We start from the raw sequence: 71477 nt of genomic DNA, 5'->3' as shown, positions 1-71477 counted from the left end.
CCCAGGCCCTGGAAGACATGGAGGTGAGTTAGATGACATCTGTCCAAGTCATGGCAATAGAAAACCCCTGCACTGGGAGAGTTGGGGCCAATGAACTCTAAAGTCCTTCCCAACACAGACATTCCCTGGCTTCAGTGTTAACCATTTCAACTTGTTCTTTTCTTGATTTTCATCTGTTTTCTATACCTCCTTAGAGTCCCTACCAGGTTGAGTGCCTTGAATCATATAGGTAGTGAGAAGCTGAAAGTGATTAGAGATAGAAGGAATTAGGGCAGGTTTTAGTCATAACTGGAGTGCCCAGGGCAGCTGTTCAGTCATACATTGCACAATTCTAGGGGCACCATTCAAATTGTAGTTAATGATGATAGGCACATTTATTACTACAAGTATGCATCATTTGAGTCAGAGGCTGCATCTTTACTCTCAATAACCTTTTATTGATGTCAGCATCTTTCCAGGCATAGTACAGCCCAATAAAGCGAAGATTTGGTGCCTAGAAGTATTCCTGACCAGAGATGCTTGCCATAATGACCCAAGAATCAAAGATACAAGAGAGAAGAAACCTGCCAAACAAACCGCCCTCAACCAGTCTTCTTGACTGCTTTCTCCACCTTCATTTAGGGGTGAAAGAGAAGAAGATGGACTGGGATTTTTCAATCTAAAATTCTCTATTTGTTTGGGTCCTGAAATTTCATCACATGATAGGAAAAATAGTTGTGACTTTGAAGGACTGAGTGGTTGCTGACTGCAGTGGGCAGATTTGTCCCAATCCCAGAGGAAGGCTTTTTGGAAGAAAATTCCACCAGCCCCCTTCCTTCCCAGATCATACCCTTTCTTCAACATTCCACTCAATCTTTGGCTTTTCCCTGGACACTGTTCTGATCATTCAAAGCATTAAGTGATGTCCTCTGCCCACATCTGGCTCTCATTCCAGAGTACACCTGTATCCGTATAATTTATTTGGCTTTTAATCATGTATGTACTTCTGATAACTCTCCATTAGCTGCCCTGGATTGTTATTTATCTTTTTGTGCAAGTTTACTTTCTCAGGGATACTATGAGCAAATTAATGCATTTACGTTATTCATTTACATGCCCAGCAAATAGTTCCTGAGGGCCAACTTGTGCCAGGCATTGTTCTAGGTCCCGGAAAATTCTCTCTCCCTCTCTCTCTCCCATCTATCATCTATCTATCATCTATCTCAGGTGGTAGATGCAATAAAGACAAAGTAGGCTAAGGGGAGTTAAATAATAAAATAAAGGAAATCATTGATCAAGAAAATAAATGACAGTTCCATTCAATTTTCTAATTTATTTACCAAAGAACACCATATGCTAGATGCTAAAAAAATTACACCTGTAGTGACTAGAACAAACTATTATAAAAAGGAAACAATCCAAGTGGAAGAAAAATGTTATTAGGCTGGAAAACATAGTTGTTGCATTAAACTCTAAAATGGAAGCCATGACATGCAAATGGACACTGCAGGGAACAAAATTAGTAACAGAGAAGATGAAGATAAATTTCCTAGAACACAAAAGCAAAAGACAAAGAAATGAAAATGAAAGAAGAGAATAATTGTGAAAGACAGATATCAAAGAGCTAACTCACAAATAACAAGAGTTCCTAAAATAATTAACAAAATCATTTGTAGAAGAAGCCATAGATAGAGAACATTTATTGGCTTTAAGTAAAACACTATTTTTTTAAAAATTTTTTTCTGGCTACAAATTTATTCAACACAAAACATCTCCAACTTTACTGAGGTGGCTGACCACGTCCACGACCAAATCCACCTCTAAACTGGAACTCAGTTACTGACCCAGCCCCAGCCTCAGCTTTCTTGTCGACGCCAGGGGGCACAGCGCTTCGTCTGTAGGTGTCTCTGTCAGCTTCCCCTCATGTGAGTCTTGCAGGTCGCTCTCCCTCCAGACCTTTGGGCCCTGGTCAGCCAGTCTCAGGGCGGCTGCAGCGCAGAGTGGCAGGCACAATCTCGGGGGGCAGGTGGAGGTAATCACGGAGATACTGGATGCCCTCGTTGGTAAGGTACCAGTAGAAATGTCTCCAGGCAAACTGTTCCTTTTATGTAGCCTCGTGATTTGAGAGACTGCATGGCCTTCATGACGTGAAGGTTGGGTACATTCTTGTCTGCCAGCTCAGGGTGTTTGGGCATGTGGACATCCTTCTTGGCCACCATCACTCCCTCCTTGAAAAGGAGTTCATAAATGGCAATTTGGTTCTCCTTGGGCATCAACATCTCGGCGGCTGCTACGTCCGGGGCCGGGGTTGAAAGCTAAAACACTATTTTTTAAAAGATTTTATTTATTTATTTGACAGAGAAAGAGAGAGAGAGAGAGCCCAAGCAAGGGGGAGTGGCAGAGGGAGAGGGAGAAGCAGGCTCCCCGCTGAGCAAGGAGCCTGATGCAAGAATTGATCCCAAGACCGTGGGATCACGACCTGAACCGAAGGCAGACGCTTAACCAACTGAGCCATCCAGGCACCCAAGTAAAATTTTATTTTTAAAATTAAATATGCTTATTGTATTAATCAGGAATCTTTGGGTTGTGTCAGGGTCCCAGCTCAAACTGGCTTAAGCAAAAGAGGGATTTTATTGGCTCACCTAATGAAGTTCAAAGGTTTACTAGGAATCCATCTCTCCAGCTCTGGCTTTCTTCTGGGTTGGCTTCATTCTTGGGTAGGTTGTTCCCAGTCGCTCTAGGCTGATATTCTTCCAGTTTTCCAAGCCCAAGGGGAGGAAAGAGTTCTTCCTTTCTAATACTTGTGTGGCATTAACCTTGGTTTAATCCTCAGACTCTGATTGGCTGAGCTTGGGTCAGGAGCTCATCATTGACTCAGTTTAGGCAGCTGAGAAGGGTGGTGGCATTGGTTTTGTTGTCAGGACACTCCCACTCCTGGAATGAGCAGCTGTCTGCTCTATCCAGTGTCCACATGGACTGCAAGTAAGGGAGAGATGGTTTCCCAGAGGATGACGGGGCTGCTGGCCCCAGAAGAAAGGGGAGTGGATGTGGCTAGGCTAAATAACATCCTGTTGGACAGATTAATAAAAGAACTACTTCCAGACCTATTAGTGCAGAATTTTTAACTCTAAAAGGTTACCAAAACCCTATAAATAAATATGCAGCAAGAAAAAAAAAAAATCACATGTACCTCAGATTTCTCCTCCAAAATTCTACATGCTTGGAAGACAAGGGTACAAAGTCTTTTGCATCATGAAGGAAAGAGGTTGTGTGACCTAAGAATTCATTACCTGGGCAAATGGTCATTCATAATATGTGCACTCAGAAAATAAAATTCCCGGGACTATCCTTGAACAAACTAGTAAAAAATGTGTTCTAGAACAATAAGGATAAATTAAAAGTAGGTATAAAACATCACTACTTCCCATTATTCTACCTCTGAAATTCGTTCCTTTCCACCATCTCTCTTCCTGTCACCATCATCGTTCATGTGGACCACGGCCACAGCCTCTTAACTTGCCTTTCCCTTCCACTCTCCACTCTTCTAAGCCATTCTCCTCATATCATCCACTGGTCTCCTAATAAACCAAATCATGTCCCTTCCTTGCTTAAAAAATTTATGGCTTTGTAGGGCACGTAGAATAAATTCAAGCTCCTTACCATAGCCTTTGAGACCTTGCCTGCTTCAGCCTCTGCACATTATTCCCAACTACATTGTCTTTTGCTTACTGCACTGTAGTCATGTAGTCAGTTCTTTCTGTGAGTGTGCCAAGCCCCTTCCTCTGTCGGGCCTTCAAGCATGCTGTTCCCTCTACTTGGAACTGTCTTCTCTTGATCCTTTCTTTGGTTCCTTCTCTTTCATTACATCTGCTTATTTACACCTCTTCCTCAGATGGTCTCTTATCTCACAATCTAAAAATAGACTTCCTTCTATTTTTCTTGGCACCCTTATCTCAAACCATCATCAAGCCTGTAATTGTATGTTTACTCGTGTTCACCTGTGTTATGTCTGTCTTGACCTGGAGTGTGAATCCCATGAAGGCAGGAACCATATCTATTTTGTTCACCACTGAATTCCCAGGTCTAAGCACTGGCTTACAATGTTAAAGCAATGGAGTAGGGGGCAGATTTGAAAGTTCTAAATTAGGGGTGCCTGGGTGGCTCAGTCAGTTAAGCATCTGCCTTCAGCTCAGGTCATGGTCCCAGGGTCCTGGGATTGAGCCCTGCATCGGGCTCCCTGCTCAGCGGGAAGCCTGCTTCTCCTTCCACTTCCCCTGCTTGTGTTCCTGCTCTCGCTGTCTCTCTCTCTGTCAAATAAATGAATAAAATCTTTAAAAAATATTAAAGTTCTAGATTAAATGCACAGATCCAGAATATAGTTTTTTCAGTTTCTGATTTAGTGCCATAAAGGTTGATATAAACTGATGTGATGTAGAATCTCTGAAAGCAAAGTTAACAATGCATTCTGAGTGATTGTGACCTTGAAAGAAAGATGCAATTCAGTGGATCAGGGAGAGGTAGGAGGACATTTCATGTGTGTATTTGTGCATGTGCATGCATGCACGTGTGTGTGTGTGTGTGTGTGTGTGTGTGTTGGTGTTGGTATAGGGAAAGGCAGGAAAAGACTAATAAACAGAGGTCTAGAATTGAGATGGATTAAGAGTAGTGAACTAAAGATGTGAGGAACACAGCAAGGCTGCTATGTACCACAGGACTCACAGGGGCTTAAAATTCAGAGGAAATCCAGAAATTGCTGCCATGAGGACAAAGCTTTCTCCCTAGAGGGGCTTGGTGTTCTGTACCTGCATCAGCCCTAGGACTTTTAGTCTGTGGACAACAAGGACACCTTGTGGCACAACAAGGAAGGGGTGAGAAATATGTAACAAAGAGGCTACAGGTGCTAGAGGTGCTGCCCAAGAAAGGAAGGCCAGGGGCATGGGTATCATGAGTGAAGGGGTGCATGAAGATTTTGGATGACAGAAAAGGAAGGCAAAAGACTCTGGAAACAAACTTGCGTGACTCCCCCATGAACCCAGGCGTAGGTCTTGTTTAGGGGGGCAAGCAAAACAGCTCTCTATTCCTGGAAAACAAACTTTATGTGTGATTTTTTAAAGTAAACTCTACCCCCAGTGTGGGGCTTGAACTCATGATCCCAAGATCAAGAGCTGCACCATCTTTATGTATGTTTATAGAGATGTCCCTCAAGATGGCACCATGGGTGTTGCTGTCTGCAGACAGGGGCACCTTAAGAACAATGAAGAGAGGCAGATATGGCATTCTCAGGTAGAAGATCTGGGCTGGCTTACCTGTCTCCGCCATTTTGTATCTGTTTAACCTCAAGCTAGCTCAGTATCTTAAGACTGCTCTCACTGAAAGGAACGGATGATGAATGATCCCCACAACCTTATGTGTGATCCCCACAGGCTCTGTGATCTGTAATGTCAGTTATACTTAGTCCTGGAGAATGTGGGCATAGAGGGAAGGGTGTGACCCTCTGGAAATGCTGTCTGTGGGCCTGACCTCCATTGGCTTGCTCTGCCACATCTTCACTATTTGCTCAGCCTCAAAGAAAGACTATTGGCCGGCTGAGGAGTACACTCCTCTGCCCAGTTCTCAGCTTTGGCAGGGACTTTAAAAGATGATTTTATTCTTTACCCTGTCTCTGAGAAAGTCTAGAACATACTCATCGCAACCTCTGGGCATCTATCTAGTTTTAGAAGACTCACTAGAAAAGTTGAATCTGTGCTTTATCACCTGTTAAAAGTAGCATGTGAGAAAATAAGGTTCAATGAACAATTGCCACTAGATGGCACCATAGTAGTCTCGGTGCATCACATGAGAGCTGCTTCAGACAAGAAATACAGTAGCTACATGGAAGCAACCCAAGTGTCCATCCACAGGTGAACGGATAAAGAAGTTGCAGTAGATATACACAATGGAATATTACTCAGCCATAAAAAGGATGAGATCTCATGGATGGAACTTGAGGGTATTATGCTAAGTAAAATAAGTCAGAAAGAGAAAGACAAATACCATATGATTTCATTTATATATGGAATCTAAAAAAAAAATGAATAAATAAACAAAGAGAAAAGCAGAAACAGACCCATAAATACAGAGAACAAACTGATGGTTGCCAGAGGGGAGAGAGGTAGGGGATGGGTAAAATGGGTGAAGGGGGGTGGGAGGTGTAGGTTTCCAGTTATGAAATAAATAAGTCACAGTGATAAAACGTACAGCATAGGGAGTATAGTCAATGGTACTGTCATAGCATTGTATGGTGACAGATGTGCTTACACTTGTGGTGAGCAGAGCATAATGCATAGACTTGTCGAATCACTACACTGCACACCTGGAACTAATGTAACATTATATGCCAACTATACCTCAGTAAAAAAAATATATGGTAACTATAGGAGTGAGTTGGTGAAAGGATATATTTCCACTGAATGACTTGCAAGATACTTTCCTTCATTTCTAAGGATATTAAAAAATTTCCTCAGATCAATCAGTGGATGGTGGGTTCCAGCTCAGCAATTGCCAGGTATGGAATCAACCACCCCATCTATGTTTTTGAAAACCTTATAGCAACTTCACCTGGGGGATGCACAGTCTTCTCAAGACCCGTCACAACCACTCTTTGTTGCCACTAGACTTACAAGTAGAGTCAAATATCAGCTTTCTTTAGGGGGGACTAGTACAAAATCTGACTCAGAGGAAATCATTTAAATGCTAAAAGAATTGCAAGATTGTATAACACAGTGGCAAAAACTTGGGAAATATATGCAGAAGCATGTTCTATGGGTGCTAGACAAAGGATGATGGAATATAGCACTGGATCAGATCAAATTTATTGGGTGCCTTTATTAGATATTCTGGTTTTAATGTGTTAGTTTTTGCAACTGTAAGCGTCTCTAAAACTTTCTTGGTTGGCTGACAGAAACTTGGGCTCAGTAGTGGTATGTGTTTAATAAGGTTGGAACGCTAGAACTTCTCTGACAGGATATAGAGGAAGGCATTCAAGATAGGGAGAAAAGAATGATCACGCGACTTTATCACACAAAATCTGCACACCTACCCCCCAAATACGTCAACCAGAGGGCCCAGAAGACAAAACATTGAGAAATACATTATTGATGTGAGCACTTGCATCTCCGAAAAACTCTGAAAAATGCTGTTTTCTGTAAGCCAGATATAGTGGTGGAGACACCTCCGTTGAGTTGGGCTCACTGATGCCGATGGGAATGAAGGGATTCCCATATAGTAGAGGTCAAATGACAGAACTTAACCACCAAAGACAAGGGGACATTTACCATAAAAAGCAGCATGAACATAGTGGTAATCAAACTGTTTTGAGACTAGGGATCTTTATTTGGACAGTTGATCATGGTGCACCTAGGAATGAAAAAAAATGATAGACTACTAGAATGTTTGACTGTAATAAAAAGTCTGGTGGCCAAAAAATTGACTTGAGTGACTTCTCATCTAATTTCTAGACCAAGTCACTTATAGACTAGGAGTCTCTTGATTGGAGGGGGATGAAATGACCAATCTTGTGGACTTCAATTAACATCTTTCCCCAGCTATTCCAGTACTTGCTTAATGGACCTATATATGAAGTAGCCATAATGGTAAGGATGGGGTTATATGTGGACTCAACAACAGAGACTTGCCTTAATCAAGGTTTTTCTGACGAGCAATGCTGCTGAATGCCTAACTTGCCAACTACACAAAGCCCCTGATATGGCACCATTCCCTAATGGGCCCAGCCAGCCCTCAGGGGCAGGTTGATTCAATTGTTCCCTTCTATCGTGGAGAAGAGCAAAATTTTTTTCCTCCTTGGAGAAGACAGGTTTTATGAGTACATACCTGCTTTTCTGCCCAAGAATCTTCTGCCAGCATCATCTGTGATTACAAAATACGGCATACTGTAAACAACATTGCTTCTGATCAAGACAGTCATTTCAAAAAAAGTGCAGCAATGGATTCATGCCCATGCAATTAACTGGTATAGCCATATACCCCACCACCCAGAAGCAGCTGGCCTAGTAGAAAGATTTAATGGATTACTGAAGGTATGGTACCAGTTGAGAGATTATATCTTGAAAGGACAGTTTTTCCTCAAAAGATGTAGATTATACTTGGGATCATATATATATATATATATATATATATATATATATATATATATATAATATATATATACATATATATTTCCCATAGCCTGTCTACATGGGCCTGGGAATCAGAGGTAGAAGTGGACTAGCTCTTCTCATTACTAAAACTCATAGCCTGCCCACAGATATTTTGCTTCTGATCCCTGTGACTTTGAGCTCTGCTCATTTGGAGCCTTGATTCCCAAAAAATGAATGCTTCTTCCAGAGCATACACCAATATTGCATTGATTTGGAAGATGAGACTGCCACCTGATCATTTTGTGTTCCTCAGGCTACCAAACCAACAGGCAAAGAAGAGAGTTATTCTATTGGCTGGGGTGATTGATATTGATTAGCAACTCACTGGAGGTGGGGGACTATATTTGGAAACTGGGTGTTCTCTGGAGTGAATTTTCATGCTGATAGTAGAAGTAAATAGAAGATGACAATTTTTCCACCCACCCCTGCCAAAGCATATTCAGTGATGATTCAGACCCTTTAGGCAAGATGGATTATCCCACCATACAAAAAAAAAAACAACCCAACCATCTGAGGTGCTGTAGGAAGACAAAGGAAATATGAAATGGGTAGTGAAAGAAGTTGTAAACATCAATTATGGCCTCATGACCAGTTACTTGCTTATTATGCATATGTGTGTAGATATATAATTGTATATATTAATCTCTTATTATTCTCTCTCCTTCTTATCCTTATTATTTTTATAAGTTTTATTGGAAGTTAACTTTATAATTGTTTTTTTTGAAACACATGTTCAGATGAAATTGAATTTGAGAAATAACCAATGCCACTCAGGGATGGGTACAATGATAGTTGAGACTCTGCAGATCTGAGTTTGGGAAGAAGACAACACTGTCTTGGTTTCTATGCAGAAAAGTTGCATTTGGGGGAGAAAACAAAGGTTTTTGTGATAATAGCAAAGTTCATAATTTGTAGAGTAGTGTTATGGATGCCGAATAGCCAAAGGAATGGACTGTATCACTTACCTTAATGCCTCTCAGTTTCAAACTCACCATTTTTTTTTTTGAATGGGAAAATAACTTTATTTTGTCTGGAGGAGTGGGCAGGCATCTAGTTCCAGAACTTCTGGGATTACTTCTTGGTGCTGGCAGCCTAGGTGACCTTGAGCACCAAGGATCCTAGAACCGGGATTCTGAAAGCCACAATTTTGCTTTTCCAAATGGCTCTGCCATTTAGGTCACTAGATGGAGACTGTGAGGCTGGAGGAGGAACAAGGGGTTTGCTCCTTGCTGTATATTTTCCTGAGGGTTTTTTGTCTGCTTGCCATTCCTGTGAGTATTACCCCAGCAAAACTTCATCATAGCATAAGCGTTTTTGTGTTGTAGCAGCAGCTGAATCCAGTTTGCAGTTTTTCTAACACCTGCAGAATCAGCTTCATTATGTCTCCTTGGGGAGACAACAGCTAGCCAGTGCCTTCCGCAAAGATCTGGGTCTTTGGGCAGTCTCCTGAGTCCCCTCTTCTGAACTCAGACAACTAACACTGACTCAGCAATACCTCCTACTCAGAGATTTAAGTTTCAGTTCCTCATGGTCTGTCTACTAAGTTTCTAAGTTTTAATAACTTCAATCTTCGTTTTGCTTCCTCAGATCTCAGTAGTTGCAACTTCCATGATATTTTATAATTCTCTTTTAACCCTTTTGTTACTGTGATGATTAGTTTTATGTGTCAACTGGGCTAGTCTATAGTACCCAGTTATTTAATGTACACTAACCCAGTTGTTGTTAGGATATGTTGTAGATGTGGTAAACATCCATAATCAGTTCATTTTAGATAAAGGAGATTACCTTCAGTAATGTGGGTGGTCCTCATCCACTCAGGTGAAAGACTATAGGAACAAAAACTGAGGTTTCCTGGGGGAAGAAGACATCCTGCTTCAAGACTGCAACATTAGCTCTTGCTGGAGAATTTCCAGCCTGCTGACCTGCTCTACAGAATTCAAATCTGCTGGCCCCCACAACTGTGTAAGTCAGTTCCTTGAAATAAATTTATTTATGCATATTAAGAGGTTTGGGTTCTGTTTCTCTGGAGAGACCTGACTCATACAGGTATCTAGTTAGGATCTTTGTATGTATTAACATATATTAAACTCTCTGTATTCAAACAACTAGTATGGTTTTGATTTTGTGAGTGGACTCTAACTGATTCAGTGGTAGATTTTAGTAAAGGCTCCTATACTAAATTTTAATTTTTAAAAGCTAACATGGGTAGAGATTGCAGCCAGGAAACAGAACACTGCTTAGGAAGAGAAAATAGATGCCAAAGCAGAGTGTGTAGGTTAGAAGACTAGCAAGAGACAATGATTAACACACAGAGCCCGTGGAGTGTAACGGAGGGAATCAGAGCTTCATAAGAAACCAGTTAGTAAAGCTGTAATTAGAATACACTTTGAACACATACAAGCTTGAAGAACAAGTGCTTTCTACAAATAGCAGTGTAAGTCCTCTAGAAGGACAGGATTATCCTGGTACAGAAGGAAAAGAGAGCAGAACTCCTTGGGTCAGATAAAAGATTAGAAGTTGGAAAAGAGGAAACTACAGTATATCAGAGCAGAAGCTACTTGTCTGAGACATGGGTTTAGGAATCCAGTTCTTTAGGGAGGACATTCTGTTTATCTATCCCTATGTAGCAAGTCATGTAAGAACACAGAAGCTTAAAACAAAAAGCATTCATTTTGCTCACAAATCTGCAGTTTGGGCAGGGCTCACTGCAGACAGATCATTTCTGTTACACACCATACTAGCTATAACAGCTAGACTGAGGCTGGCAGATCAACTTTTGAAATGTGTTACTCAAATGGCTGGTGCTGACTCTCTGGGAGCTCAGCCAAGGTGATGGGTTGTGAGCCTTCTCTCCATGTGGGCCCCTCTCCAGGCAATTTGGGGTTACTTATGGCAGAGTGGCTGGGATGAAAGACCAAGCATCTTCAGAAAGAAAAAGAAACTGACAGGGTCTTCAACTCTGAGCCCAGAAATTTGTAGTGTTGTTTCTGCTGTAATCCACTAGTCAAGCGGTCACAGAACCCAGGTTCAAGGACAGGAGATATAGATCTCACTTCTCAGTGGGAAGAATGTCAAAGAATCTCGGGCAGAGGTATGTTTTAAAACTGCCACAGAGAAAATAGTAGAAGAAGCAATCAAAATTTGACTATTGAGAATGCTCACCTGGCCAAGTTAACTGGTAAAGTGCATATAGTTCTCTTTCTACTGGGTAGTTCAGTCACACAAGTCCTTTTGAAATCCTGAGTTGAAGTATATCCCCTTTTTAATTGTTATATATATGGCTTTCTTGGTTAGGTCAGTCCTACCTGATTATCAACATGATTTGGGAGATTAGACCACAAAATTGGAATAGCATAATCCTATGGAACACATAGTCTTAGCAAGAAAATGACACCAAGACAAATCATAATCAAATATTATCTTAGAAGCAGCCAGGTGACAAAAAACACGTTATGTACAGAGGAAGAAGGATAAAGATGATAACAGATTGGAAAGAATGCAAGTGAGAAGACAGTGGAGCATTATCTCTAAAGTACCAAAAGAAAAAAAATGCGTCAATCTAGAATTCTATACTCACTGAAAATATCTATCAAAAATGAAGGTTTTCAGACATACAAAAGTTGAAAGAATTCATTGGCAGAAGAACTGCATTACAAGAACTGTTAAAGTCCTTCAGGCAGGAGAAAAATGATACCAGGTGAAAATCTGAATGTATACAAAGAAACAAAGAGCACTGGAAATGGTACTACATAAATAAATGTATCAGATTATTTCTTTTAAGAATCTCTTTAAACACTAACTATTTAAAAATAGCAAAAATGTGGGGTGCCTGGGTGGCTCAGTTAGTTAAGTGTCTGCCTTCAGCTCAGGTCATGATCCTGGGGTCCTAGGATCAAGCCCCATGTTGGGCTCCCTGCTCAGCAGGGAGTCTGCTTCTGCCTCTGCCTCTGTCCCTCCCTCTGCTCATGTTCTCTCTCTCTCTCAAATAAATAAATGAATAAAACCTATTGCTATAAAAAATAGCAATAATGTATTTTGGAGTTCATAACATAAGTGCAAGAAAAATATGGCAATAATAGCATAAAGACTTGGAGGGGAGAAATGGAAATATGCTATTATACAGTTCTATACTTTACATGAAGTGGTATCTGATACTAGATACCAGATTTGAAGGAAGTGGTATCTGATACCAGACACCAGATTTGAAGGAAGACTGTAATGACTCAAAGATGTATACTAAGCTCTAGGGCAACCACTAATGCAACAAAACAGAACAAAGAGTTATATGTAAGGCAACAAAGAGGATACAATGGAATAAAAGTAATAAACTCAATGAAATAAGAAGAAGGCAGAAAAAGAGGGGGAAAAAGCATTAACAAACAGATGGTACAAATAAAAAATAAATAGCTGGAAGATAGACTTAGCCTAACCCATCAATAATCACATGTCATGTCAATAATCACATGAAATGTAAACCACCCCAGTTGAAAAGCAGAACTCATCAGCTTGGATTAAAAAAATAAAAAACAACAAAACACGAGATCCAAGTGTATGCTGTCCACAGGGAACATACTTAAAATACACAAATAGGTTAAATGTAAAAAAAAAATGCAGAAAATGCCTACAGATATACCATGCTAACACTAGTCAAAAGTAAGTTGAAGATTACACACAAACATACACACACACATACACAAATGTGTTTTCTGCGCAATGGAATTAAATTAGAACTCAGTAGGAAAAAGATATCTGAAGTATCCCTAAATATTTGGATACTAAATAATGTACTTCTTTAAAGAAAAACCCTTGGATTAAAGAATAAATCAAAAGAGAAATTATAAAGTATTTTGAACTGAATGAATATAGAAACACCACATGTCAGACTTTGCAGAATGCTACTAAAGCAACACTTAGGGTGAAATTTATAGCACCAAATGCCTACATTAGAAAAGAATTTCCTCAATTTGCTAAGGGCATCTATGAAAAACCTATAGCGAACATCATACTTAATGAAAAAAGACTGAATACTTTCTCCCTAGTATCAAAAACAATAGAAGGATATTCATTATTACCACCTGTATTTATCATTGTATTTGAGATTCTAGCCACTGCAATAAGGCAAAAACATAAATAAATAAAATAAAAGGCATCCAGATTGGAAAGAGAGAAGTAAAACTATCTTTATTCATAGTCTACATAGGCAATTCTATAGAATCTACAAAAAGGCTCCTGGAACTAGTAAGTGAGTCAAGCAAGACTACAGAATACAAGATTAATATACAAACAATTGTATTTCTAAATTTATAAAAATCATTTGTGTTTCTGTATATCAGCAATGAACAATCAGAAATTGAAGCTGAAAATTACAATTTACAATAGCATAAAAAATGTGAAATATGTAAGTTTAACTTTTTAAAATTTTATTTATTTATTTATTTTTAAAGATTTTATGTATTTATTTGAGAGAGAGAGAGAGAGAGAGCATGAGAGGGGGGAGGGTCAGAGGGAGAAGCAGACTCCCCGCCGAGCAGGGAGCCTAATGTGGGACTCGATCCTGGGACTCCAGGATCATGACCTGAGCCAAAGGCAGTCGCTTAACCAATTGAGCCACCCAGGTGCCCTGTAAGTTTAACTTTGATAAAGGATATGAAAAACTGTGCAGTGAAAATTAGGAAACATTGCTGAGAGAGATTAAAGAAGACCCAAGTAAATGGAGAGATGCACCGTGTTTGTGCATCAGAAGACTCGGCGTTGTCAATATAGCAATTCTCCCCAAATTGAGCTATAGATTCAATAAATATTAATAAAAATTCCAATAGATACTTTTTGTAAAAATTGACAAGCTTATTCTAAAACTTATGTAGAAACTCAAAGAACTGAGAATAACCAAAACAGCTTTGAAAAAGAAGAATAAATTTGGAGGGCTAATGTGTCCTGATTTCAAGACATATCACAAAGCTATAGTAATCAAGACAGTGTGTAAAGGTAAATAAGTCAGGGAAAAAGATTAGGGAGTCTAGAAATAGGCCTGCACACATATGGATAACTGATTTTTGACAAAGACGTAAAGGCATTTAGTGAAGAAGGGATAGTCTTTTCAGTAAATGGTGCTGTAACAATTGGATGTCCGTATTTTTAAAAAATAAATTTTGATCCTTACTGCACATCACACACAAAAATGGATCATAGATTTGAGTATACAACTTAAAGTTATAGAACTTCTAGAAGAAAACGTGGGAGAAAGTCTTGGTGATTTTGGCTTAAGCAGATTCCGTAGCTACAATGACAAGAGCACATCCATAAAAGAACAAGTTGATAAATAGGACTTTTGCCAAAATTAAAAACTTCTGCTTCTTAGAAGCCACTGTTAATAAGAGAATGTAAAGACCAGCCACAGAATGGAAGAAGATATTTGCAAAGCATATATCTAATAAAAGACTTGCATCCAGCAAATGTAAACTCTGTATTAAACTTGATATTAAGAAACAATTTGCACTCACTTCAGCAGAATCTACACTAAAATTGGAACAATGCAGAGAAGATTAGCGTGGCCCTTGTGCAAGGATGACACGCAAATTCGTAAGGCATCCCATGTTGTTTTATGCCATGACCTTACAGGACAATAAAGGATTCACATTAAAAAAAAACAACAACAACAGAAACAAACAATTCAATTTAAAAACAGCATAAGATTTGAACAGATACTTCACCAAAAATTCTTTAAAAACTAAACTGATGTCTACAACATGATCCCACCATTTCACCATACATCATTTACCCAAGAGAAAAGAAAGTCTATGTCCATACAAAAACTTTACACAAATGTTCATAGCAGCTTTATTTGCAATAGTTTGAAATTGGAAACAGCCCAAATGTCCATTAGAAGGTGAGTGAATAAAGAAATTGTGGTATAACCACAATGGATACTGCTCAACCATAACAAGAAATGAACTTTTCATACATGTAACACCATGAATGAATCTCGTGGATGACTTATATTGAGTTAAAGAAGCCAGACAAAGAAAAAGACTATATACACTGGGAAACCCGAACTAATTCATACTGTCAGAAAGCAGGTTAGTGATTGCCTGGGCAGTGGGGGGAGTGGGGTCATGAGTGAGAGGGGCAGGAGAGAAGGATTACAATGGAGCAGGAGAAAACTGTTGGGGGTGCTGGATATGTTCACAATCTTGACTGAGGTGATGCTTTCATGAGTGTATACGTATGGCAAATTGTACACTTTAGTTACAATTTAAAAAGTCAATCAATTCAGAAGTTGACAAAGAAATCAAGTGAAAATTGTCCCTTCCTTCCAGATCCTAGTTAGGTTTAGAGGTTAGCATTTCTTAACATTATCTAGACCAGAGCTGTCCAATATGGTAACCGCTGGCCACATGTGGCCAAATTTAAATTAATTATAATTACAAGTAAAAATTCCATTTCTCATTGCAATAGACAAATTAAGGTGCTTAGTAGCCATACATGGCTAGTGGCCATCATATTGGACAGCACGGAGTATAGAATATTTCTTTCATCAGAGAAAGTTATCTTGGACAGGTCTTTCCTAGATTCTTTTTTTTAAAGATATTTATTTATTTATTTATTTATTTATTTATTTATTTATTTGGCAGAGAGAGAGAGCACAAGCAGGGGGAGCAGGAGAGGGAGAAGGAGGCTCCCAGCTGAGCAGGGAGCCCAATATGGGGCTCGATCTCAGGACCCTGGGATCATGACCTGAGCTGAAGGCAGACACTTAACCGACTGAGCCACCCAGGCGCCCCTCTTTCCTAGATTCTGTAGAGAATTGGGGATTGTCCCAGTCTCATCAGCACCTTTACAAATAACTGAGATCTTTTGCTAGCCATTTATTGAGAAGTTACTTTGTGCCAGAAACTATCCTTTAGATGAATTACCTCTAATTCTTACAAGGAAAGACTAATGCTCAGAGAGGTAAAAATAATTTCCCAAAGCTCATAGTTACTAAGCAGTGTGGCTGAAATGTAAGTGTACATCTATCTAAACCTAAAGTCTGAACTCTTAGGTTATTCTCATATATCCTGTGGCTAGACCACACCTTTTTCATTTCATACTTGTGAAGATTTTCGTTTTAGATCCAACCACCAAGTCTTACATTTATCCCTCCTAAATTTTATCTTGTTGGATTAAACTTACTGCTCCAGATTGTCAAAATATTTTAGAATCCTCATTCTGTCATTCCATATGCCCACTAACTTCCCAAGGTCCATGTCCTTAGCAACTTTGATAAGCATGGCTTTCTAAACTTTATCCAATTGATTGATAAAATTCAATAGGTCAAGGGACCAGGCAGAAGACTGTGGCCAGCTCTTAGAAATCCCCCTTTAGGCTGACCTCAGTTTACCAGTCTATAGTCTTTGAAGTACCAACATCCTGCCCTATCCCTGTTCTTATATCAAGATTCTGAGGATATCCCTGTAGTTCAAGCCTAACGCCCCTTTAGCATCATCTAGAATCATATACTAATATTAATTAGCTGATATGATTAGCTTGCAGATGTCATTCAAACAATATATGCTTCTAACCAAACATGGTACCTGGGAGGATCAAGATATGGGCCCTAAAACTTCATGGGTTAGGGCCCATGGGTTATATGGGCCATATGGGTCACTCAGTGGGTTAAACGTCCCTCTCTTGATTTCGGCTCAGGTCATGTCTTGAGGTCATGAGATCGAGCCCTGTATTGGGCTCCCTGCTCAGTTGGGAGTCTGCTTGAGATCCTCCCCCTCTCTCTCCCTCTGCTCCTCACCCTGCTCACATGTGCACTCTCTCTCTAAACTAAATAAATAAAATCTTTTTTTAAAATATTTTATTTATTTACTTGACAGAGAGAGACACAGCGAGAGAGGGAACACAAGCAGGGGGAGTGGGAGAGGGAGAAGCAGGCTTCCTGCTGAGCAGGGAGCCCGATGTGGGGCTCGATCCCAGGACCCTGGGATCATGACCTGAGCCGAAGGCAGACGCTTAACCAACTGAGCCACCTAGGTGCCCCAAATAAATAAATCTTAAAAAAAAAAGATATAAGCCCCTAGTATTGATGTTTGCCATTTCCCACATAGGTCTCTTCTTCCTCCTCTGATGCCCCAACTCTGAAGTGATTGTTTTAAGTATCCGTTGTCCAAAAAACCAGACTATCTCAAAACAGTGGCTTCAAACAACAATAATCATTTACTTCCTTGTGAATTTGCAATTTTGGGCATGGCTTGGCAAGAGCATTTTGCAGTTACTCCACGTGGCATTAGCTGGGGTGGCTTGAAGGACAGCTGGGGATGGGCACAGCGAGGCTCCCCTGACACAGCTCATGAAGTGTAAACTCTGAGGATCTCATGGTCTTGCCTCATGCCTTCCTGCCACCCCTCTCCCCATCACTTCCAAACTCTGCCCATGTCCGCCAACATGTGTTTCCCAGACTTGCCATTCTCAGGCATCTCCAGGCCTCCGTCTAGCATGGCTTTTCTTCCTTTTCCTTGAAGACTCAGTCAAGGTGTCCCCGCCACCTGGAAGCCTCCTCTGAGAACCCCCACCCCCACACACTTCAGTTCACATTAAGTAACTCTCCATGATATTCCCACAGCATGTGTTTCCCTCCTTTAAAGCACTTATCCCTCTATAATGGATTGTGCTTTTTATTTCCCTGTCTTTCCCACTAGCCTCTTCATGCTTTCAGAGAAGAAACTTGTGTTCTCAGTGGGATATTGTAGATGCTCCGTATGCTGAATCAATGAATGATGCGATGATAAAACAGATTTTGTAAATTAAAATGCTATCCAAATACCAGATTAGCAGCAGGACCCAGCACCTGTAAAAGGCCTCAGTGGAGCACATTCTCCTGGACCCAAGATTAAATAGTTCAAGTCTATCAAGCATTCCTCTGAGCAGCGCCTCACACACAGTAAGCACTGTGTAAGCGTTTGCTGCCACGACTCTGATGACTTCTGCAGCTTTCAGAGGAAGAGCTGACCTTGTCAAAAGTTCTTTCTGCTCCCCCATTAGGCTTTTCCTTAGGAGACCTTGAGTGACTTCAGTACCTTCCCACATGCTCCTCCTCCTCAGGCTCTGGGCGTTCCCTGAGGTTAGAATTCCCAAAAGAGGAATCCTCTGGAAAAGTGTTCAAGGTTAACAGTCTGGGTGTGTCTTTCTCTTGGCAAAAGCTCAGTCCCTGCTCCAGTGGCATCAGCTTCTCTCTCTCCTACTGGCTTCCATTGCAGCAGGTGGATGCAAGCTTGCCACCTGCCAGGTGTTTCTGAGCTTTCCCAGGCCTGGCAGAGCTAAGGAGAGGCAGACGTGAGCAGTGACAGACTTCTCTGGTATCTGCCATCCTGGGATCAGTATCCACCTTCCCTTTGCCCTTTGAACCGGGGGGCATTTGGGCTGGAGGGAACGCAGATCCTCTGGAATGAAAGCCAATTACACTTGGGAAGAAGGCTTGGTCTGCATCTTAATTTGGAGGAGGTGCCAGGTTCTTCAAGTTTCCTCAGGCCTGGTTCCTGCCCTGCCTTTCTGGGGTGGCCAGGAGCTAAAAAGTCCCAGATTCTTCCTCATCACGTCCCTGCCCCACCCTCCCAGGAATTTGGGGAAACCTGAGCATGGCAGTTTTGGCCTGAACTGTGATTAATATTTGGTGCTGGGAAAACCAGAGTTCTGGGCTAAGCTTGAAAATTTTGGGGGTGAGGGGAGAAGGGGAATTTCCAAGATGCCCCTGAGAGAATGAGACAGGGCAGGGTCCTGGGTAAGAAGCTGGAGTGCTGAGGGAGTCTGAGAAGGGTTGATGGGGAACTGCCCCAGGATAGAAGGGACATGGAAATGGCAGATGTTAGTGTCTTGAAGAACCATGCTAGGGGCAAAGATAGGGTGAGACTCCTGAGGGGGGATGCTGGAGTCTGGTGGATGATCTGGAAGAAAGAATGGAATTCGGTACTTCTGTCTTGTGTTTCCAGGTAAACCTCACTTCCTCAGGAGCTCTTCTCTGACCACACAGGATCTCCCAGGGCAGCACTGTCCTAATCCTCACCCCACTCCAGAGTCAGACTCTGTGGGTCCAGACCCCAGCGTCTCCCTCACTAATGCTATGGCCCTTGTCCAAATATTTAAGCTCTTCTTACCTAAGTTCCCTCAATCTGTGTGATGTGGTTGAGAATAGTACCTCCTCACAGGGTTATAAAGAGCAAATATAATGATAATTAGAAGTGTTTAGCACAAGGATGCGTGGGTGGCTCAGTTGGTTAAGTGTTGGACCCTTGGGTTTTGGCTTAGGTCATGATCTCAGAGTTGTGGGATTGAGCTCTGAGTGGGGCTCCTTGCTCAGCAGGGAGTCTGCTTGAGTGTCTCTCCCTCTGCCCCTCCCCCAATGTGTGCTCTCTCACTCTCTCTCTCTCTCAAATAAATAAATAAATAAATCTTAAAAAAAAAAGTGCTTAGCACAGAGGTCAGCTCTTGGGTGATAAGGGTGATGTGGTGGCCGTGACTGGCTAATGACCTTTCTCTTCTACCACTGAGAGGTCTGTGGGGGGCCAGGGCTGTTTGTGTTGTCTGCCACTGTATTCTCAGAACCTAACTCAGTGCCTGGCACATCACAGGGCCCCAATGGGTATTTGTTGAGTGAATGTATAAGTGACTAAAGTGGGCTCAGGTTAGGGCCCTTGTGGGGGTTGGGCCATAGGGATATGGGTCACAGTGTGCACCCTCTAAACATTTTTCTCTTCATGATCCAAGTTGGAAAGAAAAAAAAAAAAAAGACAGCAGGGTTATTCCTGGAGAGAATGCCTGTGAGTAACCACTTTTCTTTCCTTCCTTTTTCTGTAGTCTTCACAAATTTTCCCTAGCAAAACAAAGATTAATTTTTTTTCTTTTTCTTTAATTTTTTTTTTTTTTTGAGAGAGAGAGAACGATAGTGGGGGGGGGAGTTGGGTGGCAGAGGAGGAGGAGAGAGAGAATCTCCAGCAGACTTCCCGCTGAACCTGACTGGGGATTGGATCTCAGGACTCAGTTCCTGACCTGAGCTGAAACCAAGAGTCCAATGTTCAACCAACTGAGGTGCCCAAAAGGATTTCTTTCCTAATGGTTTAAAAAGAGAACATGCTAGTACAGCTTTGTTATTAGTAGAGAAGAATTCCTTTCCCCTCCTCTCCCCTCCCCTCTTCCCAACCCTCACCACCACACTGGTAGGGACGTTTGTTTTTAAAAACTCATGTTAACAGAATCCTAGAAGCTGGAAAAAAAAAAAAAAAAAGGAGAGAGATTGAAGAGAGAGCCAATGCTGTTAAACAAACCTAACTCTATGCAAGGTCTGGAAGGGAGGAGCCGTGATGGAAGAATAAGTATGAGTAGGTAATGCAGGGAATGGTTTCTGTTCCTGCTGTCCTGCCCATAACCTTCTCACCCTTCAGCGCCCCTTGGAGGCCTTTCTGGCTGCTTCCTGCCAAGGGAATTCTTGAAGCACAAAGCCATGGGGATGAGGTCCCTGCTTTTCTTAAGAAGGATCTGACCGAAGCACATTTGAGCTTGGTCAAAGAATCTCCACGTGTTCAGAGGGAAAGAACATTTTGAGCCCTAAATCTTGTGGTGCCCAGCAATGATCATGAGTTTATGTGGTGGGGGGTGAAATGTCTCCTCATGCCCATTCTGGCACTGCCACTCTTGGTAACAGTGGAGTGTTAGTCTCCAGAGGCCTGGCCCCCAGCTGGGGGAAAGCACTAGAGCTGCCCATGGGAGAGGGAAGGAGAATGGTCTGGAGGGAAGGCACCTGAATCAGATGTTGAGGTGCTCAGGTTGGAGGGCTAGCTCTGCCTTGGTGCGTGATGCTCCAATCACTAAACCTCAGTTTTCTGCCTGGAAAAAGACGATAGGAACATTTTCCCTATGTACGAGGAATTTAGAATATAAAGCAAGACCGTCTGTGAAAATGCTTTGGAGAGTATGAAATGATGACAGATCCTACCTGTGATTGGGAAGAGTGTTGGTGGAGAAGTGGAAGGCACAGACTCCCCTCAGTGAGTTACATTCCTGTTGCTTGCATTTTCAAATTAGAAACCATTTACTGGGGCGCCTGGGTGGCTCAGTAGGTTGGACATCCAACTCTTGATGTCAGCTCAGGTCTTGATCTCAGGGTCATGAGTTCAAGTCCTGTGTTGGGCTCCATGCTGGGTGTGGAATCTACTTAAAAAAAAAAAAAAAAGAAGCATTTCTTGAGTTCCCCCTTTAGCTAGGAGTGGACCTATATGTTATATTGTTTTGTCCTCATTTACCCCATGTTCTAGATGAGAACACTGAGGCTAATAGAGGTTAGCCTTATGGGACTTGCCCAAGGTTGCACAGCTACTAAGTGGCACCATCTCAAATCCGGCCCTTCTTTCTCAATCAAACTTGTAGTGACCAGCTTATCTTGGTTTGCCTGGGACTTTCCCATCTTCAGGACTGAAAGTTCTGTGTCCCAGCAAACCCTTCAGTCCCGGGCAACCTGGGATGGTTGGTCACCCTAAGTCCGGGTTTATTCCATAGCTCAGCATCATTTGGCTTTGCCAATGTCAGTGGGGTCACAGACCTATGGGGGCCTGAAATTATTCTCCGGCTCTCTCCTAAGGGAGAGATGGTGCAAGCCTCCTGCCCTGGAAAGACCCTTCTATAGGCAGGACTAACATGAAGAAACTCAGTTGAAAGGCCCAGTGGCAGGTCCCTTTGAGCATCAGATTTGTCTCTTTCTGTGACTTTCATCACTGAGCATATATATTGTGAACTACTCTTAGATAAACAGGTAGAGAGAAAAGGCAATTCTTTCTTTCCAGATGAATGCCTTCACTATGCTCCTTATCACCCCTTACACATGGATGCAGCACATGATTTGCAACAGAGGGGGGCAGGGCAGGAATTATCAACCCCACTTCTCCTGACGAGGAAACTGAGGCACAGAGGTTCACTTGTCCAAAAGTATATAGCCAGCGTCAAAATTAGACTCAAATCCAAGTCTTTTAAGGTTTTAAATTTAGAGAGTATGGAATCCTGAATGTTCATGGATGGACATCAGAGAGAAAGTTTGTATGTTCTGCACATTTTGGGGTGTCATCCTATATATTTCACAAACTTCTCAAAGGAACAAAGCAGACATCTTGGATCTGTAGTCTGGGCATCATTAACTTTTTCTGTGCTTAAACCATGATCGTGCTACAAGGAAAGCTTTAGGGATGGCGAGTTAATCTGGCACTTAAAATGTACTTAGGTGTTATTGTGCTTCAAGTGTATTAGACAAAATGATGAATTTTACTTTGATATAACTGGCTAAATTGAATTTTTTTCTTTTCCTGTTTGATAATTCTTTAATATCTAGAAAATGTCACGTTCAAAATTTTTCCTTCTGGTACCACATTTTGTTTAAATCTCTAGCATAGGTGCATATACTGAAAGAAAAAGACCTATACAATTCCACTCCAACAGCCAGGGTTGCTTTCCTCCACTTCTTCCTGGGGGCTGATTGTTGTGGACGCTGGGAGAGAAGCATGCAAACCCTTTGCACCTGACCTCTCTGATTTTTCTATGGTAGGGCTTCACCTAAGGGGCACAGAAGAAAAGTATTTCTATAGTACAAATATGGGGACCCTTTCCTACTGGGCAACCAGCTTAGTGGGCAAACCCTTCATGTTGAACTCACCAGAACTTACAGGAGGCTGTGGGGAAACATCAAAAAACTCTGTAATTTTCTATGCTTTTGGAAGTTTCCATCATCTGCCATTTATTCCTACATTCACTCAACAGACATTTATGGAATATCTACTATGTGCTACATTTTGGAGACAAAATAATAAAAAAGAGAGAAAAGATCCCTGCCATCATGGAGTTTATATCCAAGCAAGAACTTGACCTTATGTTCTCCAACTAAAAGGTTGATTTAGGATAGGAGCCATCTAGTTGCTAGCTGGAACGCACTCTCTGATGGAGGAGACACAGTCTCAGTCCTCCTTAAGTTTCAAGTCTGATGGGAAGGAGGTTTCAGAGTGGCTCAAATAACTCAAAGTGAAAATGAACAGAGCACAGAGTAAGTTCACAAGTGCTGAGAGGAGACCAAGTGGAAAAGAATAGAGAGGAGCAAGAGGATTTCTGGAGGAATTGCAACATGTTTTAAGTTTGAGCCTTAAGCTGAAAATCCTAGCTCACATTTTTTTTTTTTTAAGATTTATTTGTTTATTTGGGGGAGAGAGAGAGAGAGAACATGAGCAGGGGGAGGGGCAGAGGGCGAGAAACTCAAGCCGACTCCATGCTGAGCATGGAGCCCAATGCGGAGCTCAATCTTACACCCGTGAGATCATGACCTGAGCTGAAATCAAGAGTCTTACGCTCAGCGGAATGAGCCACCCAGGTGCCCCTCCTAGCTCACTTCTAAGACATGCCAACAGCTGGCTTTCACTAAGCATGCCAGATGGAATGAATCTGTACTTGGAATATGGTGGAGGTTTAACCCAACCAGTGGAGACCATCTCCTAGGATTGGAAGTCTAAGCAAAACCTCTGGCTTTCTGGATAGACAGGATCCTAAGGGTTGGGATAATTCAGTGATGGGGTACTGCTGGTTAGGGAGACGTCCAGGAGACGATGTGGACACAGGATGTAGTCTTCCTGCCTGCCTGCTCTCCCACCTCAAGTATTTCAGATCCAGGAGCCCTTGATCTGCTGCCCGCTAACTATAACTATGCAGTAAGTCAACAGCCTCCAGTTCAACCTTCTCCCCCTAGGTCTCTTGAGATGAAGTGTTCCCCAGGAACTCCCTGGTTCCCAGTGCCCGTGGGAACAGCTCTTTTTAACTGACACGGTTCATTTCACCAATAAAGGAAAAACCACATCCTATTTCTACAGAATCAGTTTCTGCTGACATGCCTGGATTTGTTGGTTGGGAAGGGTGCTCTCAAGCCATATTCTCTATACCATTTGCTGCTTTGCTTTTTCTTTGCTTGGAGGGAAGAGATGTCTTTTTTTTTTTTAATTGTACGAAGGTTTCTATATTTGTAGGAAGAAGCCAAAAGAAGTGACAAAGGTCAAGTGAATGAAAAGAGCACTGGTTTGAGAGTTCAGGGATATGGGTCCCCTGTCCACCACTATTCAGCTGTGTGGCTTTGGACAAGACAAGAAAGTTTGTATGTTCTGCACATTTTTTGGGGGGTCATCCCATGTATTTCACAAACTTCTCAAAAGAACAAAGCAGACATCTTGGATCTGTAGTCTGGGCATCATTAACTTTTTCTGTACTTAAACCATGATTGTGCTACAAGAAAAGCTTTAGGGATGGCGAGGTAATCTGGCACTCTTAGATAAATAGGTAGAGAGAAAAGGCAATTCTTTCTTTCCAGATGGATGCCCTCACTACGCTCCTTATCACCCCTTACACATGGATGCGGCACATGATTTGCAACAGAGGAGGGCAGGGCAGGAATTATCAACCCCACTTCTCCTGACGAGGAAACTGAGGCACAGAGGTTCCTTGTCCAAAATTATACAGCCAGCTGTTTCCTCATCTGTAAATGAGAAGCCTGGACCAGATGCTTCTTCATGTCTGGTAGAATGAAGTGGTTTAAGAGTCGGGGTGCTGGAGCCAGGCTGCCTAGGTTGCATTCAGCTCTGCCACTTGCTCCCTGGTGCCCTGGGCTGAAGCATTTGACAGGTGTCAGCTTCCACAGCTAAAACAATAGACACAAACATAGCATCTACCTCATAGAGCAGGTAGGAAGATCAAAAGAGATAATGTATATAGATGCTTCATACTGTGCCTGGGCTGATAAACATGCTTAATAGTTGTTAGCTATTCCTGTTAATCTAGCTCCTTCCGTCTGTGAATTCTGAGTTCGTGACCATGAGAAGTGTAAGCTAATGGAATGAAAAGCACATTTGGATTTGGTACTATTCTTCTGGTTCTCCTTGGAGCTAGTCGAGACACAAGGGCCCGAGAGCAGGACTTCTCCTTCTCCCAATGGCTCATTCCTCCTTAAGCGGACTTTTGTGACATGATGCCTTAAAAGAAGTGTAACTGTGATATGTTTATACTTGCAGGACAGGGGAGGGAAGTGAGCATATTGGCATGGGGTGTTATTCAAGAACTAAATTTTTATCTTCCATTGTAGTAAGCTGATAGATCACTTCTAAAACAAAGATTTTGAGATAGCAATAAATGCATGTTCTTTAGAATTATGGAGCTAGGTAGCAGAAGAGGAACTTGAATGTTGTCAGCTATTGCCTACAGGGCATAGGAACAGGAAGTAGGGAGGGCTGGGGCAACTGACTGCAGTTTGCATCACATATACGCCTTCTAAAATCATGTATGTGGTCATCTTTGATTAAAAATAAAAATTAAATTACAAAATATAAATAAATGCAATGTACTATCCTAGAGTCTGTGGTCGGTGGGGATTTACTATTTAGCTAAGGAAGTTTAAGCTTCGGGTTCCTCACTTGCATGGGCTCCTTTCAAGTCTGTGGAGGGGTCTTGGCAATGTTCACATGTCATATATTCTTGTAAAATTCAAGAGACGAAGGTATTTTAGCCTTAATCAGTTAAGATCAGTGGCCTTTTTCACTCTGACTTCTCCTCATGGCAGCTAATATTAAAGAAGCCACAATACCTGGGGGATCTGGAGTAGTTGACTTGGGGATGCATTTGACCTTTATTGAGATATATTTCCTGGCTTATAATCACATCTGTATGTGGTTAAGATATTGCTAGCCATTCTGGTGTGAGAATAGCACTGGGAACATTCCTTCCACCCACAGTGCTAATTCTTGTTACTGGAAGTGTGTGAGCAGAAGAGAAGCAAGGTTTGAGATGTATGGAGAGAGAAAGACGTGTGTTGAAAATTCTTCCAGGCATATACAACTGTAAGCCAAAGATTTGGTTTTCATTAAAATCTAGTCAACATAGAAATATTTATTCAATAATGCAATATATATGATTATACTTTTTCTCTTCTGATGGGAACTTCGTGAGGCAGAAATTATCAGGATTTCCATGTGTGTAGGGTGCAAACCTATCACATATGTCATGCATTCCAACTATCAACAACAAAAACCCAATTTTGGACAACCATACCAGAGGAAAGACAGACTTATCTTTTTATTCTCTTCATAGAAAATAACATTTCAAAATCATTGTCAAAGAAGAAACAAACAAAGAGATGTTATATAGTTAATTGATAAAAGTGTTCAGTTATCTTCCTGGATTTTGTGGTGTGCGATATTTGTCAGCTTTTAAAATTTGTAATTTGTTATGATTTCCTTTATCATTCTAAATAAAGATTCACTTTGGTCTCTAATTTTGTACTTTTATTTTAAAATTTCTTTTCTTGAAAAGTACCCTCCCTCCCTGATTATATGAGCTACAGGCCTCATACAAGCGGGGTCTGCCCCCTGCTGGGGTTGAATTTTATAGACGGTTCAGTGTAAGGTTGCGAGATTCGACTAATGAAAATACAGGAGCCCAGTTAACTGTGAATTTTAGATGGATGAGCACTGAAATGTGCTTATGTGAAATTCACAGTTAACTGGGCATCTGGTATCCATCCAGTGGGAATATGAAAGAAAGAGGAGTCAACTCAACCAGGGTGGAGGTAGGGAGGAGGAAGGAGAGGGCAGAGGGAAAGGAAGGGGGAGAGACTTCACATAGGAAGTCACACCAGAGCTAAGTCTTGAAAGCTGGATAGCATTTGCAAAGCAGAAAAAGCAAGGGGAGGGCTTTCTAGGTGAGAAGGGGCAGTGAGGTGTTTGGGGCTCATGAAGAGAGATGAAGTTGAAGATGTGGACAAAGTCTGATTGTGATGGTTCTGAAGTTCTATGGGGACAGGCTAGCCCTTTATCCTAGTAGCCCATGGGAACCATGTTGGGAGTTTTAGGCTGGGGAGCACCAAGACTGGGTTTGCACTTTAGAAAGTATCGCTTCCTAGGAGAAGATGTGTTGTTGGGAATGAGACCAGGTCAGTGATTCAGGAAAGGAATGGGGAGGCAATGCTTGGACTCTTTCCATTACTCATTCCTGGCTCCCCCTTCCCAGTCTCCATAGGGATTATTTCATGCCATTTGACCTGTAGAATCCATTGGCATAAGGTTTCAAGCAGTATCGGAGACCCTAGATCAGCAAGACTTGACTGGGAGTCCTGTGTTGAGAATGGAGAAGGCATGGCCAAGTGTTTGTAGCATAGATGCCCAATTTGTCCTTCCCTCTCCCACTAGGCAGGATTGGCCAGTTCAGATTTCCTTAGGTCATGGACTTCCTGGGTGAAGGCAAGTCAGAACAGCTTGGCTTGGGAGAGTTACATCACCTCCCCTGCTAAACAGGCTTGAGGTTCCCCATAGCTTTGTGTTCCGTTCTACTCCATGTGATCCTAAGATAAGAAAGCATCATGGGGTTAGGAAAGGCACTGAGCTAGAAGTCAAGAGATGGAGATTTGAGAACAGGGTGCCACTTCCTCACTGTGTGGCCAGAGGGCTGGTTCATGCCTCCATTTGTTTGTTGCTGTAATGGGAATGCTTAACTGGGTGTTCTCTGCTATCCTTTCTGGCCCTCATTTCTAAATCCCAAACAAAGGAGAAACTTTTTAAGTTTAAAGTCCCCAAGGACTGGGAAATATATCCTTTTTTGCTTTATTTTCACTGCTATATACAAATTCTAAACATATCATTACAATGCAAATGTATTTATCAAAACATTTAAACATTTATATTCTTTTTACGTTCCTATTTACTTCCCAGGTGGAATATCCATTCATCAGTACCAACATTTCTTTCTTTTACAAACCCTTTCTCTATCATTCTTTCTAGTGCGGTACAGTCCTCGCAATGATACGCACAAAATCATTCATACAGACCTTATCCATTTTGTTCAGATCGCTCAGTAGGACCACACCACTCAACTCCATGGAGCCTCATTCCCATAAAAGGCAATGGCATGGTGCCCTCTGGAGTTGTGCAATGCCTGCCTCACTTTTTGTCTGAGGTCCAGGATTTAGCACTTAGAGGAGTGGGCCAGCTGCACTCTTTTATGGAGAGGAAATTACCTTGGCACCACGATGAACAGTTCATGAAGTTGGAGTGGATAGTGGGTGGGGACGGGGGATTGGAAAGAGTGAGAGAGCTGTGTCCAGCACACGTCAAGCTCAGAGCATTCTTCATTCTGGCTCAAAGGTCTTTCTTCACATTCTTTCTGCTTCCCCATGTACCAGATGGAAAATTGAGCTCTGGTATTCCAATGGTGGGTCAACTGGTTCTAGAAGATCCAATACTAAGGTTAGACAGGGCCCTACATTTGTGGATCAAATCCATGGTTTGACTGCAGTCCTTGAAGGAATGCCATTCCATCGCAATCTATATTCTTACTTTAAGTATTATATGGTTAGGCAGCAAGGCTTAGGATGGAGGGAAATCATTTCTTATTATCTCTCCTTCCTCCCAATTTAGGGCCTCAAAGGGGGACTGTAAAATTATTAACAAAGGTTACCATTTTTTAAATTAAAAAAATTTTTTTAAGTAAGCTCCACAACCAGCACGAAGCCCAACATGCTTGAACTCACAACCCTGAGATCATAACCCTGACATTATGACCTGGGCTGAGATCAAGAGTCAGATACTTAACTGACTGAGCCACCCAGCCGCCCCAAAAGTTACTATTTTTGAACCTCCTATTATGTGCCAGGTCATTTGAATCTACACACCCTGCCCACATAGCGAGTATTCAGTAGGCACAATTAGCACCATTTTACAGATGAAGAAATAGAGGCTCAAAGATGAACTGGCTTGCCTTCAGTCTGACAGCCACAAGGATCAGAGGGAGGCAGCCTAAGCCAGGCTGCTTCCAGAGCTATAGGCCCAGCTGCTATGATATACTGTGTGCTAGAAAGGAGCTATAAACACATCACATATTTTTCCTTCCTCTGCAAGTTCCCTGAGATATGGCATCTGTGCCTTGAAATGAAAGCTGGGTCAGAACATACAGTCTGAGTACAAGGGGTTGAATACAGGGTGAGAGCCAGAAGGGACAGTTTTGCAATCATGTAGCATGTGGGGCTGGGTCACCATCTGTGAGCTACAAGCCAGAAGGCTCAGGCCGTGCTGGGAACACAGCAACCACCTTCCTGTCCAGCCCCTCTGTGGGGAAGCAGGAGTGGGTGGGTGGGAGATCTCTGGACTCAAGAGAGCTCCTTTCTCCCTGCTAGAAGGAACAGAGAGACACCTACTAACTCCTAACAAAGGTGTCTTCTCCTTTTCCAGGTGCCTGGCACACGGCATCGGAATAAATAATATTTATTGAGTACTTATCATGGATCAAGTCCATTAGCTCATTCAAATCCTCATAGTTTATTTTACTTATTTTATTGAGCTTCAGAAAAGTCATAAACAGCTTGTCTAGTGTCTCACAGAGAAGAGGGAAAGGCAGGGTATAAATCTGGAGCTACACCATGGTCATTACAATAGACTGCTTCTTAGGATATGTATTATATCACTAAGTCCAAGATGCTGGACAAGGTTTTTAGCTCTTATAGCTTCTTTCCCTTGCACGTACCCCCATAAAAAGTCCCCAGACTTCCCTGTCCCTCTTTCTTCTCTGCCGGTGTCCTGCCCATCACTCCCCGGTCTAGCTGCATGCAAGGTCAGCTCCAGCCCGTTGTCCAAAGGGCCCGGGAGGTCTCTTGTAATTGTAGCCCATCTTCATTGAGAGTGTTTCATTCGGTAAAAACAAGCTGTGCTTATTTGGGGAGGAAACTTTTTACAACCTATCTTTCCCTCACCATCACCCCAAACCCTGATCCTTGGAGAAGTCATGATGTAGAGCTTGTATACAAAGAGTAATTTAGATGGAGGGTCTTCTGTTCCAAGAACAAGGACTCTAGGCTCTGTTCCTGAGTCTGCCAAGCCCCTAGACTTCCTCATTTTCCCACTTTCTACTTCTCATTTTCTCTCCCTGCATTAATCGAGATGAAAGGGCCCTCCAAGGGATATGAGAAAGAGGAAAGAGATGATGTCCAAATCGATATATTTCTGAGAGGGGGAAAAGAGGTTTCCCATAAGGTTAAACAAAATTATGCATGTAGAGCATTTCGCTAGCGCCTGGCACAAAAAGGTGCCCAACAGCTGAATGAGGCATCAAGCCGATGGATTGTGCCGGGACCAAGGACATCTGCAGTGCCTCATGGGGCTGGCTGCTGTCAGGGTGGGGCTGCCAGGAGAATACTTTCCTGAGTTTGCCTGCAGGGTACAGTTGGTGACATGCCACAGTGACCTAACTTGGATTTTTCTGTATGGACACAGAATTGCAAGAAATTCTCATTTGCATGGAGATGGGGAGTTTATTCTTCCTAGAAGCTGCATGTCAAGACCCAGAAGAAAGAGGCATTTCTTAATAATGATTAATCAGCTATATCTCAAAGAAGCAAGAAAAGAAAACGATTAAGGAAATAAGATACTAAGGAAACAAGGAGAAAAATAATCTCCCAAAGGCGGACCCACCCAGTAAACCTTGGCAACATTTCCTCTTATTCACCTGCATAAAAGTGACCAGCCTTTTCTGAGTGGCAAAGAGCTGACAGAGAAGACACAGGAGCGGCCTGGAAGCACCTGGTGAGAGGTGAGGCTCACGTGGGCCTTCGCTGGAGGCTTTTGGGCACACCATCTTAGCCCTTGTCCCTCACTGCTATAGAGAGGTGACCTGTCGACATTGTGTATGGCCTGGGTATTTTGTAGGATGGGGAAGGGTACTCCATATAGAGGATGAACCTCCTAGTACCTTGTTCTCAATAAGAAAAGATGGAGAATGGGGAAGAAGGAGGGCAGGAGGGAAGGGAAGAGGAAGGAATATAATACCTACTATAACTTTTTTGTTCTAGGAGCTGTGCTGGGCATTTGATACCTTTTCTTTTTAAAAATAAGGCTTTGCAGTATTAAATAGCTCTTTAAATGTAAGGAGCACTGCTGGTTTAGTGGGACCGGTTCAGGAAGGTGCTCCTGTCTGTCTGGTGGGAGGGGAGCTGCTGGGAAATCCAGTTGAGCCCCGGAGGGAATGCTACTGTCCATGGGATGGTGTGGTGGTAAGGACAGCTGGCTCGAGGGCCAACCCACCTGTCTTCCAGGGCTGGCTCTGCCACTTGCTGGCTGCCTACCTTGGGCAGATGTCTTCACCTCTCTGTGTCAGTTTCCTCTTGGGTAGAATGGGGACAGAAACAACTCACCTCACAGGGTGGTGGTGAGCATTCGATAAGAATTGTGGGAAATGCTCGGCACAATACCCCCCACGTGTGGCATGTATGACAAACATTAGCTACTACTGTTTCTGAATTGGCCAAGATGTCTGGGCTCACCTAACCAAACTAAGGGAGGCATCTTTCTCCTCTGCACAATGTCTGAGGCTCCCGGCATGGGGTGATCAGAGGTGTCCCACTGCTTCTGAAAGTCGTCTTGTCAGAGGAAAAACTGTGCTCTTTTCCCAGTCACTTGACTTTCTAGAAGTGTCTTAGTTGCCTTGAGGGAGGCTAGAGCTGTGGGGGACTCTACAGTCTTCCCTGCCAATGGAGAAAGATGAATCAAGCCCTTTGGCATGATGCCTGCCACATGGTGAGGGATCATTCTACAACTGTGTGCTCATGGGGAATGATACTGAGTTACTAAGACATGAGGCAAAATGGTTTTCGAAACAGGATTTGCTATTTCTTGGCTTTCTGGAGAAGAGCTTGGGGATTCCAAGGAAGACGGGGGAATGGTGATGGGGAGTGGGGCCTGCTGAGGCTCACACTCTCACACACATGTGCTTTATAGCTGTGGCACTGGAAACTACAGTGAGGAGTGGGTGGGGGGCTCCGCAGCCCCGAAGCTTCCTATCTTGTGCACTGCCATGGGCCACACCCACCCCAGCACACACACACACACACACACACACACACACACACACACACACTGGGCGGGCACCACGGAGGATGCCGGGCAGAGGGCTGGTCTCATCACACGTGCTGTCCTAAGACTTCTCTTTAAGGCTAAGCCCTGGACTAGTGCTGGGGAAAGTCAGGGGAAAAGACTTTTCTCCATGTGTCCACATGACACCATAGAGTGGTTACATGGGAGAGGCATGGAGGACAGAGGCAGGGAGGGCAATGGGATTAGAAGAGTCTGGCCCTGCCTAGGACTAATGAGTTGCAAACTTGTCCCTCACAGCCCCTGGCTCAGTGGGTGACAGAGGGGAAGCTGCCAACTTGCCCCCCTCTCTCGCTTCATTGTGGCTAATGAGCTGTTTGGAGGTGTCTTGTGCCTCCCTTTCTCATCTTCTCCAGAAGGTGACATCTTCAGAGTTGGCTTCAAACAAATGATTTTAAGCAGATACACATCGGGGGTTTATAATAAAAGGGTGTCGCCTATTTCGGGAGCAAACATTAAAAAAATGTGCTTTTAGGGTTTTTCAGATCTGTTGCCTAATTCCTAGGGCGTATTACCAACCCTGTTTTTCCTATTTAATTTATTAAAAACAATGCTTTTCATCACTGTTGACAAAAGGAGCCCTGTTGAGTCATAATGGAGTGATATCCACACAAATAGACTCCCTGGGACTTGAGAGAGCACTGTATTGTGCTTTCTGGGGTGAAGGTGGGGGCACCGGGGGAGGGAGAGGGCTCATTCAATTGATTCAAGAAAACCAGAGGAGGAGACACATGACCATGAACTCCACAAGGCTGAGGTACTGAGTCTTGTTTTCTTGGCTGCTGCCTGGCCTGCCTTGAGGTCCAGAGGCGAGCTTGGTCAGGGGTCCCCGTTGCTTTCCCTTCTCAGCTGGGCAGCTTTCATCCCTTCGTGCAGGACATGAAGGCACAGCGTGTTTCCCTTTGGCTCGTGGCTGCTATGTTCTTCCTGTGCTCAATGCGCGCCCGAGGTCTGAGGAGGTGTCTGATTTCCATGGACATACACCATATAGAAGAGGCTTTCCAAGAAATCAAAAAAACCATCGTGAGTATGGGTTCAGGGTGAAGGTGTGGGCAAGGGAGTGTGTCTCACCTTCCATCTTACCTTGAAGAGCAAGTTCCTTTTCATTATCCTTTGTGTCTCAGGGGGACATGGAGTACTCACGGCTTATGTCTGTCCTTATGTTTCCCTCCATAGCAAGCTAAGGACACCTTCCAAAATGTCACCATTCTGTCCACATCGGAGACGCTGCATAGCATTAAGGTATTGGCTTGTATTGGCTCTTTGTGTATTGTTATTTTTTTTTAAATGTTTTATTTATTTATTCATGAGAGTCAGAGAGAGAGAGGCAGAGGCAGAGGGAGAAGCAGGCTCCCCGCCTAGCAGGGAGCCCGATGCGGGACTCGATCCCAGGACCCTGGGATCATGACCTGAGCCGAAGGCAGATGCTTAACCATCTGAGCCACCCAGGCGCCCCTCTGTATTGTTATTTTTATGGTGAAGTGGCCCTGGGCTGAGAAAGAAATCCCTACCCTGTCTTCTTCTCCTTCCCAATTTCCAGTGTACTCTCGAAATATTCCCAGTTTCTCATTGAAACCCCTAGGAGGGATCAAAGAAGCACCACTTATCTAGAGAGGGATTGGGGGTGCCACACGCTCAAATGGGGCAGGTTGTCTGTGGCTCAAGGCGATTCTGGAAGGTTTCATGGGGGAGCAGAGAAAATGAGCAGTGACTTAAAAGTTGAGTTGGCTATGAGTCAGTGGATGAAGGAGGAAGGAGTCTGGAGATCAGGGAGAATGTGTGTGAGATCAATGAATGTGTGTCAGGGGACAGTGAGGCAACCAGGCTTGTGACATGAGGGTCCGTGCAGCTGAGTGAGTTGAGCGGAAGAGGATGAGGTGGAGAAATACACAGGAGTCATCTTACCAAGAACCTTCAAAGCCAGGCTGAGCCTTGACTTTATAATACAGCAATAAGGCGTCACTGTAGGTTCTTGAGCCAAGGACTGTATGACCACAGAATCTTTCAGAAAGACTGTCTGGTGATGTTCTTTACAATGGAAAATGTGAGGCAGGAAAGCCAGTAAAGAGATCCATCCAAACTCTCCAGATGAGAGGTGTTGAGTATGTTACAAAACAGTTGGCTTACAAGGTGAGAATTCACTTTACAGAAGGGGTCACTGAGAAGTTCCCTTAAAAATGAGCTCCTCCAGTCCTTGTAAGCATTCTAGAAAGATCCATTTTTTTTCAGAGATTTATCTGCCAGAGTGCAAAGAATAGTTGCAATGAGTTACTCTTTTTTTTTTCTTCTGGCTTCTCTGAGTGAGATAATTCTTCTAGGCAGTATTGGGCCTGATCCATTTGTAGTAAATAGATGTAGCCACTTACTAAATACTATCCCAGCCAACTTATGAGAGACTCATAGGATAGTGCAGTTGGAAGGGAGTCAGAAGGCTACCTATTCCAAAGCCATCATTTTCAAATAAGCAAAGAGATAGCTTGGGAGAGAAAATGACTAGTCAGTGGTTGAGCCAGTGGTTAAACCCCCAAGCCCCCTTTGTCTCCAGATTCTTTCTCCTCTCTAGGTCCAGAAACAGCTGATGTGGCATAAGAGTCAATGAAGATGCAGGTCTTTATCATATTTCTCCCTCCCTCCCTGATAAAACAAAGGTATACCACTTTTTGCTCCTTTGGTTAAGGGAACCAGCAGGAGCGAAGGAGAAGGGTTTTGCGTCACAAGTAGAGTTTGCCATCTAGGAAAAGCTGCTTGTGAGGCCAAGGAGGCTTTGCTGCTTTAATGCTAGTGAAGATGGTTGCACTTGTCCCCCTGAACGCTTCACACCCCTCCCTCCTCAGACTGGGCTATAAATCTCCTGCCAAGCAACTCACTGGGTCTCAAGGCAGGGTGTAAATTGCCAGAAAGAAACTCAGCCTGGACAACTGCTCTGAGCTGTGTCCTGGGAATTCAAGGCCCCCTGCCCCTTGGAGACATAGACACTCTGCCAGCACCCGACATGCCCAGATGTTAGTATTTCTGCAGCTGTCAGTTTCCATTCTTGCAAATCTTAGCTCCATTCAAATGATCCCTGCAGTTTAAAAAGGACAGATTGGGGTGGTGGGGGGGAGCAGAGCAGGGCGGTCAGGATAAATACAATGTCATTACAATGGAAGGAATAATGCCCAGCACACACCTGGTATGCAAGAGCTCCTGATATTTATATACATGTATTTATATACAGGTTGATGGGTGGGAGAGGGTACGGAGGGGCAGACTGCAGCACAACATAAGGAAGTACTTTTCCAGAAAGCTGCTCAGACATGGATATTTTCAAAAGGGAGACACCGAATTCCGGGAAGGGTTTAAGCTGAAGTTAGTGATGACATGTTGGGATGCTGTAGAGAGAATTCTAGTCTGTGACTGGGCTCCATCGCTTGCTGTTATATTTCCTGGCCATAAAAAAAGAGGAATCGCAATCTCTCGTCATAAGTAGCTTTGATGTGGTGAGAGGACATGGATACTCTGAGAACAACATGAATTTTAAAAAATTGACTTGTAGCTATTTTGTTCCTTGATGCCCCTACTCAAATAGGCTTCTTTGGTCTCTGAGACGGTAAGAGAAGAGGGTCCCTGAGGCTCTCTCTAACTTGTGTCTGTAGCCCTTAGACGTATGCTGCATGACCAAGAACCTCCTGGCATTTTACGTGGACAAGGTATTCAAGGACCATCGGGAGCTGAACCCCCAAATCTTGAGAAAAATCAGCAGCATTGCCAACTCTTTCCTCTACATGCAAAAGGCTCTGCAACAATGTGTGAGTGGTCACATCAGGACTCTCTGTTTCCCGATGGCCCCAGGGAGGGCCCAGGACACGCTGATCTCACTCGGCTTTCTGTAGTGGTTCCTAGACTCAAGGGAAATCCCCTGCCCTGTCATCCATGGGGAGAACTGTCCAGAACCTCCTCCTCAGGGCTTCCTCCCGGCTGATACCTCAGCAGACCCCATTTCCTCATGGATCATCCTCCTGGGGTGACCTTATATCACAGTATTCCTTCAGTGATCTCAGTGCTGGCAGGTGACAGAGGCATGCCCAGGAGTCAAGGCTCATCATACGTATCTCTCTAGTTTCTTTGTTCGTGGCCCTTTGGGCTTTCCATACCCATTGACCTCTGGGTTGTTCCATCCTATAGTCTATCCCTAAGGGTTGCCTATAAATTCATTGTACTCTATTAAAAACAAAAACCAGAAACGGAACCAAACCCGAACCAACCCACAAAAACTTAGACCAGGAGAAACCCTGGGTTCTAGCCCCAACCCTGCCAATGACTACCCGTGTGACTTTGTGGCAAATTCTCTCTCCTTTCTGTGCCTCTGGTTCTAAAATTGTTAGAAGTCATGACTCCTGCCATACTTACATTAAGATTCATTTAATCAATCATTTAATTCACTAATCCAATAAATATTTAGTGCCTTCCCTGCGGGGTCCTGCATTCACCGAGTGGTGACAAGGCAGACTTGGCCCCTACTTTCCTGGCCATTCCAGTTGGGTGAGCTGCAAACCCAGAGAGCAAAACTTGGTCAAACACAGGGCGACTCTATCAAAAGACTCTTCTCCCCCTCGCTGCTCCAATTCGAGTTGACCCACCTGACCCACCTTAGCTGAACCATAGCTCCACCCTTGGGGAGAAGGAGGAATATCCCTCCTTGGGCAGAAAAAGCAGGCCAGGTGGAAAGGTCCTCTGATGGGTGCTTCCTCCACTTGATCACAGCAGGAGCAGATGCAGTGTCACTGCAGGGACGAAGCCACCAATGCCACCAGAATCATCCACGACAACTATGATCAGGTAAGGGTAGGCAGGGGGAGACACAGAAGATGGAGATGGGATGTGGGACCCTCATGGAGCGTGTGCCAACCCTTCTGCCTCCTCTCCACTCAGAGTCGCTCATTCCCTCAACAAGTGTTTATTGCTGGTCTTCCCAATTCTATGTGTCAGCAAGGAATGTGTAGGTCTTAGCCCCTTGGCTAATTTCCTGGGCTCCCCTTCTCATGCCTCCACCATTTTCTCCTGCCTTCACATGTCAGAACTAACCTGTGTTAGATTGGGAGGGAAAGCACACACCATTTCAGATGGGTGTGACACAGGGGGACCCAAGATCCCCGGTGAACTGTAAGCTGTTGTGCACCAAACATGTTACCTGCTAGGTGTCACTGTGGTCGGTAAGTGCCACCAGCGTTCTGTTGGGTGACCAAGAACAGTGTTTCTCATGGGTACGCACATGTAGAACGCACATCTCATATAGAGGTGGAGCAGAAGCAGTGCTTCTCACATGCATCCTTTGGAGACTTCGCCAAAATAAAATGCAGATTCTGGCTTAGTACGTATGGAATGAGGCCCGAGATTCTGCATTTCAACCACACTCCCAACAGATGCCAATGCTTTGACAAGTCAGGAGGCAGGAGTCTGTTCACAGCTCTGCTGCGTTGTGGAGAGGCTCCATAGGATAATGTTATAACTGGCTAAGACTTGTATTGTTCTTGCCACGAACCAGCTATTATCCCAAGCACACTGCAAATATTAACACATGTGTTCCTCATAACGATGCTATGAGCCATTATCTGCATTTGATAAATTAGGAAACTGAGGGAAAAACAATTTGGGTCGCCTGTTAGAAAAATAATTTTGGGGTATGTATGCTCTGCCAATAGAACTGATGGATAAAAGGGAAAGCTCATGATGACTGGAACATGGGGAGAGAATTGAAAACGATTGTGTAGTCTAGAAAGGCAGGTTCTTATGACGATGTGCCTGGTTTCAGCTGGAGGTCCGGTCTGCTGCCATTAAGTCTCTGGGAGAGCTTGACGTCTTTCTAGCCTGGATTGACAAGAATCATCAAGGAACTTCTGCGGCCTGACGACCAGGAAGCTCACACCCCAGGGAGCAACAGCCCTGGGTGGGCTGCCTGAGGGGAGGGAGATGGGGAACGCCCCGTTTATATGCAGATGAGGGTATTTCGAAGAGACCTCTCTCCACTTTGGAATTCTCTCCTCTGGGGCTGGGGTGTTGCAGGGAAAAATCTAGGTTTGAACAGATCTCCGCGTGGGGCTGCAAGGCCCACTGGCTGGACCCAGGCTGCCTGATCCCACCTAAAGCAGCCAAACAGTCTGCCGTCATATTTATAATAAACGGGTCTGTGGAAAGGTTCCTGAGGGCCATCATGGAGGGAACGGGTGGGCTCCCCCCTAATTTATTGTGCACTTGTTTATCCCGTGTCTGTGATGCGAGCTGAGCGATGTCCTGTAGTGCATATTGTACAGACTGATTTTCCTGAATAAACTCAGTTCTCTGCCAGTTAGTGGAAGTGTCTCATTCAGCAAGGGCCAGTCAAGGAATCCTAAGTGGTGACCATTAGAAGTGAAAGGGGCCTTAAAGAATGCACATAGGTAGGGAAACCGAGGCTCGAGAGGGATAAGAATCACTGAGTCCCAAAGCAAGTCAGAGCAGAGCAGGGCTCCACACGGGGTCCCCAGAGCCCCCACCCAGCACCCTGTCCTCCACCTAATGATCAAGAAGATGGACGCAGGGCTTCTGACCGCCGGCTTCTCGACATCACTCCTCTTCTCTCTATCTCTGTGACTTTCTCGGTCTTACTGCTCCCAACCTAGATACACTTCTGACCCTAAAGTCGTCCTCCATGGGCATATAGGTTGCGCTAGAGAGAGGGGGTTTCTGACAGAAGGGTGGTTGTCCTGGTACAGAGCGGAACAGGTGCAGCTCAAGGCATGGGCTGTGCTGGACAGAGAAGTAGCCCGGGCTACAGTGGAGAGAGGCCAGAATGGGCACCACCTTCTAGAAGGACTCTCCTACGTGGTTAGCAGCAATAATAGCTGATACTTACTGAGCACCTGCCACGTGCCGGGTGCTGAGACGAGCCGTTCTTGGCACCAGCCTGCGTCAACATCTGGGCTGTCAGCGGCTGCCTGAAGCATCCTTTCTTCACTGCTACCCGAGGAAGAGATCCCACAGAGCCCGCTTTCATGGACAGGGCAGGATCTCCGAAGTCAGACACGCTGGCTCCCAGCTCGTGTGACTTGGCACAAACTACTTAACGTCTCTGTCTCAGTGTTCTCTTCTGTAAAGGGGAGACAGTGACCCCAATCTCAAAGTGTTGCTGTGAGAGAGCATCAGGCATGGCAAAGCCCCCCCGCCCCCCGCCAGAGCCCAGCAGGGTGGGGGCTGCCCCGCTGGTAGGAAGAGTGCCAACCAGGAGCCAGGGTCTGGCTTCAAGGCTTCTCCTGGCATGAACTGCCTGTGGCATGTCACTGACTTTCTTTGGTCCTTAGTTGTCTGGAATGTGGATAATGACCCCTATACAATCTCCTGTGTGAGCTCATTTATTTTATTTTATTTTTTAAGATTTTATTCATTTGACAGAGAGAGAGAGCACAAGCAGGGGGAGTAGCAGGCAGAGGGAGAGGGAGAAGCAGGCTTCCTGCTGAGCAGGGAGCCCAATGCGGGGCTCCATACCAGAATCCCAGGATCATGACCTGAGCCGAAGGCAGACACCCAACCGGCTGAACCACCTGTGTGTGTGCTCATTTAAAAGCCAGAGTCATCAAGACAGCCTAGAGAGCCCTGTGATCTGCCCACACGGCCTCCCCAGCTCCGTTTCCTTTAACCGTGCCCTGACTGCGCGTTGGGGCTCACTTCGACCCAGCCATCCTGGCCTATTATCTGTGTTCCTCAAACACCCCAGGCATGCTCTCATCTTAGGGCCTTTGCACATTGTGGGCACATATACGGGTAAACAGAGGTAGGGTTAAAAAAAAATCCAGTGTTATGTTCTGACAGGATTAATAGACTACTAAGAGTCCTCCTCACGATACTCCTGTAAGGTAAAGATGATTGACCAACCCAATTCTACAGATGAAGAGATCTAAAGCTTGGCGAGGTTCCACACATACCTAGGGTCATGCAGCTGGTTGTGGAACTGGGATTCAAACTCAGGGCATCCTACTCCAAAACCGGGACCCTCAGTCACGATGGAACGCTGCCTTCACATTGTGCACGCATGGCAGGAGGCAGGGAAGGCGCTTTCCCAGAGTCATGAGCTGTACCTGCCTAGCTGAAGAAGTGGTACAGGAGGAGGAGATGGGGCAGGAGGGGGAGAAAGAACTAGGGAAGGAGAAGATCTCTCTCCCTCTCTTTCCTTCTATATCTCTTGTCTGCGTGTTTCATTTGTCCCCTTCACTTGTGCACCTGTTCTTTCTTTCCTTCCAGACTTGAAGAATGTCTCCTGAACTGTTTTGTAGCCCACAGGGAGCCTGGAACAGAGTTACGTTTCTGGTTTTGGCCTTGTTGGTTTTTTTTTGTTTGTTTGTCTGTTTGTTTTCTGCTTTCATAGAGCTGGTGCTTAATACATGCCTGCCGAGGAACCAAGTATAAAATTCTCCCCCAAACCATCCCTTCTGAGTCCTCTACAAGCCCCTAGACACCCTTGCAAACCTAGGGCTGGCCTTCCACTGCTAAGGTGCCAAGGGAGGGACCTCACAGCAGGTGGCAGGACCACGGCGGGCACCTTACATATATGATCTCGCTCGAGTCCCAGAGGAGCCAAAGTCAGAGATCTTATCCTAAGTGAGCAGTGAAAGCAGCTGAGGCTCAGGAAGGTGGGACACTTGCCCCAAATCACATGGCTAAGGGACGGCAGATGTAGACAGTAAATCCAGGTCCCATCTTCCTGGCTCCAGTATTCTCTCCCCTTGCTGCTGGGGGAGTTCACTTTATTTTGGCCAAGACTATATAATTCAGGACCTAGATTACTATGCTGGATGCAAACAATGCAGATCATTAAACCCAGATTCACAAAAAAGGACCTGGGGTTACTAGCAACAATCCTACAAAGTTGCACACTAATTAATGGGCCAACACAGAGCAAAGAAGCAGAAGCCAACTTCTGAATGTGTCACATGATGTTCCTGGTCCAGCTGGGAGTCTGGGCTCCTCCTGGAGAACACTCTCTCCTCCTTCCATCTTCCAGAGCAAATCACTGACAGCCAGGCATGCTTAGGGCAACTGTCTTTTAGAACTGTGGTCTTGCCCGAAAGATTGGCCAAGAGGATAAAAGGATAGGCTTTTGTGTGAAATCCTGCTCCTGCCCTTACTGCATGACCTCGGGCAATCTACTTAATCTGAGCCTCAGTTTAAACGCAGGAGAGAGCTGCCTCACGGAATCTTTATGAGGATTCAGGACATCATCTAGAGTAGATGTGTAGAGTAGCTGTATAGTAGGTGCTCATTAAAAATGATGGTTGCTCCTACTGATTCTCACCTTTTCTAATCTTATTTCCCATAAAACACCACTATTTCAGGAAAGCCTTCCTCTTACATGTTTTTTACACTGGCAAGTGAGATAAGAGAAAAGGCACTGACTTCCTGCACCCCAGGAGGCTGTCAGCTGAGTTCCTGAGAGGGAACTTGGAGTTTCAGTGCAACCAGCCAGGCTCTGGCTGTCTTCCTGAATCTCTCTGCTACTCAGACACCCTCCTGCACTCGTCCTTCCTCAGTCACAGACTCGTCCCAGTGCGGGGTCCCTCCCTCGACCTGGCTGGACCTTGCCTCATTCATGCCCAGCACAATCCCCGGTACCTGCAGATCACAGGCTATCTCCAGGCAGCTGGGAATGAATGCCTGACCAGGGGCAGAAACAAACTCATTCCTGGAGGTAGGTTCGGGGACCAGCATATCCCATTTGGCCAAGGAGTTTGGGGGAGGATAACTTCTTAAAAAGCTGCTATGAGGGAGCTCTAGAGCATTCTAGAGATAGTCTCTACTTCCAGTTCTGTTTCTGAGACCCACTTGGTTAGTCCAGTCTCAGACCTCTGCCATGGAGCCCCCATCCGTAGATTAGAGTGTCGTAAAAGAGGCCTCCTCTATTGCAGGAACAAGGCTTGATCCAGGCACGGGGCCCCAGAGAGAGTTCAGAATCCAGCATTTACCATGAAGTCCGTTTGTCCCAGCATGCCCCAAGTCTGGATACCTCTATCTGGTCACTTTCTTAGGTACTAAGAAGACTCTGTGCCTCAGTTTCCTTACTTGGAAAATGAAAAGAATTGTCATACCTACCTCATGGATTGCCTGAGGATAAAATGAGCTAATATTTTATGAAGTAGGGGCGCCTGGGTGACTCAGTCGTTAAGCGTTTGCCTTCAGCTCAGGTCATGATCCCGGGGTCCTGGGATCGAGCCCCACATCGGGCTCCCTGCTTGGCGGGAAGCCTGCTTCTCTCTCTCCCACTCCCCCTGCTTGTGTTCCCTCTCTCGCTGTGTCTCTCTCTGTCAAATAAATAAATAAAATCTTAAAAAAAAAATTTTTTTATGAAGTATTCGGTGCCTGGCATTCAGTAAGTGCTACAAACAACAAAAGAGCCTCTGGTCACCCTCTGTTGCTGTCCTATCTCTGCCCTAGCCTAGGCTGAACTTCCCAAGAACCATAGCTCCACCCCAGGGACAGAAAGCAGTCTTCCTCTTGCTCCTTCCTCTCCACCCCCACGCTACCCCATTTGTGTTCCCTGGGACCTAGAGTGGTTTTCCAGTGTTTGACAAGTCAGAGATCCGTTAGTGTCCATCTCCTCTTTCCAGACTGTGCTCCTCGGGGATGGCGACATTGTGAATGGCTGCGCTCAGTATATACATAGGCCTCGAATAAATTAATACGTACATGAAGCAAAGCCAATCCCAGACGTCTAGGCAGCTCCCTCTCGCAGGAAACCTGTAGCTTGGCTTTTTAGCTGTAGGACATGCGTTGTCCTCCATGGATACATCTGTTTTGTATCCCTGTTTCTAGCCTAGAACAAGGAATCAGTTTTCCCCTCTGTCTGGCCTCCCTGGCTTTGGTTTTGATTTTGCCCCCGATTGTTGTCTTATGGTCTTCAAGTCCACATCTTGAAGCCTGAAGGTCAGTGCCTCCCATTCCTCTCCTGGGCCAGCCAGCCCTTTGGGCATCTTGCTAACCTAGGTCCCTGCTTATTGGGAGCAGCATGGTCCTGAGTGTGCCCGCTAAGGCACATTGTCTGCTCTGACAAGGCCAGCAGCAGCCCCTTCCCTCTTGGGCAGGGAGTTCTCAGTTTTTTTGGGCCAGCAGCTCTGTGAGTGGGGAGAAAGAACTCAAGAAGTACTGACTTGACCTCTTCCTCACCTCCTCAGTGTCTTTAACACATCCACACCTAGCCCAGGAAGGGTGCAGTGCAACTCTAAAGGAGGTGCCCCTGAGGCAGAGTGCAGGCGACACTCCCTGGCGGTGACCTCTTGGAGGACGGTGCTGAGGCAATGGAATTATGCCTGGAGAGCTAGAAATGATGTCTGAGGGGACGGTGGTTGGATGTCAGAGAGCTTAGTCTCTGTGGGGAACCGGTGCCTGAAAAAGGGCTTTGAATCTAGTTAGGGAAATGAATCGGTAAGCAAGTCAGCTGAGCTCCTGTGTGATGTGTGCAATGTTGACCTAAGCATCACCAAAGGAAACTGGTCATTGGTCCTTAGAAATGGAAGGTTTCAGAGGGCCGCTTCCTCAGACGGATGTTCCCCATGCATGGCATTGACCCTTTTCAACCTTCTTCAATACCTGACCCCCTACTCCACCCAGCACCCACAGGGGCGTCCTCCCTCAGGTACAGAAGCACCCTCTGCACCAGGAACTTTGTTCTAGCTATCCCGCTGCAAGAAGCAAGGGTCCTTCTGCTCCTGCCACAGCCTCTCCAGCCCCAAACCTCATAAAATCATTAGTTCTTCAAAGCCTTGCTCAAACAGGACTCTCTCCAAGAAACCAACTCAGATAAGAAATAATCTCCACACACCCCCCAACCGTCAGGGCCCATGATGAGCACAGACTCTGAATTTTCTAGGAATGTCCTGATAACAAACAATCTCTCCCATCATCTTCATAAACAACCTCCTTTCTCTCCCACTTCCTGTCACAATTGGGAAAGTGTGATTGGCATACCTATGGGTCTTTGTGCCTGCCATTAGGGCCAGGGATCTCAGCCTTCTGTGTGCTCTGGACCTCCTTGGCACACAGCAAAGCCTAGGGACCCTACTCAGAATAATGTTTCTAAATACATAAAATAAAATATATAGGATTACAAAAGAAATCAATTATATTAAAATACAACCATCAAAATATAGAATAACAGTAGGTAATATATAATGAATGTGCTTCTTTATTAATGCATTAACAAGATCTAGCAGCAGACAGGCCTACAAACTACTAACAGTTGTAAGTAATGATGAGTATAAATGATATTTTGAAGTGTCTGAAACAACTGTAATGTGATACAAAAATATTTGTGATTTCTATTGGTGACAAAGTCACAGGTATTGCTAATACTTCTGTGGTTTGTATTTGTTTCTTATTCTCATAATCAAAGAAAATACTAAATTTTGATTAGAGGTTAGGGAAAAGATGTGTTATTTTTCCACCTACCTTCTCCCAGGTTAAGATCTCCCACATTAGAGGCTGTTTTCCTACAATGCTGTGAATCCCACAAGAGGTCCCAAGAAACCAATCTTTTCACTTGGATGCTCTGGGGTCTTCCAGCTCAGTGTCCCACATGGGAGTCTCCATGCTTGTTTGTGGAATTAAAAAGCAAAGAATTAAGGTCATCCCTATTCTTCTAGATGAGGAAACTTAATTCAAGGCCATGTGTGGATTTTTGTTCCCAGATTCCACGTCCAAGGGAGGGTTTTCCCAGTTGTTCCCACTTTGCAGGCAGAGGTTGGGAGGAATTAGCCAACTCTGGGTTCAGCTATGTCAGAGGAAATCTCAAGAGAAAGGGTGGCAGCAAGTCAAGTTGGTTAAACAGAGCATGATGGAAAGACGCAGGAAAAGGAAATGATGTCACCCTTTTTGTAGGCTTTGAGGACAGGGAACTGAAAATGTATGCTTCAGATAGCGTCAGCTGCTCCGCCCATCTCCACCCTGCAGGGGGGTAGCAGGGGAGGTACCAGAGGCTGCAGGCTGGGCAAAGCTCCACACTGCAGGCCTGGGAGTGAGAACGGTCTCTACTTGCCCACCCAGGGAGCTGAAGTTCTTCCTTCAGCAGAACCTGAACACCCAAGTGTTTCCCTCCAAGGTGATGCAACTGGGCAGGAAGCCCACGTGCCAGCTAACTGTGACGTTGGTGTAGACAGGGAAAACCCTGAGCTGCAAACACAGGACTTGCCTTGGGAAAAAAGGAGTGGCTGGGTTTTGTTCTTGGTTTCTAGAAAATTGTTTCCTGCCCAAAAATGGCTTGGAAATAAATTCAGGAAGCTGAATTTATTTCATAAGAACGGATTCTTCTTTTATCTCCTCTGCCCAGCTCACCTTTACAATTACACTGGCACTGATTATTTGCTGACTCTCAGTTTTAAAACCCTATTTCCTAGAGTTAGCTTGATGTGCTCATGAAATGTGCCCCCCATTTCTTCACCACAGCCACATCATCCACCAAGTATTTTATTTGATCGCTAACAATGTGCCAAGCACTCTGCTGCCCTTGAGGATCTCATGGTTAGTACAGTTACTACCACATCTCTTCTCCCACTCTAAGACCCTCCATGGCTCCTTATTTCTTTGGGGAGGGCGGGGTGTGAGGACAAAGAATCACAGAAACAAAAGGCAGAAATGAAAAGGACTTAAATCATTTAATTAATTTCCCCATAATTTACAGATGAGGAAACTGAAATCCAGAGAAGGGAAGTGATTTCCCCAAGACCACACAGCGAGCTGCAGGTAAAGCTAGAGCTAGACACTCTCTTCCTAGACTCCTAGTCCAAGTTCACATTCCTTGGCATGATAACCTTGATGATAAAGCCATATTTCCAATTTGATCTCCCATTGCCCCTCTACACAAAATCGAGGCCCAGCCAGCTAGGCCATTTGCTAGTCCTCAAATACATTGTGAGCTTTGTTGCCCTAGTCATCTCTGTCCTGAAAGCCCTTCATTGGACCCCACTCCTCCCTGTCTTAACTGCTTCAAGTAGATTTTCTAGTTTGCTTATCCAATCATGTTGCTCCTTGCTGAAAGCCTTCATAACTCCTTGCTTTTGGATAAAATCCAAATTCCTTAATATGACCAATATAACTTCTGACCTCAAACCAGCTTATCTTTTACCCTCATCTCCCCATCCTCCTATCTCTCTCTGATTTCAGGCCATTTGGTAATGACTAGTTGCTTTGTATGTCTCTATTTTTAGGTTCAGCCAAGCCTGAGATCCTGTGGCAGGATATAACATAAAGAAGACATGATTTTAAATAAGTATGTTCATTCAATAGTTATCAAGTATTAACTGAGCACCTACCAGGAGTCATTGAAAGTTGGGACCACAAAGATGAACATGGAGCTCTCAGGCTAGTGAGATATCTAGATATGCAACCAAAAAAATGGCAGTTAACTGTGATAAGTAAAAAAGAAGTATTTGCAAGGTAGAGTGGAGGTCCACAGTTGGGAGGGACCAATTTTGCCCCAGGAAATGGGGGTGGAGAGAGAGAGAGAAAGAGAGGTTAGGGTGAGGCAGGGGCAGTTTTATAGAGGAGGAGAGTTGAATTGGTATCTGTACAGAGAGTGGAATGGGATGTATTCAATGGATTTTAAGAGAAGAAAGTACTTCAATGTAGGAAAAGGAGAGACTCAGTTATTAAAGTAGAATCAGGATTGCGCTTGAATAAGTTTAGTTAATCACTACACGTAACTTCAAACAAAGCAATGGCATTCTTCTTGCTTAAAGGAAAGGAATTCACCGGCAAGAGAACAGCTTATACTATCTGAAGGTTTTGACTTTAAGTATTCTTGTCAAACCATGTTTCTCATTACTTTCACAGTTCTGGATGATCATGAGAAATGGTTTACCTAGCAGCAATAATGAAAAAACAGGCATGAGCTCAAGAGGTATTTAGATTAGATATTCACACATATTCTCAACATTTATCAAGCATTACAATGAAAAGTTACGGTCTTCACTTTAGGGAGACATTAAAAGACATTAAAAAGAACACTCTGACCCAAAAGGTAGAAGAGCAAGGAATCATAGTGACATTGAATATCAGAATTGAGATGGTTCTTATATGTTACCTATTCTATTGCTCTCATTTGTATGTAAACTGATATGTTAACAGATATGTAAACTGAAATCCAGAAAAATGAAATCATATGGGAAAGTCATCCTGTAAACCATGGAATCCCTGAACTCAAATACAGGACCCCAGAGTCTTAGGTATTAAGAGCTGAAAAGGAATATAGTATAATCTCTACCATCTTGAGAGTTTTCAAAGCATTGTATATAGTTAATTCCAGGTGTTTTGATTTAATCTTATGCGGAAGTGTCCCACTTGATGGATTAGTCCCTGTCTAAGAAAATTTTTCAGTGTCATTAGGGAGAAAAGGCTAAAACTTATGAAACAGAGGGTGACATTAGACTCTCTTACATGCCAAAGAAAAATCTGCAAGTGGAAGTCAGAGAAGCGAGGGATTCGAATGGCCCAGAATAGCTCAAAAAGAAAGAATTGGGGTCCATTCTTTAATGATGAATGGAGGGAAAGCAGGGTGGCCATTGTTGGAGAGAAATGTTAGAAATAACAAAAGCCAAGGAGAAACAGCAGGAGTTAGCCCAGTGTCTGGGTTGGAGAGAAACCTGGTTAAAGAGAACTGGATTTAAAGGAGGGGGTGGGACGCTTGCCTGGCTCGGCTGGTAGTACATGAGACTCTATCTCAGGGCTGTGAGTCCCAGTGAATAAGGGACAGGTGGGGCTAGGTAGGGAGAGATAGAAAGGGGGCTATGTGATCAGGCTCACAGAAGGCCCCAAAATGTGGAGGTTTGGGGAAACCAGAGATAAGGGAACAACCTGGACCATCCTGCCCTAGGTGTGTGGGGTGAGTGTCGTTTTTTATAACAGTCACCTGTGACCAACAAAGAATAACGAGACCCTAAAAAGAAGTAAGCCATTAAAAATGTTATTACCAGTCCTTACTCAAGCCAAGACATCACAAGAATGGTAAGGCCACAAGCTCCCTGGTCAGTTCTAAATTAAAGACTGTCAGGGGAGGCCCTTGTTGGCAACCCTGTGGGAACCCCTCTCACTCTTGAGAGCTTTTTCTGTATCTTCACTTAATAAAACTCTATTGCTTGACTCATTCTCCTTTGTCCTCGAGATTCATTCTTCCACTCTGGGAGACAAGAACCTTGCTCTCCCGCTTCACCAGCACCACGTTGGGTGTGCAGATTACTTAAAATAAAATCTTAAAAAATAAAAATTAGAAGAATAAAGGAGGGGACAAAATCACCTCTTGGAATTCTCTTCCAGTTCTGTAATTCAGCGATCTTTCCGGTCCTGATTTACCATTTTACCTTCCTTCTGGAAGGGAGGGGGAAAAAAGAGGCACATCTTTTATCTAAAAACTATACCCAGTTGTCTCCCAAGAAGGCTTCTTTAGGAGGAGGGTGTTGAGGTAACACAGCCTGCAATTAATCTGCCTTAGGATGGGAGGAAGTGCAATGCCACCAGAGAAATTCCAGGGGAGTTTCAGACCTCACCTGCAGGAGCTCACATTCTTTATGTGACATATATAAGTAACTGGAAACCTCTTGGCTTGAGGCAGACTCCTAGGAGACCACAAGCAACAGCCTTTCCTGAACTCAGGTAAGGAGAACTCCCTTTCCCTACACCATTCACACAGTTCTGGGGATCAGGCTGGTTCTCCCAATCATTTATCCAAGTGTGTTCAGGGCCACATCTAAAGGAGTCCTTTCCAATAGGACAAAATATCCTAAGGATAGAGAAGTGTCATGTACCTAGCACAATATTTAAGACGGTGTTCAATAAATGCTAATCAAATTGTTGAATTTAACCTATATTTACTATACACCCCCTATGCTCAAGGCAACTAACATCATTCTTTTTTTTAAATGAATTGATTACTCACTATATTTTAGATGTATAAACCATGCATCAGTTTCTATAAATGTCAAAGCAAGTTTCTGGGGTAAGGATTATTACCACCATTTGGGGGGCTAAGAAAACAAAACTAAAAGAGGCAAGTTTACTTGCCCAGGGTCACGTAGCTGTAGGGTGACTAAAGCATTCAGGTTACCTGTGACTTCCCCAGTTTTGAAACTGAAAGTCTTGTGTCCTGGGATACCCCTCAGTCCTGGGCAAACTGGGACCACCTACTTTGATGGGAACTTTTAGCCAGTATGTCTCAGCATGGCACTGTCAGCTTCTGTCCTTGTTTAAAATGTTGATATGTTGTTCATCATGGATTTTTTTCATTAATTCTGATGTTGCATTAAAATATTAACTTATCTTGATTATTGAGATTTTTGGTGCCCCTTAAATTTTGTGCTCGAGGTGAGTGCTTTGTTCTCCTCACCCTAATCCCAGCCCATTATAATTTATCTTAAAACTCAGAAGTTTGGGGATAGGAGCAGCCTATCCCAAGAAGAAATGAGTTCCCTTCCTGCCTTTCTTCTCCTTTTTCGGGGGGCCTGGGCAGAGCCAGGAGTTAGAGCACCCTCTTGCATTCCTTTCAGATGTGCCTGACTCTAGCCTTCCTGTAGAGGGTGCTGTGGAGCTCAGACACCTCAGGAGGGAGAAGTGTTAGGTGTAACTGGGCTAATTGCCCATCAGATCTTGACTGTCCCTGGCAGTAGGACTGTTATGAAATCATTGACTTTCTGTTTGCCTTTGGGGCTGAAATAAATCTATTATCCCCAAATAACCAACCTGATCCCAGACAAATACCAAAGAGCTAAGCTCTTCTGCCCTGGGGGGTGGCCATAATATCCACAGACAATTTTCCCTGCGTGTTTTTGGTGGCTCAGCAACAGCTTCTATGAGATTCTGTTTTCCTGCAGGTCCCCTTCGGGCTTAAAGGGACCAGAAGAGTGAGCTACATCGGCATTCTGGAAGGGAAGACTGTATACGTCAATTCGCCAAAACAAGTTTTAACATTTTCCCTGAAATGTAATCCTCTGTCTACTCACTGCAAGGGCCTGCTGCTCTAGGCCTTACCTGCTGGGCAATGACGATGGGGCTGGGATAGGGACAGAATAAAGGAGTCAGGACCTGTAGCACCAACTCACACTCAGACCCTGAACAAACACCCAGAGTCTTTTCTTCCAGGAGGCTCAGCAGCTTTTCTTAGTAAGTTAGATGAAAGGGCCAGACTGTCCAAAGCCAGACAAAGCTATTGAGTTTCACCAGGGGACACCTGGCGAAGGCATGTCCCTGGTGACTGAATTGCCTTCTTAAGACATGATGTTGGGAAAACCAGTAAGTCATTCTCTTTCCTTTGAATTCCTAGCTCTTTTGGTCTTCAGATTCTGGCACAAGATGAAAGCCTCTGGTCTTCCCATCTGCCTTCTCTCTGCTGCATTTTATCTCTTCTGGACACCTTCTGCTGGGCTGAAGACACTCCATTTGGGAAGCTGTGTGATCAACACAAACCTTCAGGAAATGCAAAGTGGATTTTCTGAGATACGAGACAGTGTGGTAAGTGAGGGAGGCAACCCCTCCCTGTTCCAGTAGCTGTCTCTCTTCTTCTCTACTTGTCTTTCTCTGTCCTCTGGCAGCCCAGCAGTGTGATCACAAAAAGAGATAGGTTGGGGACTCCTTACCAGGGAGGATGTGTTCCCAAGAAACAGCTGTAGTTCACAATTTAAGAGTGTTTTGGAAAGGGACACTGTCTGCTGGGCTGTGTGGCAGGGAGAGGATGAGAGGTCTTGATGTCTAAGACCTGGCAGTCATCAGTGACCTGTCCTTTCTTGTCTTGCATTCTTCCATTTAGCAAGCCAAAGATGAAATCATTGATATCAGAATCTTGAGGAAGACTGAGTCTTTGCAAGACACAAAGGTATGTGCTTGGTCCATAAAGTTCTGAGAGGAAATGTAAATCGGAGGCATCTCCATCACCCTGGGTCTTGTCCCTGGATGCTCTTCCCCCACCAACATACTAGTCTTCTTTGTAGCCTGCAGATCAGTGCTGCCTACTCCGCCATATACTGAGACTCTACCTGGACAAGGTATTCAAAAACTATCAGACTCCTGACCACCATATCCTCCGGAAGACCAGCAGTCTTGCCAACTCTTTTCTTACCATCAAGAAGGACCTCCGGCTCTGTGTGAGTAAAGGTCTTGGGTAAAAACATCCATTGCTGCACATAACTTCAATGACTTAGCAACCAAGCTCTTTCTTACTCCCATTTAATGGATAGAAAAACTGAGTCCAAAAGTTCTCAAAATCTGTGTTGTGCCATGTGACTAGGTAATAAGAACTCAGTTTTACTGACTTTTGGGTATATGCTCCAGGCAAAAAGTCTAAATAGCTACAGAATGCTATTTAATATTCAGGTAAATTATCTATTATCCATGAAATTACACTTTTTCTGTAGGTGAAAGATCCTACGATATATTAGTGTATCCTGTGTCCAGGCAGCCACTCAGCAAGCCATTGGACTCAATAACAAGATAAGGTCTGAATAGGACCTGGGGATCCAACAAAGAGCTCCATACTTGAGCCTATAAAACTGGCCTCTTCTTCTAGCTTATGATTAGTTTTCTGATCCCCAATGATGAGATCTGAAAAGACTTTTCTATAAGAATGGAGTATGTGCAAGAATGTAGGTGAAAGAGTAGAATTTCTGTTACTTCACAGTAGTGACAAGGGCAGAAAATCAGATTCTTTAATAAAATCTATTATTCTGCGGCATTCTTTTCAGCATGCCCATATGACATGCCCTTGTGGAGAGGAAGCAATGGAGAAATACAGCCAGATTCTGAGTCACTTCAAAGAGGTATATGCAATTTTGGCCTTGGTTAAGATGGGTGTGTTTTTTAGAACTGAGATCACAGATAGATGGGATGGCTATTCATACTGGTAGAAATCCTGTAGCCCTCAGTAACTCTCTGAGGTCATGTGGACCACCCCTCTGCTTTAACCCAGGGGACACCCATCCAGGCTCTAGAAGGGTGCTGTCTCTGGAAGATGCTCTGGGATTCTAGAGGAAATGGCCCTAATTCCATCAAGTCACTCCAGAGACATGTGGATCTTCCAGCTGTACAAATAAGAGGCAATAGTTTTCCAACATTCACACACTTATACATACCCTCAAAAACATGCCATGTTGTTTCTCATCTTGGTGCCTTTGCACATCAGCCAGGAAGGCCTGGAGTCTACTCCTCACTGACTAATTCCTACTCATCCTTTGAGACTCATCCTAGGCATCACCTCCAGGAAGGTACTGACTACTCTCCCAAAGTTAGGCGCCTCTCCTGTGATCCCATGGGGACTCCATCCTCTACCCACCACACTACATTTTAGTTGTCTGCTTCTGTCTCCTTCACTTGCCTGAATTCCCTGTCAGCAGGGATTGTGCCATTCATCTTTGAATCCCTAGGGAGCCCAATGCTTAACACAACAAACATTTGTTCAATTGAAGTTGCACAGTAGTCAACCCTTACACACACACACACACACCTTTCTTAAAAACAAAACAAAACAAAACAAAACAAAACAAAACAAAACAGCCTAATTACTTTGATGTCTGTGATTCAAGAGGCTTGGGTTGTAGTCCGAATTCTGCCACCCTCTAGGCTTCAGTTTCCCTATGTAATGGACTCCATGATTTTCCTTCCTCTTGTGAGATCTCGAGATTCCACAACTTCTTTCAAGCTCTCCACCTTGAAAAGAATACTATGCTTACAATCCCCTGCAGACCTACCAATGAAAGGGGAGAATTAACCCGGGAGTGCATACTGTCTCTTTATGAGGTGCTCACCACAGAAGTTGTGTCTTTCAGCTTACGCCTCAGGCAGCAGTGGTGAAGGCTTTGGGAGAGCTCAACATTCTCCTGCAATGGATGGAGGAGATGAAATAGGAGGAGAGTGATAACCTTACTGGCAGCAGTGCTGGCCAAGAGTCCCAGTCCTTGGTACTGGCGGAGGCATGACCCCAAACCACCATCTCGCTGCTATATAATTTAGTGCTGGTCATTGTGTTTATTATTTATTTATTTATTATTTGGTTCCTTATTGTGGTTGTCTCCATGTGTTCCCACCCTTAATCTAGCCCATGGTTTTATAAGATTTTGGTAATATCTTTTCTACTGTTGGGTGTATTTATTAGTTAATATATTCATTTATTTTTGCTAATTAACTTATTTATTTTTGTTTGTGAAGACAAGACTTATTAAAAAATTCACGGATGATATTTATAACCTGACTACAGGTTTTCATGCAGGTTTTCGTAAAGTAAACAAACCCTCTAAATTCTAGAGGGGTGGCTAGGGGTGTTATTCGTTTTATTAAATTAAGGGCACATTTACTGACTGCCAAGACTCTGTGAGATATTTAAAAGTGAACTAATGGCTACTAAGTGTGGGTTGTGGAAGGAGTTCTGATGTGAAATTGCAGACTTATCTTACAATTACTGACCACCCCCACTCAACTCCCCAACCCCATACTTGCTATGGAATCCTGTACGGCCAAAATGTATTTCTACAAATAAAGTTTTCTTTGCATAATATCTCTGTGGAGTTTGGAAATGCTTCAGGAGCAAAAACAATGGTAGGGAGACCTTGAATCTCTTATTACCTAGGGACTTCTTGCTCTTTTGGGGAAGAAAGAGGCCAGTGGGAACCTGGGCCTTCTTTCTCTTACTGAATGTATTCCCAGCTCTATGTCTTAATTGACTCACATCTCTGATCCCACAGCTCTGCCCTCTACATAAAGGGGCTGTGACCAAGTGAAGGGCTTCAGTCTGCTTTCACCTTGTTGGCTTTGAGCACTGTCATCTCTGTGCCTGGTTTTCTTTCTCATTTTAGGTTCTAATACTTTTGCAATCAGAGCCTTGATTGCAACACAAATTACAGTGGGCAGAAGGCTCTATTATAAGGGTTAAGAACACACAGACGTAAAGTGTAGTTACTGAGCCTTGCCCACGTTAGTACATGAACACTATCTTGAGGCTCTTCTACTTTGTATTCTGGCCAGCCCCAGGGTCTAGGTTGTTTCTGGATCAAGTCTTTGTCTTTGTGACCAACTACTAAGTCAGTGTTCTCTAATCAGGCCCCTTACATGTTGAGCTTCGCTAAGCTCTTCTGGCACTGGCCGTTTGCCTCCTTCCTCCCCACCTCACTCTGAACTGCACCCCAGCTTAGCAGTTTAGTTTTCCCAATTTAATGAACAGCAGACTAACGCTGATGTCCCGGCTCCCAAAGCCAGCTCCCCTCACTGCCTCTGGCTTCTGCTCTCAGCCCTCAGCTTGGGCCTTGATGAAGTTTAAATAACTTTATTAATTTCTCTTCTCATTATACAAGTAACAACTGCCCAAGAGAGAAAGTTTGGAAAATACAGAGAAACATAAAGAAGAAAATTTAGATCACCTATTATCCACTCTTAAACATTTAGGTGTATTTTTCCCAGATCTTTTTTCTTGGATCCAAATCATGACTCAACCCTCAATACCTGAGTGATTTGGGCTGTAAAACTTAACCTTCTTGGAATTCAGTTTCTCCTTCTGGAAAACAGGATGATAATATCTACCTTTTGGGGTGATGGAAGACATGTTTTTTTTTTAATGTTTTATTTATTTATTCATGGGAGTCAGAGAGAGAGAGAGAGAGGCAGAGGGAGAAGCAGGCTCCCCACACAGCAGGAAGCCTGATGCGGGACTTGATCCCAGGACCCTGGGATCATGACCTGAGCCGAAGGCAGACGCTCAACCATCTGAGCCACCCAGGCACCCCGGAAGACATGGTTTTTTATGTTCCTTTGAAAACAAGACACCTTCTGCTTTCATATTCCACATAATTATTACCTATTTGCTATTGGATTTTTACTCCATCTCACCTGTCTTCTATCATACCTTCCAGTTGCATGTATCCTGGTTTTCTATGACCAATCTGACAAATAACTTAGCTTCAACTCTCAAGGAATAGTTGAGGAGGCAACTTCACTGAACTCGGTGTTAAAATTGGAACAACCACCTCCAAGAGACATTGGATAGCAAGGAAGAAGCTGGTTTTACTTGCCAAGGGTGTGAGTCTTCCAGATGGGTGTGTCACAGGTTGACCCCACAGCCAAGGATGAAATTCCTCCATTTGTTTCCTGGGAAACGTTTCTGACTCTTCTGGAAGTCTGGGCCATGGGAAGCCTGGGTCTTTTGGGACTATACATTACCATGTTAGCAATGACTTGTTACCTCTTTGCCTATCTAGTCCTCTCCCCAGCAAGACCCATTTCTTCCTCCAAGTCATTGCTTGACCTATCATAGTACCAACAATAGGGAATTCAGCAGTGAAGAAGTCATCAGGTTATGGGTAAAGGGAAAACTTCATAAAGGTGGGGCCAGTGAGGGACAGTCTCTAAAGAATGGTTTATGATTGTCACTTCTGACTCCAACAATTAAAATGATTATTGTCCTTTATTAAGTACTCATCACGTGTCAGGCACTGTATTGGGAACTTCACATATATCATATTATTCAATCCTTAAGACAACCCTGTGAGGTAGATAGTATTGTTACCAGTTTGCAAAGGATAAAGTGCTCAGAGATGGTAAGTAATTTGTGCAAGGGGGCAGAACCAAGAGTTGAATGTGTGCACCCTGATACCACAGCCCTATATGCTTCCCACTGTACTGTTCACTTTTCTAACAATGGCATCTCGAGTTTGGAGGTACAGTAGGAAGGAAAAATGTGTGATGACTTCATAGAGACATGAATAAAAATCCTGACTTTGACAACCACTATCTTGGGGAAGTGACATAAGTATCCTTTGTTTCTTCATCTGCAAAGTGCAGGTTATACTACTTACCATGCTGGGTTGATGTGAATACTAAGTGGGATTGTCATAGCTAACTTGAACAAACACTTATTACATATTAGGTACTGTTCTAAGTGTGTTGTTAAGTGCCCACTCATTTAATTTGTATACAAGCATGATGAGATAGCTCTGATTATTGCCATTTTACATATGATGAAGCTGAAGACCAGAAAGGTAAAGTATCTTGTTTAAGTTCACACAGCTTACAATGGTGGAGGCAAACTATGAATACAGTAGGAAGACTGGAGAACCATGCATCTGACCACTTCACCTCGCCATCTGGACAGAATGTCCAGTCTATAGAGAGCCCTTGATCAACAGAAGTCCTGCCTATATCTGCCTTGAGAGGAAGGTGATGAGTCTTTCTACCAAGCTGTAGTGCTAACTCAAACTTCCTGGTGCAACTACTCTCTATGACATCTGTGTGGACCTTCATTTTTCCATGGTCTAAACCTGGTCTCCTCAACAAGCAGAATGTAAGTTCCTTTGGAGGTCACAAGATAAATATGCCAAACCTCATGTTGACCTATCAGTTCTGGTTACTCTACCTCTCCAGGTCTCAGTTTCTGCTGAGAGATGGAATATACAAATGGACAGTGGTTAGACCATATGTAAAAATAGAATTCTGATCTACAATCTGCAGCATAGGAAACCAACCCATTGCCTACAGCACCCAGCCCAGAAGCCAAACCATAGCCCCTGTAGCAATTGGTCCCTTGATGGTCATGATTTGATTGGTAACTGACAGATTCCCCATATTTTGTTCCCACTCCTAACTTAGCATGAACCAGGAAAGCCAAATATGCACTCCTAACCAATCACATAGGATGTCCTGCTTCTAGTCAGCCCACCGAGAGCTTCCCCATGCCAATCAAGGCATACCCAAAGGCTTTCTTGTTTCCTACTGTAAAGCTTTCCCACTCCCGCAGGCCTTCAAGTCTGTGTTAAAACACAAGTGATAATAGCTGACTTCTTTGCTATAACAAGCTCTGAATAAATAGCCTTTACCTGTTCTCATTTGGTTGGTTTTAATTTAGTCCACACTGCATTTGTAAAATGAAAGAGTTGAAACAGGTGATTCTGAATTCTAGAAACGAGATGTGCTACAACTGACTCAGGGGATCAGATGTAGCTGCTGCTGTCTTCCATCGCCAGAAGGAGTTTGCATGGTTCCTGTATCACCAGGTTTGGATTCAGAATTTGGGGTGAGCACATCTGGTTGGGTAGGCCTAGAGGGTGCCCTGGATGCCGGGAAGACTGGACAAGTCTTCCCTCTGATGGGAGTGGGCTCCTTCTCAGAATGAGAGGTAGCTCCCAAACCTAAAAATGAGATCTAGATGCAGGGTAACTCAAAAGAATAAAAACATCCACTCTATCTCTCATTCCAATCATAGCTTGGGTTTGCCCAAATTCCTTATTTTTAAGGATTCAGGCCTTCTTCAACATAGTCCAGCGTAGCTTTGTCTGCCTACCCCTCTCTCAAAAAGATAGAGAATGGACCATTTTCTTGTTGGACTCAAGTTCCTGAAGGACAGGACTGTGTCTTTTCAGCTTTTTAGCCTATCCTATCTTTGTACCACATTACATTATTGATAAGGACTGAATTCAAAAGCAAAAGGATGAAATGTGTGTAATGACAAAATTTTTAAAAATACCCAGTGAAATTGCTTTTTCTATGTATGTGGCTCTCACCTGATTTTTTCCTGAGTTAAATGCTCTGGCTTTTGCCAGAACACAGATAACTCACCCTGAAGACTGGGCTTTGCCAATAGGAGGCAGCAGAGCAAACGGTAAAAAGATGACTGAATACAGCCACTCCCTTATTTCACTGGAAGGTTGGGAGGAGAAGAGGTGACACCCTCCAGTTCAACTCAACTGTCTTGAGCAGGATGAGTCAACTGCTTAACGGGAAGAAGGTAGAACTCAGAGGCCTGGAGGCAGGAAGCCGTGGATTACAACTAGAGTGCTAATACCTTTCAGAAAGCATTCTTTGTCTCACTGAATGTTAGAAGTGGGAGAGAACATGGATCACTTTACAGGGTGACTGGGGTTCAGAGAGGGAAAGCAATTTGCCAAAGGTTGCACAGCTAGTTATAGCAAAGTTGGCATTAAAACTCAGGTCCCTGGACTTCCAACATTACTAAGCCTCAATTCAAGAAGAAATAAGTCATCCATAGTAGAAATGAAGTAAAACTGTCTTTATACATAGATGACATGCTTGTCTGGGTAGAAATATCTGATGGAATCTACAAAAAGTTCCTAGAACTAAGAAGAAAGTTTCATTTGGTAGCAGAATATAAGATCAATATACAAAGATCAACTGTATTTCCATATACCAGTAACACACAATTGGAAGTTGAAATAATAATATATATATTATTATTATACACATAATAATATATTAAATAATATACATAAATAATATATATGTGTGTATATGATACACACACACACATATATACACACACACTATTGACAACAGCATAAACAATTTTGAAATGCTTGGGGATAAATCAAGCTAAAGATGTAAAAGATTTCTTCATTGGGGCACCTGGGTGGCTCAGTTTGTTAAGCATCTGATTCTTGGTTTTGACTCAGGTCATGATCTCAGGGTCGTTAGATGGAGACCTGCATCAGGACCTGCGCTGAGCAAGGAGTCTGCTTGAAGAGTCTCTCCCTCTACCCCTTCCCCCTCTCGCACTTGCTCTCTTTCTCTCTCAAATAAATATATCTTTAAACAAAGATTTCTGCATTAAAAACTACAAACCATTGCTGGGAGAAATAAAAGATGATCTAAATAATGGGAAGATATATCATATTCAAGCATTAGAAGTCTCAATATTATTAAAATGTCAATTCTCCCCAAATTAATCGATAAATTCAATGCAATCACTATAAAATTTTCAGCAGCCTTTTTTTTTAAGGTAGAAATAGATAAATTCACTTTAAAATTCCTACTAAAATACAACAGACCAAAAATAGCCTTCTGAAAGAGAAGAATAAAATTGGAGAATTAATATTATCTAATCTGAAGACTTATATAAAGCTACGGCATTTAAGACAGTGTGGTATTGCTGTAAAAATAGAATAATGGAACAGAAGAGAGAGTCTAGAAAAAGACCCACACATTCATGGGCAATTGATTTTTAACAAAGTTATAGAGGCAGTTCAGTAGAGACAGAATAGCCTTTTTAGGAAATGGTGCTAAAGTAATTGGATATTGTATGGAAAAAAATGAACTTGGACTCCATGCCTTACTCCATACAAAAAAATTAACTCAAAATGGACCATAGATCCAAGCGTACAATCTATTAAAAAATATGCAAAAGACTTGAGTAGACACCAAAGAAGATAAACGAAACAAAACAAAAAGCACATGAAAAGATGCTCAACAAAATTTGTCATTAAGTAAATGTAAATTTAAACCACAATGAGATACCACATCATACAAACTAGAATGGCTAAAAGTATAAAGATTGGCCATACCAGGTGTTGGGGAGGATATGGGGGGACAGAAACTCTCGTATACTGCTACTAGGGATGTAAAATGATAAAACCACTTTGAAAACAGCTTAGCGGTTTGTAAAAAGGTAAGTAAACATCTGCCAAATGACCTAGCCATTCCAGTCTTATGCATTTATCCAAGAGAAAAGAAAGCATATGCCCATATGAGGACTTGTACATGAATCCTTGGAGCAGCTTTCTTTTAAATAAAATTTTGAAGCAACTTAAATGTCCACCAATAAATGAATGGTTAATGTGATGGATATGTTTATTATCTTGATGGTGGTGATGGTTTTACAGATGTATACATATGCCAAAACTTATCAAATGGCACGTTTTAAATATGTGCAGTTTATTGCATGACAATAATATATCAGTGAAGCTGTTACAAAAATAATTCAATTTAAGGCAGTTTCTCTTTCTAGGCATTGTGGAGATTATAGGCATATAAAGAGAGTGAGGTTGGCAGGGCAAGTCACTGTCCAGCAATCGATGGCCCAATATGATTAAAGAAAGAAACTTGTGTGGAGGTGTGACCAGAGAAGGCTTTCCAAAGAAGAGATCCTTGGATTAGACCTTGAAGGATGAGCAAGGATGTCAGCAGGTGGCATGAGAAGACAAAGGACCTCAAAGTTCTGCTACGTCAGGCGACTTGTTCAATCTTGTGCTAATATCAATATCTCCTTCTGCATGTATATCATATAGCAGTTTAAAATACCTTTATTTAACTTATTGTATTTACTTATTTATGTCCCACCTCCTACTAGAGTGATTCAGAGCGGCTTATAAAGATACACGCAATCCAAGATGTAAGGAAAATGGATGAAACACTTGGAACGCAGACAATACAATGAAGTTGAGCTAAGATTTTTCCACAAAGGATGTATCATAAGATTCTGAATCGTAAATTGCTAGAAGGATCAAAATTTGGCTCTGTGCTTTATACAGACTGGAACAAATGGGAAATGATTATTACAGCCTCACTAAGCACTTGGTCTAGGTTACCTCATTGAACCCAGACCCTGCACAGTGGGAGTGTCTGTCCTCCCAATGGCAGAGCACAGAGATTTTTCTGAAGCTGTTGGGAGCTCTTGAATATGTGGAAGTATTTTCCTCTTCATCTGTTCTGCATAAAAGAGGAAATAGCTGTTGGATTTTAAGTGAAACTTCTCACTGAGAAGAGTCCAAGAAAAATTGGAAAAATCAGGAAATATGGAAATAAAAACTGAAGATATTGGAGAGGTAACAAGACAGGAAGAAATACAGAATGAAGACATGGGAGATGGAAATCCAGTCAGTGCTGGGCTCGGCACTGGGGATGGCTTTTCCCTCAGGGAAGTCATCTAAATTGAGAAAAGTTAAGGAAAGGTTGGGAGACTGAGAAGATGTGTAGAATTTAACACAAATTTACAGGATTGGGGCAACAACAATAGGCGCTCAGAGCCTGCTGAAGAGGGGCCCTATTAACTCCCTGCCAAGCTTGGGGTTGAGACCCCAAAGAGCTGCCCCTAGGAGTCATCGTATTCCATAGACTGGCCCTAACAGGGACAGAAAAATCAGTTTTGAATCATCTCAATCTATTAAAGTCATCTGAGTAATTAAAATAATTAAAGTAATCTGAGATAACTAATCCCCTACTCTCCTTTCAGAAGCAAATATAAATCCACCTCAGAGAAAAATTATATTCTAAGCTTGAAATTATCTTTATAATTTTTCAAATACAATGTCTGGAAATGTTCAGAATAGGCAAACGCATAGAGACAGAAAATAAACCAGTGGTTTCCAGGGACTAAAGACAAGGGGAATGAGGAGTGACTGAGAATGGGTAGGAGGTTGCTTTTTGGGGTGATGAAAATATTCTGGAATTAGATAACAGTGCTGGTTGCACAACAATGGGAATATACCCAAAACCACTTTTAAAGAGTGAACTTTATGGTATGTGAATTATATATCAATAAAGCTATCGTTTTAAAAATAAACATGAAATAAAAACATTTTCAGATCAACAAACCTTAGCAGAAAGTACAAATAGTTATTTAAGGCGTAATGATTCCAGGACAAGATGATCTGGCTTATTAGGAAATGACTTAGTTCTCATTTGCTTTCATTATAAATGTTAATCAAAAAAGAGCTCACTCCACAAATTCTGGTCTTGAGGTTTTCATATAATATTCTCATATGACTTTTCTTGGGGCTGAACTATTATCATTTTTTAAAAAGATTTTATTTATTTATTTATTTGACAGAGAGAGACACAACGAGAGAGGGAACACAAGCAGGGGGAGTGGGAGAGGGAAAAGCAGGCTTCCAGCTGAGCAGGGAGCCCGATTCGGGGCTCCATCCGAGGACCCCAGGAACATGACCTGAGCCTAAGGCAGCCGCCCAACGACTGAGCCACCCAGGCGCCCCTGAGCTATTATCATTTTAAAGCAACTTTGCAGACATCCTAAGAAACTGGGATTAGCCACAGTCCTATTCTGCTGTTTTTCTATGGGGTACTATTGGAAGCGCTGTTTTTATTCTTCCTAAATGGAAGAGCATATAGATAAAGGGTAAGAAGTTATTTATAGCCATCTCAAACTCTTTTTATTAATAAAAAGCACTAAGTGTGTCATGGTAATATATAAAAATAATATTAGTAATATTGTAGTAGCAGCTGACTCTTTCCTGTGCTTACTAACGCGTCAGGCTCTCTTTTCTAAAGTGTTTTGCATGTACTTTCTTGTTTAACCTTCACAAATACCTATGAGGTGCATTGTTACTCTCACTCATAGAGGGGGGAAACTGAGGAACAGAGGAATTAAGAGACTTAGCCAAGGTCACCCAGCTAGTAAATTGCAGAGCCAGGAACCCAAACACGAAGTGTGACTCCATGGCTGCATGTTTTCCAGTGTACTGTGCTTACTGCCCTTTGTGCACTCAGGCTTGGAGTTAGAATCCCAGGGTCAAGTCTAGTAGCTCCATTTGCTGGCCCTATAAGCTTGGGCAAATCACGAAACTTCTCTTTGCCTTGGCTTTCTATTCCATGAAATGGAGATGGTATTTGCTCTGTCCCACATGGTTTTCCGAGAATATCAAATTGCAGAAGTACTTTGTAAGGTATAACACGACAGCCTGGTTTATTGGATTAGAGCTGAGACCTCCCTCCAACCCCCACCTCGCCAAAGAAATGACTAATTCCAGTCCCATGCTACCAGAAGTTGTCCCCAAACCAATCATCCTGGTAGGTGTCCCAGTATGTGGCCAAGAAGGGCTTGCAATATAAACTAGGAAAGCTGTTTCTCTGAACTCTGTAACACTTTGGGCCAACATCCTATTGGGGTGAATGAGACCTTGCAACATTTTTTTGGCTGGAGCAAATTGGCGCTGAGAACCTGGTGAGGAGAATCCCAGTCTCACCATCCCTGGGGCAGCAGCTGGAGCTTACAGTAGCTGGCTCGGCCAGCCCTGATGGTACAGGCTGGTTCATGGATGTGTCTATGAAAGACATGCCTTTGAGAATTCTCAAAACACTCTGGAGAGTGGGACTCTGTAAGAACCTGCTATGTTTGCATGAGTCTTTGGGACCACAGCACTTTGAGATATTTAATTTCTCATTTTTAATCACAGGTTAATGAAACATGAACATCCAGGTTATGCTTTTCCAGGTTATTTTTATTATTATTTTATTGTGGGAAAGAGGAATTCACTCAACCAGGATTAAGCAATTAGATCCATTACATCTCCATTCTTGGAGGGCTCTCTTTTTGACCTGGGAAAAGGCATGGTGACTTTTCAAGGCAGGAAATACTCCACCGAGGGAAATACCCTCTCTTCATTTCCATGAGTAATACATTTTCTAAGAAGATATTTTTCGGAAGTTGAAGGCAGAATGGACAATGAGCCCCACCCACTGTTGCTGGAAGCAGCGACTCCTCTTCATCAGTCCTTTGACTTTTGATGACTCCCTGGATTTGATCATGTATCTGCTGGTAAAATCTGGAGATAAGGAACCACACACACAAAAATTTGGGTTTAAGAACCCAAGTCATTTTGCATTTCAAGCATCATATGCAAGGCTTTTCAGGGACACAATCTCTAGTTTCTCATATTCTGGGGCAAGCTCAGACCTGCCTTTCTTTGCCTGTTTTAAAATCCATGTAGTAAGTAAGTAAGTATGTGGGAGAAGTGTGTGTGTGTGTGTGTGTGTGTGTGTGTTGTTGGCTTGTCCAAAGCTTTTTACTGGCGCCTACCAGTAGAAGGGTCCTCTCCATCACTCCTGCCAGGAGCACAAGGCTCTCTCTTGCAGGCAGGCTTTCGGACTCCATCCATCTTGCATTCTGGAGCTGTTGTCCCGTTGTGTGACTCCTAAATGACTGAGCGGCTAGTTGCTGGATCCCAAAGTGGTGAGCAACATGCCAGAACCTGCTGAGTGCATTGCTCGCATTGTACTTCAGGAGAAAGCAGTGCTTTCCATCAAAGAAGGATTTTTGGGAATCTCTGACTTATAATGAGTTGTCTAAATAGCATCTAGACTAACAGTTCTTCCTAAATCAGGGTCTAAATTCATTTCCTGAGGGTTGAAAGGATCTTTAAAGACATTTAAATTCTTCTCCCCTCTAACATTAACCAGGTTAGGCTAAGTTATGCTGCCGTAGTAAACAAGACCTTCATCTCCCTCAGGGGTTTAATACAACAGAAGTGATTTCTCACTTATTTCACATATCCAAGACATGCTAACAAGAGGCTCTGCCTGTCATGGATACTCAGGGGCCCAGGCTGAAGGCACTACTTCTCTCCTGTAATGCTGCCATCTCAACACGAGTGGGACATGAGAGAGCATGGAGAAGTATGCACGGCTTCTAATTCTTCCCCCCAAAATGACATGTTTCTTCCACTTCAAGATAGTCACATGGCCCATTTAACTTCAATGGGACAGGAGGTGTGATTTTCCCATGTCGTGGGAAGAGGGAAACTGCAAATGTGAGGAGCAACTGCAATGTCTGCCATACATTAAAGTGGGTATCCAACCTAGAGTACATCTTAACAAAATCTTAACTCACATGCTAAGATTAACCCAACAAAATGCAGATTTCAAATCACTCTGAATACTTTCATATTGAGTATCTTACTCACTATTCATTTATTCAATAACATATTCTTCTATGCTGAACAGTGTAAGGAAAAGAGAAGGATACAATATCTATCCCTTTGCCCTCCCAAGATCTTAGTCCAGGAGAGGGAGGGGGAGGGAAGGGAGGGGGAGGGAAGGGAAGGGAAGGGAAGAGGAGGGGATTCAGTACTGCAAAAAAAGGTTCAAATTGGGGCACCTGGGTGGCTCAGTCATTAAGCGTCTGCCTTCGGCTCAGGTCATGATCCCAGGGTCCTGGGATCGAGTTCCACATTGGGCTCCGCGGGAGGCCTGCTTCTCCCTCTCCTACTCCCCCTGCTTGTGTTCCCTCTCTCGCTATCTCTCTCTCTGTCAAATAAATAAATAAAATCTTTTTAAAAAAAAAAAAAGGTTCAAATTGCTACAGTGCTCCAGGGTGATAGAAATTCTTTGCAGCTTTTGGAAATGGTTTCAAGGAAGAGAACTTGAAGAGCAGGTAAAATTTTTAATGAAAAGGTAGTAGGTGTTTGTTGGTTATGCCAATTATACCAAATAGTTTAAAGATAAAAATAAAATTCTACTCAGGCCGTGCTCTTACTCCTTCAAAATAAGTATCCTTAACAGGGTGTGTTTGTGTGTGTGTGTGTGTGTGTGTGTGCACATGTATATGCATATATATGCAATCTGCTTTTGACAGTCAACAATATATCATGACCATCTTTCTATGTCAAGACAACAGGTGGTGGTTAGTGTTTGGCAGGTGGTAAGGACATCCCAGATTGTGAACAGAGGGGCAGAGGCAGGAGGTGGAGATGAGCAGCTCAGCTGGGCTGGGAGCACAATGTGCAGAGGTGTGGGGAAGAGATAAAGCTGGGAAAATGAATGGACCTAGTCTCAGAGATGGTGCATTTATTTCTAGGTCAGGGAATTTCAACAATTTTCAGTGAGCAATGGTGAAACTAATGATTTACTTAAATTAAAAATAACTTTAAAAGAGGTTCTATTTATTTATTTGAGCATGATTGGGAGAGAGCGAGAATCCAAAGTAGACTCCACGCTAAGCGCAGAGCCTGACACAGGGCTTGCTCCCACGACTGTGAGATCTCCACCTGAGCCAAAACCAAGAATTAGATGCTTAACCGACTGAGCCACCCAGATGCCCCAAATTAAAAATAGCTTTTAAAGAAACTTGCATTTATATTCAACTTGTGTAAATTTGGAAATGAAGAAAAACTATAGAGGAGGAAAACATCCATTATCTTACCGCTCAAAGATAATTCTGTTAACATCTTGGTATTTATAGTTCTTGATCATTTTCAACATATATGCCCACTCTTTTTGGTATAAAAATTGGATCATACTGCATATATCATTCTGTAACTGTTTTTTATGCCTAAAATGTTATAATTTTTTAAGAATTTAAATATAAATTATTAGTGGCTGGACAGCATTCCATTATGTAGCTTTTGCCCATAAATAATCAATTAAGAATCACACAAAAGTAAAACTCAGGTTAATTTACTTTATCTCCCCTTTAAGTGCATTCCATTTACTCAATTTTGAAATTAACAATTGATTAGAGAACAACCACATTTACTGAACACCTGATAAGTAGAAGGCTCTGTGCTAGGCACTGCTGGGATACAGAAACGGAAAAGAAGAGTGATGGGTGGGAGTGGGGAAGGGAGAGCGTTCTCACCAGAAACCAAAGATGATTTGGTGGGTGAGGAGCAGTATAATTGAGTTGTGCATTTAGAAGTTTCTTCTAGAGTAGTGTGCATTCTGTTTTAAAAAGGGATGAGACAAGAATCTGTAAGACTCCTTCCTCTTCCTCCATTTCTTTCCCCCCTTCTTTTCATCCCTCCATTCTTCCTCCCTCCTTTCCTTCCTTCCATTAAAAAAAGGAAAATCTCCATTAGGAAAAGCAATCTGGGATATGTGAGAGACAGAGCGACACAGGAAAAAGGACCACAATCCTAGACCTGGATCTACTCAGGAGACTATAACTAACATTTTCCCCAACCTGTATACTGTCAGATATTTAAAATATTCATGTCTTTGGGACTCAAAGCTGGTGTCTTGCAGGTTGTGGGAGGGTACAGGAGCCTGATTCTGGGGAGCAGGGGCAGTTCTCAGACCTGGATGTCTTGTGTGGTTCTGTTTCCTGTGATTGGCCAAAAGCCTTTGCTTAGAAAGTGAGGACCGTGGCTCTTCCCCTCACTTCTCCATTCCTGCCTGCAGCTCTGAGAGATCAGCAGCACCCTAGGTCCCTTGACATGCTCTTAAGTTGTATTTGAACTGCTGTTCCCCATTGGTTTCCATGAACCATTAAGCAAAAGAACAATCAGTGGTGGTCCCTCTTCTAGCAGCTTCCAGATCCTTCTTTTCCTTAGTCCCCTACAGTAGTTGTATGGCCATGGAATTTGTGAGGGTCACAGCGGTCTCAGGCAGGTGCCCTCCCTTTGTTTTTGCTGATAAACTCCTGCTCAGGCTTCAAGCCTCAGATCAAACATCATCTCTGCTGCAAAGCCTCTTTACCCCTTCCAGCACTGTCCCAAGATGGGGGTAGATTCTGTCTTACCTCCATGTTCCCATGAACTCTATCTTCTGTTAAAGGCACCCAAGACACAGTGTGACAATTTATCTGTTTGCAAGTGTATCTCCACTTTACTGATGCATTAGAGCCCAGAAGACTGCATGTCAATTTATTTTTTGACAGCTTTATTGAGATAATAATTTACACATCATAGAGTTCACCTGTTTAAAGTGTACAATTTAATGGCTTTTAGAATATTCACAGAGTGCATCACCATAATCTAATTTTAGAACATTTTCTTAACGCCCCAAAAGAAACCTTTAACTCATTAGCAGTCACACCCATTCCTCCTACCCACTCAGACCCCCAACTCCAAGCCCTAGGCAACCACAATTCTATTTTCTATCTGTATAGATTTGTCTTTTCTGGACAGTTTTACATAAATGTTATTATAGTGATTCATTTTTTGGTATAGCTTCTTCTGGCACGCAGTAGTGCTTAGGAAATGTTTGTTCAGTAAATGAATGCACGTCTGCACGATTGGAAAGTGGCATGGAAAGGGTGGTACAGGGCAAAGAATACTAGACTAAAAACCAGAAGACCTGCACTCCAGTTCTGGTTCTGTCAATTATTTATGTGTCTGAGGGAAAATCATTTGACTCTTCTGACTCTCAGCTTTCTTTTTTTTTTTTTTTAAAGATTTTATTTATTTATTTGAGACAGAGAGAATGAGAGAGAGAGAGAGCACATGAGAGGGGTGAGGGTCATAGGGAGAAGCAGGCTCCCTGCCGAGCAGGGAGCCCGATGCGGGACTCGATCCAGGGACTCCAGGATCATGACCTGAGCCGAAGGCAGTCGCTTAACCAACTGAGCCACCCAGGCGCCCCTGACTCTCAGCTTTCTAATCTGCAAAGAAATAATATCTGTCCCCCTTACCTCAAAAAGGTTATAGTGTATATCAAATGGGAACATTTATTTGGAAGTGGTTTGTATATCTAAGAATGCTGTAAAAATTTAAGAAGAATTTGTTTGTTTTTACTTTCATCTTTTGAAATGCCTATAATTATAAATTACTTGTTACACCAACGACAGAAGAGAAGGTAGGATGGCAGAGTGCCAGTCTAAGGGGGCCAACCAGTAGACACGCACGTTTCATCTCTGCTCCTGGAATGATAGCAGCTAAGACAGGGAAAGGCTGACAAAATGCCCAGGTAACCCACATCTATTACTGCGTAAGTTCCTTAGCCAAATAGAGAGATAACAATCATTTTTAGGATGAAGATTAAAGTCAGTTCGCTGGAAGAAAAAATGATGATGTAACTTTATTCTCTCTCCTGGCTATCAGGAAATCCTAGTTAATGGGCTTATTGCTTCTCTCCTGCAGGGCATTTCCATCCGTCAGAAAGAGGGGGTATTCAGTTCTAAGAGTGAGCTCTTTATTGCTTCACCTGAGAGTGCAGATGGGACCCTTCTCCATCCTAATTCAGTCCCTTTCTCTCCTTATAGATTTAGCGGGATTTATAGGAGATGTGGGGTAGGAGTAGATTTACTTCTCGAACATAAAACTGAAACTGTAGAGAGATATACACGGCAGGTGGCATGAGAGTAACAGAGTAAACTTCCCAAATCTAATAAAGAATATTTTTTGGGGGAAAGTAGCCTTGTAAATCAAAGTTTATTCTCAGAGATTTTTCTCCCACCTAATATTTTTGTAAAGGAAATTCCCCCAAGTTCTGGGTGAGAGAGATTAGAAGAGCCTCCGGTCTTAGTCTAGTCCAGGATGGAGTTTGGGTAAAAATACGTGGATATAGGCCGAAGGACCAGCCCCAATTTCTCCAACCTTTCAAAGTCAGAGACTCAGAGCTTGCCCAGGGGTGAGCCAGTGGAGAGGGCTGGGCCTTGCCCATCTGCTCCCTCCCAAGTTGCCATCTTGCTTTTTCCACTTCCCTGACCATGTGATCTGTCCACTGCCCCCTTCCCAGCAAGGGCTCCCTGCTTATCCATCTTTGGTGCTATTTCAGCTCTTTCCCCCACAGCCACTACTTTCCTCTAGGCCAGGATTTCTTATCCTCAGCACTGTTGGCATTTGGGGTCCCATCATTCTTTGTGGTGAGGGGCTGTCCTGTGCACTGTAGGATGTTCAGCAGCAGCCCTGGCCCATTCCACTCCATGTCCGTAGCACCTCCCACACTCCCCAGTTAGGATGCCCAAAAATGTCTCCAGACATTGTCAAATGTCCCCTGGGGACAAAATCGCCCCATTGAGAATCACTGCTCTAGTCCATCCACTTTGACTTGAAGCGCTTATTTGTTATGCATTCACCATGTGGAAGACACTGGGTTGTCCTTCATGTGTTTTATGTAGAACTCAAATTTTAATATACTTAAGAATCACCTTAGAGTTTCTTCAAATGCACATTCTGGTTCAGTAGTTTTGGGGGAAAGGTTTGAGATTCTGCATTTCTAATGAGCTCCCAGATATTGTTGTTGCTGCTGGTCCACAGACCACACTTTGAGTAACAGGCTCTACGTCATTGTGTCCTTGTGAGCCTTTGGGACTTGACTTTATAGATAAGAAAGCTGAGATGCAGACAGCTCATAGGCGACTCAATCATGTTTTGAACCCAAGTCTGCCTGGGCGCAAAGCTTGTGCTTATAACCGGCAACCTCAGTTGACGTTGGGCCAAGGTCCTTGAGTTCTCTCCTTGCCCTCTCTTCCCAGGTAATCGTGCTGTGTTAAGCTCAGGCACATGTTTGCCTGGAATATCCATATTATATTATGCCTTCCTTAGACAGAATGAGCTGCTCGTGACCCCAGGTGGGTATCCTGGAACCTATCGAGCTCTATCCATGACCTCATGCCTCTGTTCTAGCCTGCCCTGCTAATAGCTCATCCCTCCTGCCCCCTTGCCTGTCAGTAGACAGTTGTCTAGCACTGCAGCTGCCCTGGGGCTCACTTTCTCTCTCAGCTTCCTGCCTCAGCTGTCTGATTCTCCAGTCCTCTCCTGCCTCCCCCTTGTCTACCGCTGCTACATTCTTACTTTGTGTTCTTTTTATCTCATGAATGCCTCTGGGCACCTTCTTCCCGTAGTAGTTAGGGATTTTTAGTAATGCCCTGGATCCTGAAGGGGGAGGAAAGGGTGTGGTGTGGGCTCCTGCCGAGGACTGGAGGGCAAGATGTAGGTCCTCCAGGAGCGAAGGACTCAAGCTTGGCCCTCATACAGGCGGCGGCAGCAGACCAGGCTGCTGGCCGGGGAATGCAGCAAGTATTTTGTCTGTTTAAGGAAATAAAGGCCATTGAATGTGTGATGAGGGGAAGGGGTGCTGGTGCCAGAGAGACTGGGAAGGGTCTGCCAGCCGGAGAGATTGGGAAGGGCCAATTCTTTCCAGGGTCCCCTGTTCTTCCTTCTCCGCTGAGCTGGGGAAAATGATCCCACCCCTCACATCACATTCTACTCCCATGTCTCTTGCCTGAACCCAGATGTTTGTGCAGGAAGGTAATTCAGAGCAGGGCTCAGCAGCCTCTCTCTGCAAAGCGCAGAGAGTAAATATTTTGGGCTTTGTGGGCCATACAGTCTCAGCCATAACTACTGGTCTCCATCATTGTAGCACAAAAGCAGCCATAGACAATATGTAAACAAACTGGGTGTGGCTGTGTCCCAATAAAACTTTATTCACGGACACTGAAATTTGAATTTCATGTACTTCTCATTTTTTGATTTTTTTTTTGTTTTCGTTTTTTGTGGGTTTTTTTAGTCATTAACAAATGTAAAAACCATTCTTAGGTCACAGGGTTAACCATTCTTAGCTTGTTCTTGGCCCGTAGTTTGTCAATCCCTGATTCAGGATCCGGCGTTTCCCACAATGTGTCCCAAGGACATGGTCAAATACTCATGGGAAATGCTGCATTAAACAAAGTCAAACACATGTCCCCGCCCCCGGCCCTCATGGGACTTCTCAGTCTTCATTATTCTCAGGAACATGTTCCCAAGAGTAGCTGGCACAAGCCGGCCTTCTGGAATCTACCGACTAGGAAGTCTCTTGTCCCTCAGGATCGGGTTCTGTGCAACGTGCTTTGGGAACACGGTTAAGGTCCACCCTTCATTTTGTACACGGGGCAGCCGAAGCCTGAGCGCCTTGCTAGCTGGACATATGGGTGGGTGTCTTCACCTTGGCTCATGACATGCTGCTTCCCCTGGGTGATCCCGGGCCAAGCAGCACAGGCTGAGGCTAGCCTGCCTGCCAGGACACCAGGGCCCCTCAGCTTTCCAGGCCTGGTCATGCACACACTGCCTTATTCTTCCTGAACCTGAGATGGGGCCTTTGGTGGCTGCATGTGAGGAAATACTCTAAAATCCTGGGCCCTGAGCTATCGCAGAAGTACAGGTGAGCT

The 71477-nt window shown here is 43.5% G+C and overlaps 2 protein-coding genes, 1 non-coding gene and 1 pseudogene across 4 annotated transcripts; 3 read left to right on the top strand and 1 right to left on the bottom strand.

The window, feature by feature from the left end:
* Positions 1 to 1702: 1702 nt before the first annotated feature.
* On the bottom strand, positions 1703 to 2295 carry LOC118552017 (small ribosomal subunit protein eS10 pseudogene; annotated as a pseudogene).
* Positions 2296 to 14668: 12373 nt separating this feature from the next.
* LOC118552027 (U6 spliceosomal RNA) lies at positions 14669 to 14773 on the top strand. Its single transcript, XR_004925332.1, has one exon. It is a non-coding gene; the product is annotated as a U6 spliceosomal RNA (small nuclear RNA).
* An 18141-nt stretch (positions 14774 to 32914) lies between these two features.
* On the top strand, positions 32915 to 38413 carry IL19 (interleukin 19). The gene is made up of 5 exons (XM_036118223.2): positions 32915 to 33154; positions 33308 to 33373; positions 35767 to 35919; positions 36875 to 36949; positions 37923 to 38413. Exons 1-5 carry the CDS (start codon positions 33011 to 33013, stop codon positions 38016 to 38018), a joined length of 534 nt encoding a protein of 177 aa, XP_035974116.2. The 5' UTR covers positions 32915 to 33010; the 3' UTR covers positions 38019 to 38413.
* Positions 38414 to 50467: 12054 nt separating this feature from the next.
* On the top strand, positions 50468 to 53010 carry IL20 (interleukin 20). 2 transcript variants are annotated; one of them, XM_036118221.2, is made up of 5 exons: positions 50468 to 50626; positions 50922 to 50987; positions 51103 to 51255; positions 51853 to 51927; positions 52933 to 53010. In XM_036118221.2, exons 1-5 carry the CDS (start codon positions 50468 to 50470, stop codon positions 53008 to 53010), a joined length of 531 nt encoding a protein of 176 aa, XP_035974114.2. The 2 variants fall into 2 exon arrangements, with proteins under 2 accessions (XP_035974114.2, XP_035974115.2); XM_036118222.2 differs by lacking the exon at positions 51853 to 51927.
* The last annotated feature ends 18467 nt before the right edge of the window (positions 53011 to 71477 follow it).

This window comes from Halichoerus grypus, chromosome 7, assembly GCF_964656455.1.
Source record: "Halichoerus grypus chromosome 7, mHalGry1.hap1.1, whole genome shotgun sequence".
Lineage (NCBI taxonomy): Eukaryota > Metazoa > Chordata > Mammalia > Carnivora > Phocidae > Halichoerus > Halichoerus grypus.
This window is presented reverse-complemented; position numbering and strand designations above follow the sequence as displayed.

Excerpts from the sequence above, each read along its gene's own strand:
- IL19 (XM_036118223.2), top strand. The coding sequence starts at position 33,011 with ATGAAGGCACAGCGTGTTTCCCTTTGGCTCGTGGCTGCTATGTTCTTC. Across the intron at positions 33,155-33,307 it reads AAGAAATCAAAAAAACCATC|CAAGCTAAGGACACCTTCCA; the intron begins GTGAGTATGGGT and ends TTCCCTCCATAG. Across the intron at positions 35,920-36,874 it reads AAAAGGCTCTGCAACAATGT|CAGGAGCAGATGCAGTGTCA; the intron begins GTGAGTGGTCAC and ends ACTTGATCACAG.
- IL20 (XM_036118221.2), top strand. The coding sequence starts at position 50,468 with ATGAAAGCCTCTGGTCTTCCCATCTGCCTTCTCTCTGCTGCATTTTAT. Across the intron at positions 50,627-50,921 it reads CTGAGATACGAGACAGTGTG|CAAGCCAAAGATGAAATCAT; the intron begins GTAAGTGAGGGA and ends TCTTCCATTTAG. Across the intron at positions 50,988-51,102 it reads AGTCTTTGCAAGACACAAAG|CCTGCAGATCAGTGCTGCCT; the intron begins GTATGTGCTTGG and ends TCTTCTTTGTAG.